Source organism: Gossypium hirsutum, chromosome D10 (assembly GCF_007990345.1).
Source record: "Gossypium hirsutum isolate 1008001.06 chromosome D10, Gossypium_hirsutum_v2.1, whole genome shotgun sequence".
Classification (NCBI taxonomy): domain Eukaryota; kingdom Viridiplantae; phylum Streptophyta; class Magnoliopsida; order Malvales; family Malvaceae; genus Gossypium; species Gossypium hirsutum.
Genome location: NC_053446.1, coordinates 12,914,856 through 12,986,944, shown reverse-complemented (window position 1 = coordinate 12,986,944; position 72,089 = coordinate 12,914,856). Strand labels below are relative to the sequence as shown.

General features: G+C 31.3%; 4 protein-coding genes and 1 long non-coding RNA gene across 6 annotated transcripts; 3 read left to right on the top strand and 2 right to left on the bottom strand.

Annotated features, from left to right (window-relative positions):
* Window positions 1-14,020: 14,020 nt before the first annotated feature.
* Window positions 14,021-14,879, top strand: LOC107915886 (uncharacterized). The gene is made up of 2 exons (XR_001689308.2): window positions 14,021-14,352; window positions 14,645-14,879. It is a non-coding gene; the product is annotated as an uncharacterized lncRNA (long non-coding RNA).
* A 14,359-nt stretch (window positions 14,880-29,238) lies between these two features.
* Window positions 29,239-32,235, top strand: LOC121203123 (LOB domain-containing protein 36). 2 transcript variants are annotated; one of them, XM_041103140.1, is made up of 3 exons: window positions 29,239-29,362; window positions 29,522-29,678; window positions 29,791-31,145. In XM_041103140.1, exon 3 carries the CDS (start codon window positions 29,806-29,808, stop codon window positions 30,718-30,720), a length of 915 nt encoding a protein of 304 aa, XP_040959074.1. In that variant the 5' UTR covers window positions 29,239-29,362; window positions 29,522-29,678; window positions 29,791-29,805; the 3' UTR covers window positions 30,721-31,145. The 2 variants fall into 2 exon arrangements, 1 of the variants encoding a protein (XP_040959074.1); XR_005919687.1 differs by adding an exon at window positions 31,902-32,235 and having other exon boundaries at window positions 29,314-29,678; window positions 29,791-30,786.
* Window positions 32,236-40,290: 8,055 nt separating this feature from the next.
* On the bottom strand, window positions 40,291-41,401 carry LOC107915845 (reticulon-like protein B13). The gene is made up of 4 exons (XM_016845046.2): window positions 41,245-41,401; window positions 40,981-41,167; window positions 40,675-40,886; window positions 40,291-40,604 (listed from the first exon to the last, which is right to left on the bottom strand). The coding sequence occupies exons 1-4, from the start codon at window positions 41,285-41,287 to the stop codon at window positions 40,426-40,428; spliced, it is 621 nt and encodes a 206-aa protein (XP_016700535.1). The 5' UTR covers window positions 41,288-41,401; the 3' UTR covers window positions 40,291-40,425.
* Window positions 41,402-49,467: 8,066 nt separating this feature from the next.
* On the top strand, window positions 49,468-53,070 carry LOC121222407 (L-ascorbate oxidase homolog). The gene is made up of 9 exons (XM_041103139.1): window positions 49,468-49,592; window positions 49,695-49,851; window positions 49,969-50,078; window positions 50,267-50,537; window positions 51,007-51,103; window positions 51,236-51,581; window positions 51,671-52,036; window positions 52,109-52,187; window positions 52,655-53,070. Exons 2-9 carry the CDS (start codon window positions 49,708-49,710, stop codon window positions 52,856-52,858), a joined length of 1,617 nt encoding a protein of 538 aa, XP_040959073.1. The 5' UTR covers window positions 49,468-49,592; window positions 49,695-49,707; the 3' UTR covers window positions 52,859-53,070.
* A 7,752-nt stretch (window positions 53,071-60,822) lies between these two features.
* Window positions 60,823-62,185, bottom strand: LOC121222406 (dof zinc finger protein DOF5.1). Its single transcript, XM_041103138.1, has one exon. It carries the CDS (start codon window positions 62,004-62,006, stop codon window positions 61,041-61,043), a length of 966 nt encoding a protein of 321 aa, XP_040959072.1. The 5' UTR covers window positions 62,007-62,185; the 3' UTR covers window positions 60,823-61,040.
* Window positions 62,186-72,089: the final 9,904 nt, after the last annotated feature.

The window sequence follows — 72,089 nt, the reverse complement described above, 5'->3', positions numbered from 1 at the left end:
AAACCTTCCTACAACCACTTGAAAGTGTAAGGGTGTCTTGCAAAGGTAATGACTCTGTTACCAAAGCAAATGAAAATAGGTCCTAAAATGGTGGATTGTTTTTTTATTCGCTATGCAGATCTTAGCAATGCATATAGGTTTCTTGTGTATGAATCGAAAAATCTGACATTCACAAGAATACCATATTGGAATCAAAGAATATTTCATTCTTTGAAAATATCTTCCCTTGTAAAGCTAGAAAATTTGATTCAAGTTCAACAAAACGAACTTTAGAGACTATAGATAAAAATAGTCCTGACGAGGCTGAAACTGAGATAGAGCCAAGGAGGAGTAAACGAGTAAGGGTAGAAAAGTCTTTTGGATCAGATTTTCTAACCTTTATGCTAGAGGCCGAACCTCAAACATATAATGATGTTATACGATCATCCGAAAGGACCTCATGGAAAGATGTTATTAAAAGTGAAATTGATTCCATCATGCAAAATCACACATGGGAATTAGTGGATCTTCCTTTAGGAATTAAACCACTAAATTCTAAATGGATTTTCAAACAGAAAATGAAAGCAGATGGAATAATTAAGAAGTACAAGGCTAGATTGGTTATAAATGGTTATAGACAAAAGGAAGGCCTTGACTACTTTAATATTTTTTTTCTCCAATATCTAGAATAATTTCCATAAGGATGATACTTGCAATTGCCGCATTGCAGAATCTAGAAGTACATCAAATGGATGTTAAAACAACTTTCCTAAATGGAGATCTTGATGAAGAAATCTATATGGTACAACCTGAGGGTTATGTAGTTTTAGGACAAGAAAGGAAATTTTTTAAATTGGTGAAGTCTTTATATGAACTTAAACAAGCATTGAAACAATGACATGAAAATTTTGATAATGTCATGATGACAAATGGCTTCAAGATTAACGAGTATGACAAATGTATGTATGTCAAAACTACCGATGTCCGATATATGATCCTATGCTTATATGATGATGACATACTTATTGTTGGAAGTAACAATGAAATGGTAAAACGTACCAAAGACATGTTAAATTCAAGATTTGACATGAAAGATATGGGACTAGCTGATGTAATTTTGGGTATCCAAATTAAAAGGTCATGTAAATGTCTCATATTGACTCAGTCACACTATGTGGACAAGATTCTTGAGAAATTTAGTAAGGATGATTCCGGTATAGCTAGAACTCCAATTGATACGAGCCAATATCAGTCTAAAAAAAGAGGTGAAAGCATTAACCAAGTGGAATATGCTAGGGTCATAGGCAGTCTAATGTTCCTTATGAGTTGTACTAGACCGAATATTACTTTTATTGTGAATAGTTTAAGTAGATTCACAAGCAATCCAGGGGAAAACCACTGGAAAACAATTGTGAGGATACTGGGATATCTCAAATATACTCGAGATTATGGATTACATTATTCTAGAGATCTTGTTGTTTTAGAAGGTTTTTCAGATGCCAGTTAAATATATGATATTCAAGATACCAAAGGCACAAGTGGATATGTCTTCACATTGGGAGGAGGAGTTATGTCATGGAAATCCTTAACACAAACGATTATAACCAGATCCACAATAGAATCTGAGTTTGCAGCTCTAGAAAAATCTTGAGAAGAGGTAGAATGGCTTCAAAATTTCTTGGAGAATATTCCTGACTGGCCAAAATCTGTGCCCACAATATGCATATATTGTGATATCTAAGAAACAATTGGTAGAGAATAGAATATAATGTATAATGGTAAGTCAAGATTTATGAGTCGTCGACACAATACCGTTATACAACTGATCTCAAACGGAGTTATCTCTATTGATTTTGTAAAATCAAAAGGTAGCATTGCGAATCCGCTAACTAAAGGCTTCAATTGAGATCAGGTTGATAAAATATCAAAAGAAATGAGACTAGAGCACAGGAAAAACTAAAAGGCACTATGTGAAGGAAAACCCTACCTAGTTGACTAGATATCCCAATATCTAGGTTCAAAGGGACAATCTAATTGCATAGACCTTGTGAGGTCACTGTTGGGGTACTTATCCAAAGTCCATTCCTATGGTGTAAACAGTGACTAAAAATGCGATAGGTTAAGCAATTCTTTTAATGACCATTATGTGTTTTGGTGAACAGAACAACATAAGTCACCTATGTGAGAGTGAAGTGGGGCCGCTAAGGAGACTATTGGGGCATAGTTCTCTCGAACTCTTGCAAAACCAAGAGATGTTCATGGCTATATGAACATACCTATGAGAACTAAAACCTTGCCAATGAGGTAGTTGTGTGAAGTATATCATCATTTACACAAAAGGTAAAACAGTTTAAGGACATCACGTCTACTGTTCAGCTAGTAAAGTAAATATACTTTTGCAAAGAAAGTTCAAGGGTGGATACCTACCTATCCTATACAACTATTGATTGTAGATTCTATCACCACACCTAGTCAATGTTTTCGGTAAAACTATCAATTTTCATTCATGTGGGGGATTGTTGGAAAATTTACTTTTATGGGAACTTTGAGGCATATTCTCAATAGGTAAAGGTAGAGAGTTGAATCATAAAATTATGGTTTCATATTCTACTCCATGAGATCTTTACAACGGTATATCATATGCTCAAAATGGTTGAGTGATGAATGAGAAATTGATGCTCAAAGTAAGCTACTTGAAAATATTGTTGAGGAAAAGTAGAAACTTAGATCCCACATTGGTTAAATACGAAGTGGGAGATGTGTTTATATATGTCAAATCTCTTGAAGGGTAATTGAATGACTAAGCTTGTAAATCTACCTCGCACGCAGAGGATGCAGGTCCAAACTCGACAAGGTTGGGGCGCACCCGCACGACATGGGCGACACGAAATATTAGGACCAGTCGGGCCGAAATGGGCCTGAGGATATTTTAAGCCCAACATGAATTTATTTTTCCTTAGCAGACATAATCTGCTTATATATGGATAGTATCTGATTTAATTTAAATTTTAAATCAAATTAATTTTTGGCTCATTAATGGCAGATTTTATGTTTATTTCCAAAATTTTCCACCATCTTAAATGTCTATAAAAGGTTGTGTATTCTTAAGGATTAAATCAACATTCAAATAATTTCTTATACCGAAATTCCGTTCATTTCAAAAACTCTTCCTTTTCCTCTCCTCTCTGTTTTCAAATGTTCCGATGATCGAAAAAGGCAAAGTTCGTTCGTTGATCGTTGTAGAGGTGCTACTACTTTGATCAATGTTATTGTTGTATCCTAGGAGACATTCGACCAACCTTTCTCCAAGTACTGTAGGAGAGGTGAAATATGTTTTAAGGAAACTGTGTTTCAAAGGCCTCAGCGTTTCGTAAAATCCCTATTCCACCTGATTTAAACTCTTTTTTATTTTAATTTTGATTGCTTTTCGTATTTGATAAATTAAATATAAATTATTCTATCTTTACTTTATATGAATTTATTTGTATTTAATTTATTTTGTTCGCTAACGTGTTTTGTCTAACTTGAATTTGTCCAAATTATCTGCTACCCCAAACTCTACTAAAAAACCTTCAAAATGTTCCTGACAATCTCTACCTCTCATCTCTTGTTGCAATTGAAAAGAATACTATCATTCGTAAAAAAGGAGATGGTTCAACCTAGGACCATTTTGGCTCACTCAAATGCCTTTTACCCTTCCCTCCTCGTATGACTTCAGGAAAAGAGCTAAGAGACCTTGCATGCACAAAAGAAACAAATAAGGTGACAAGGGATCCCCCTGTCTCAGACTTCTCTAGAGGTGAAGAAATTAGTCAAAGTACCATTAAAGCGAACACAATAAGAAATAGAAGTATCCTATCATAAGATCAATCCATATACTCTTAAAGCCTATGTTATTCAACCCCATCATAGGTTTTGCGTCCAATTTCCTAGAATATTAAAATTAGTAAGGAAAGACTTTTATTTAAGGAGAGAGTATTATGAGATATTATTTATTTATATATTATGTTATTCTTTAATTTTTAGGGCCAACTAACAATTAGACTAAATGAAAAAAAAACTCGAACATTAAGCTAAATTTGAAAAAAAGAGAGGAAGAAACTAAATCATCTTTCATTTTGGTGATTTACATTTCCCAAAAATTTAGATCTACGAATACTTGATGACGATTTAGTGTTAGAGAATATCAACAGTATTTTTATATTATTTTAGTAAATAATTGAGAAAAAGTTATAGTTTACATTTTTTTGTATTATTTATAAAAAAAAAACTCACAACATTTATTGTAGAAAAGGTAATAATAGTCGACTAAGTCTTAGTTTGGTTGACATAAACATTGTTACCAGTGCAAGAGGACGTGGGTTTAAGCGTACTGAAGCGTGTTTATCCTCTTATTCAAGAGTTAGGGAAGAATTATGGGTAGTTCTAAACATTTTATAAAAAAATGTAATTTCACAAAAATCCTTCTGGTAAAAAGGTTGATAAAAATTTAACATCATTTGTCTAACGTATGTTTTGAACTCAAATTTTTGTTTTACTACTATTAGTGCTAAATGATTCATTTTTAAGATAAAATTTTTGCTTCAAAATAAAAGAGATATAATATATTAAAATTCCTATCACATGCGTATTTGCGTGAAAATCAAAAATTTAGAATACAAATGTGTGTTTAAAAATAACATACAATAAATAATGAAACTTAGGGTTTGAAACTAATTAATAATAACACATGCAATATGTATGTTATTAAAATGAAAAAAATTAGATTAAATTGTTTTTCATGGTGTCATTATCAATCTTGAGTTGATGTCAAGTTAACTTGTGACACCAACTCAATCAAATAAAATTAGAATGTATAAAAGTATCAAAATAAAGCTTTAGTTGAATGGAAAATTAAAGGTTCTACTAATGCAACTGGTGTGAGTTTAAAAGTTAACTTGTTTTAATTATGGGAGGATATTTTCATAATTTTCTAACGAGTCGGTGCTCAATTGACTCGTGACACCAACGCAATTAGGAGTTTAAATAATAGGATAGATAGGTGCTCTTTGAGAGTTTTGTACTGTAAAGACCATAAAGTGCTACAAATCAGTGTGATGAGGCGCTAACTTTTATCAAAAAGCACTATTACAAATATAGTCTTTAATGTTTACATCTTTTATCAATTTAGCTCTTATTTCTTTTTAGCTAAATTTGGTTCTCAATCTTTGGAAAATAGTCGAATTTGACCATTACCATTTTAAAAAGTATTGAATTATTATTTCTTAACAAAGCATTGACTAAAACATTAAATTTTTAAACATAACAACTTGCATGGCAATTCACGTGTACTTTATGCTAATTTCTTTGAACTTTTATGAACTTTTTGTATTTTTTTTTTCATTTTGGATTTATTTTTATATTTTTAAATATTTTTTAATAATTTTTAAATTATCTTTTGAGATGACATATAAGAAAAATGGTGCCATGTCAGCTTGAAGTACATATCGACTGCCATGCAGGTTGCCTCGCCAACATTGTTAAGAAATAATGTTTTAGTTAGCATTAAAAAGTGTTTTGACTCTTTTTGAAATGTTAATGAACAAATTTAGCTAAAAAACTAAATTGACAAAAATATAAACATTAAGGTCTAAATTTATCATCATGCCTTTATAAAAAATTCAACATTGCCATTTATCAATAACCAAAGTCTAGAGATTCTCCCTCAAAAAATATAACCTAAGTTTAGAAGGAGAAGAAAAAAAAACACATAGTAGAAGCATACTTTTGTTTAATAATAAAGGGTAAAGTATAAAAATGGTCACTAAATTATTGTTAATGTTCTGTTCATTGAACTTTTAATTTTTTTCGATTTGGTCACTAAATTATTTGAAATTAAATTTTTTGTTCACTGAACGATAACAACTACTTGAAATTTAATGGAAGTGCTGACATGAGCTCTTTTTATTGGTTTAATAAAAAAATTAGCCATCTAATTTTTACACATTCTATCAATTTGATCCTAAATGTAAAAATTCAACAAAGTTAGCCCCAATGTTTACAAAATTTGTCATTTTAGTTCAAATTCTAAAAAAATTCAATAAATTTAACCCTCAACATTTATAAAATGAAAATTTTTATTTTTTAGAAAAAATTCTAAAAATTTACAAAATGATAAATTTCCAAAATTCACAAAATTTTGAAATGTAAATAGTTTATAGAAATTATTTTATAACTAAAATTCAATAATTAAAGACAATATGATCTGCTTCTATCTTGATAAGTATTTGATTCTATAAATATTGTTATCTAGTTTATTTTCTTACATTCTTAAGACTATCTTTTTTTCCTATTAGCTTCCATACAGTTGCATCAAATGTTGACATTCCTACATATCTTTCTACAATAGAAGCTTTTGACACCAAGTTTGATAATTATACAATTTTTTTCAACTAAGAAGAAATAGGAATTCCTCTTGCAGGAAATTCAAGCTTGACTATTGCATAGAAGAAAAAGTTCACAATTTAGAAGTTTTTTGTAACACCCTTCACCCGACCCGATCGCCCGGTTCGAGTTACGGAATGCTAAGTCATTTTTGGAGTAAATACAAACAATTAACATTCAACATAAACATAAATCATACAATCATATTCAATTCAATTCATAATCACCAAATACAACATTTCTCAAGTATTATATGAGCTTACGTATGCTCTAAAATCAACCCAAAATTTATCAGGGACTAATATAACAACCCTAACCCGACCGGCCACTGGATTTAGGGACAAAGCGTCAGAAATGGATCGAATTAACTTTTCCTAAATTCTATTGGCTAATTGTTTAAAATAGATTATATTGGAACAATAATACTTCTTATAGCAAAAGTCTCAAGCTTATCTAAAAGCTTAGTCTCACAAGGTTTCTGTTTTTATACAGACTATTTGTTTACAAAATAAATTTTAAAATTTAGCTAAGGGCTATTTGTCCTAAAAATCCAGATTTCAGGGATGTTATTTGGCTTCGTTGTTATTGATCCTGAGGCAAAGCCTCCAATGGTACCCACTTCCTATATGCATAATTATATTTGTTTGTGATCCTCGATCTTATCACTGTCTGGTTGGGTCTCTCCTTTAAGTTCTTGATCAACCTTGCAAATCATGCAAACATCAGACAAACTCTTTTAAGTTCAAAAGAACTTAGTGAGTTCCTTCATTGCACCATAATTAAACCTTATCGCACGAGGGTAACAAATGTAAAATAAACTAAATATAAATTAACTCCCTACTCGCTCAAGGTGAGTGTTCATTATCAGGGTGACAAACTCCACCTAGTCCTCGAGCTACTCGACTCACTATAAGACCATCCTTTGGTTGAACTCTCCACTCGACCGTATCCTAGAAACTTTGCCATATCAGTGAAAAATATCCTTACTTCTCGTCTTTCCTCCCTTACACTTTCCCCTTACACGGGGTGTTCATTGAACTTAAACTGACTTTGATGTATGCCAACTTCCTATCATGAATCTTTATGGTAGATTTTTCAACTTCCTGCCTAAAAATTCTTAAAACATACCTTCCCTGGCAGACTTGGTCAGACCAGTCCTTGGCGGACTCCCTCTTTCTATACCATAAACCCAAATGACTAGTTGACATTTCAGTAAGGTGAAAACTTACATTAATCCCCACCACTCTGATGAACCCATTCTCATTCCACCCTATTGGTTATTATGGGAGAAATTACTTCCAATAATCCGCCTCTTATTCCAGCACTTACTTGGAAACTCATGTTAGAGTATGTCCAAAGATCAATCATGAGATGGTTGTAATAACATACTTGATTTATCATGTTTATTAATATAAGGCGTTACCATTATTATTTCAGTTTTTTTTCTGTGTGTATAAATAAACTGTTTTATAAGAATGTCCTGAGAATAATAATATTATTCTTAAAAGATCCTTAGTCAAGTATTATTGTTGGATAGGACAACGATAATGCATTAAGACTAACATGCAGTTGATTGATGATAAAGAGTTGTCATTGATATGGAATGTCAGAATCGATGCATGAACATGTGTGTTAGAGAACAACATATTGGACTGACCCATTATGAATATGTTTATTGGATTATTATGTAATTGTCACGACATTACTCATAGTGATTAATATGTATATGATCCTCAGCCTTGAGATCATCATAATCCCAACATCGTGAGTAGTATATCTTGATACAGTCAAACGTACACCGTAACTAGTTGTTCTATAAAGGCTGATGTTGGATATACCACAATCGATGTAGAGGGATATGGTTGGTCGATATAGAATAAGTCCCTCCTACATAATGGGAGTAATATCTTAGGCCACTTGATTAAGTGGGACTAGAAATGCATGGCCATGCTCAAATAAGTTGATATGAGATGTCATACTTATTTGTATATCGTAATCTGCTTAAGATATCAAGGAACATGGAATGGACTACGCAAGTGTGACTATTCCAAGACTTGTGTCCAATCCAGAGATAAAAGACTTAAAGATTATTCCATAAAAGGTTAATTATAAAAAGGTTATGTCGAATCATGATCTCTTGTGACTTAGGTAGCAATGATGCATTGCTAGATGCCACTCCTTGTTTGTAGCATTGGAATCATTCTAGTATTACTGCTAACGTTATAGGAACCTACAGGGTCACACCCTATAGTTGAAATGAACGGAATAAGCCATATTTGGTATCGTTTTTGGGGTAGCTTGAATTAAATTCGGTAATTAAATTTCCAACACATTATGTACAAGGTTGTTGTACGCATAATGAGGACATGAATTTGGTTAGCATATGAATTCGAATAAATATATAGTTTACCGAAATTATATTATAATTAATATAATTATAATTTTCGATTTAAAATATTATTATATTTATTTAATTCCTAAAAAAACCTTAAAAATAAAAGATTTATAAGGATCCCATTTTTCCTTTGCTTGGGTCTAGCAGCCGTCAAAGAAAAATCACTTTCAAAACTGTTTTGGGGATTTCTTCCGTTCGTAGTCAACTGGGTGGGTTACGTAGAGGCTGGGATCACGATAGATTGTGGCTTGGTTCGTCAGCAGATCAGACTACTCGTTGTTGAGGCGTTGTTGTCTACTCTGAATAAACATTAAGGTAATTTCGCAACCTTTTCACCCCGATTCGTTCCTCACACATGGATCTATGGTTGGGATCGCCGAATTATTATTTTTTCATTACGCCATAGGGGTGCCTCCGATCCAACAACTCACTTATCCCATAAGTAAATGTCGGTCTAATTTGTAGAACCAATAGGCTATCGCCTGTGTCACTATACAAGTCTGTTAACTCACTTGTTCGATTCCTTCCGACAGTGCTAACATCGTGATGATGTACTCGCGATAGGTCTTCCTCAAAGAGGAATAGTCTTAACAGACATACTGTCCCCTTGACAGAATCCTTATCCTAGAAATGAAATTCTCATCCCTAGGGGTGTGCGAAATTCGGGTAAAATCGAAAAAATTCGGTTAACCGACCGAATTCGGTTAATCGATCGGTTAACCGAATTTTTTCGGTAGGGCGTCGGTTAATTATTTTTTGATTTTTCGGTTAACGGTTAATTCGGTTCAAAACCAGTCGGTTAACTGAATTTTTTTGGTTTAACCGAAAAAATTAATAAATAAAATTATAATATATAAATAGGCCCAGTATTCACCTAAATCCAATCCAAACCCAAGTATTCAACCCAACCCAATTACCCAACCCAACTCAATCATAAAAATTACAAATAATTTAATAAATAAAAATAAAATTCTAAAACTAAAACTAAAACTAAAGTCTAAAAGTCTAAAAATAATTTAATTATGTAGTGATTCAATTCGGTTAATTCGGGTAATTCGGTTAATTCGGTTAATTTTTAACCAAAAATAAAAAAAATACATTTTTTGGTTAATTCGGTTAACCGACCGAATTAACCGAAAAAATTTTGGTTCGGCTAACAGTTAAAAATTTTGAAAGGTAAGTTAATTCGGTTAATATTATTTCGAGTTGGTTAACCGAATGAACACCCCTACCCATCCCTCCCACGAGATCTGGTTCTCGCATACAACTTCATTGAGCACGTCATAGTGACTCTTGATTGTGGTTTATTTCTTTTTATCCTTGGAGGCTTCTTATAATTACTGCCCATGTATAGGCCATTCACCAGTCTTCGGTTCTTTCTCTGACTCTTACTGGGTCCTTGCCCACCTGCCTTATTGGCATTCATATTTATCCTTACCTACTTTCATCATTTTTTGTGGATTCCTCAAGATCCGCTTGTTACTGCTTGCACTTTCTTTTAACTCTTCTTCCAATTGCATGGTTTCTTATTCTTGACGCACTAGTTGAGGTCCTAGTGGACTTCCCACGTTTTTTTCCTGGTGGACTCTATGGGTTACTATAGCCAAACTATGATTTTATACCCTTTTTACCTTGTTTCCCTTGTCTTGGTAGACTTACACTGTGTATATTGTCCCACATACTCTATCTGTGGTTACTGTCCCAGTGGACTATCTCTATTCTGTGTTTATTGTCCCAGTGGACTATTTATGTTCTTTATTTACTGTCATAACAGACTATCTCTGTGGATTCCATGAAGTCTTTCATCTATGGTCTTGCACTGATTAGTCATCCAAGCGTACTATCATATAATGCCATGGAGTCTCTCATTCATGGTCTTACTCATTATACCTGATTGTTATAGCATCTTTCATCTATCGTCTTACACTGTATACCTTATACCTTGTACCATGTTGCCATGACATCTTTCATCCATGGTCTTACGCTATGTACCTCACACTAGACTACCATAACATCTTTCATCTATGGTCTTACACCATATACCGTTCTCACTGTAACGACCCCAAATTCTTGAGTCAACATTCGAGCGTTGACCTAGGTTGGCGATGGATAAATTTATTTTGGGATTGGGTTTTGTCGGAATTAATTTGGGTGGATTTTGGACCTTTTTATAAGAAATTAAGGATGTTGGGAAGCTTATGTGAAGTAGAGGGAAGATGGATGGCTAATATGGTGATTTTACCATTTTTGAATAAAAGTCTTCTCCCGATTAATGAGAAAAGATGGCTTGGAAAATTGAGGTATGAGATAAAGTGGATTTGTCCCCATTTTTCCCTATATTAGAATCACCCAAATTTTCTTCTTTTTACATTTCTTCATTTTTTTCTTCTTTCCATCTATTTCCCTTAGCAAACCGTGTAAAAGGAGAGAGATTTGAGTGAGTTCTACCCATTTTTCATCCTCCAAATCTCAAAGAAGGTAAGGTCTTGATCTAGCTTTTTTTAAAGTTCCATGGAAAAAAAACTATCTATGTTTATCAAGGATGAAGGTAGAGGTTTTGAGGTGTTTGGGAGGGTTTGATTTTGAGGAAACCTCTACCGATATTCTCATATATTATTTATTTATTTAAAGCATGTATTTTTGCATCCTATTAGCTCTTATTTTTTTTGTGGAAAATCTTGTGTGTTGCATGGTTATTAGTTAAAGAGGGGGGTGAATCTTCTAAAGCTAAGTGTAAAGGCAAAGTGGAGAGCTAGGCAAGAAACTTTGTTAGTGTTCTTCCATCAATGTGGTACCCTCTAACTCTCCTATGCTTCTTGGTAAGTCATAAACATGATGCTTGTGTGATAATGCGTACATGTTATATGTCTTTGGGTGGAAATCATGTTTGGATGATTTAAAATGAAGCTAAAAACTTAGATGTGAAATCTGCCAGAAAAAATTATTACATGAACAGTAAGTTTAAAAATTTTCCATAAATTCTGTAAAAATAATTAAGAAGTGATCTATACATCATTGTAACTGCGAGTCAAATCTAGTTTTTTTTAGAATAAACAGAGATTGATTTCAATTTGTATTTTAAAAGATATGAAATTTTTAGTGTTGAAAGGTCACAAAAATCTGGCAGCAGAATTTTTATAAAACAGATTTAGCAGTGACTTTGAAAAATCACCAAAAATTTCATAAGATAAAATAGGAAGTGAGCCTTATATCTCTATAACCGTACAAAAGTCTAGTTTTGTTTAAAACAAACGGTGCTTGATTTAGAATTATATATTAAGAGTTATTAATTTTTGAATGAGAAAAAGTCAAAATGTCAAGGTAGCATACTATCACATCTCATTAGTTAATATTTTAGCTGGAATGATAAGTGTTGACACCATTTTTTTTGATGAAACGGGGTCAACTTGGTTTTGAAAATGAAAACGAAAATGGGAGTCGCCACCAATCTTTTTTGATGAGGTGTGATCGGATCACCTTAAAAAGTGGTTGTTTTTAATAAACGATTTAATTTTTATTAAAACAACGATTTTGGTCTACAAAATTCAAAAAAATGGGTTCGGGAGTCGATTACGCACGAGGAAGGATTAGCACCCTCGTAACGCCCAAAATTGGTACCTAGTTGATTATTTAATGTCTTTATATCGAAAGCTGAAAGTTTGAAAAGATTTAAAATACGATCCTCGTTTATTAATGTTGATTTAAAAATGCTTTAATTAAATCAAAAATAGAAAATGCCTCCTTATCTCGAAGTAACAAGATGTCACACCCAGTAAGTTAGGACCCGACATCTCATATTTTGAGAGTGAATTTGCATTTCACTTTTTATTTAAACCTCATTTATTTTAATTTTAAAAGGATATTCAGTTACTTAGAATCAACAAGAAAAATCGAAGCCCAGTAAGTTAGGGCACAATTTCTCGAATTTTCTAAATATAGAATATTGCCTTTATTTTTTGAAATTTTATGTATTTGAAATTTGAAAAGATATTTTGCTATTTGGGTTTAACGAGAAAATCGAGACCCAGTAAGTTAGGGTACAATTTCTCAAAATTCCAAAATGCAAAATACTGACTTATTTTTAAAAAAATTCTTGAATAGTTGCGGGTACAACACTTAAAGACATACATTTATTTTGAATAGTCCACGATGCAATGACATGAAATGAGATATGGTAGCACACACGAGACAATAATACACGAATACAATATCATGCAAGTGGACGCCAACGACATGAAAACGAATAAACGAATTAACTTACACAAAGGCGATAATCATACAGCATTCATCATTCAAATTCAAACATCGATAAATAAAGACCAATAAATTAAACAATAATTTAAAAGGTATAAAGCAAATTAAAATTAAATAAAACGTAAAAGAAAATTTTAAAATGATAATGATGAAATTAAAATAGATAATGCAAACAAAGAAATTTAAGGTAAATAATATACAAAAAATGATATATATATATATATATATAAGATAAAATAAATAATGTATATATAAAAGTATAAGATAAGTAATGTGAAGGAAAAATCTTTGTAACGAAAAAAAACAAATAAAACATTTTTGATAAATAACTTGCGTTTAAAGATATATAAAACAATTTTAAATAATAAAATAATTTTAACTAAATAATACATAAAATGAACATCAAAATAAAGATAAAAATGACAATTTAAAAGGAAATTGCAGAAAGCAGTTTATAATATTTGACATATAATACATCTTATCATAAAAAGATAAATAGTAATAATAAATAATTTATAAAAGCAAGTCAGTATCTTATATATATAAAAAATTTGAAATGTAATATAGGAAAAGAAACTTAGGATAATATATATAAACCAAAACTGTTTAATATAAATAATACATAAAAATCTTAAAATAAATAATGATTGAACTGTTTAAATGAAACAATATATATATAAAATCTAAACCGTTTAAAAAGTAAAACGCAATCAAAATAAACATGAAAACTAAAAAAACAAAAGCAAATTTTAAATAAAAAAAAGAGTCAAAAGGTCAGGGACTAAAATAAGACATGCGCAAGGGCGTGAGGACTGAAGAAAGAAATATTCCCATTTCCATGCGCACTGTTTTGCACAGGACCAGATTGGAACAAGCGCCAAAATTCTGTGGCCGAAATTTAGTAAATAGAAAAGTGCATCGAATGTGCCCCAGAACTGGAAGGACTAATTGCGCAAAATACCCATTAGGGTAATAATTACCATAAAAGCAACAATTTTTACTCCTGCCGTTTCATTCTTTTGCAAAGAATACACAAAAAACAAAATAAAAATAAAAATAAAACAAAAGGGAGACTCCCTTTCTCTGCTAGGCCGACGGCCTCCCAAGACCTCCGTCGCGCCACCAACGTGGTCGGCGACCGGTGCCGGAAAGTGGTCCCGTTAGCCCCTGTTTCACGGTATCCTTGAAAGCCAAAGCTCTCTCAACCCACGGGAGTCGAAAACAAAGGAGGTTCACGACCGCTTGGACCCGATTCGGGCGACGGAGGAGAGATCCTCCGACGGCGCAACCACGGCCACCCGGTGAGTTCCCCTCCCCTTTATTTTTACTTTTTGATTTTTAGTTATTTGAAATAGATTTGCAAAAGAAAAAAAATATAAAATAAAATAAGAGAAAACAAAGAGGAAATTGCAAGGATTCAACCTTTGAAAACTCTGTTCTATTTTGATTTCTTGATGTGCCTTCGTAAAAAAAAAATACAACGATTAGATCTTGGCTTTTATAGCCCTATTACAACTGTTCATTCTCATTTTTTGTTTTTTGCTCATTATTTCTTTGTATTCTTCTGTTGCTTGCATTCATTCTTCTCTGCAGGTGTCAGATGAGGCCGACGGCTGTGGTCAGAAGCGTGCATGAGAGAGCCTGGCAGCATGCGACGCTTGGAGGCTTGGGGGCAAGCAGCAGCTAGGGTTCTCTGTTGCTGAAATTTTTTAATTTCCTGGGCTAGGGTTTAGGTTTGTTGTGTTTAATGTAACTGGACTGATTATTTTTTGTTAATTTGGGCTGTTTCGGGTTCTATTGGGCCCCGGGCGGAATTTGGGCTCTACAATAAGCAAGTTGAAAAAAGTATGAGACTCAAATGTCATGGTTGTATTTTTGTGATTATATGTTTGATACTTTATTTGCGCTCAGCCTTCGAGCTCTAACCTAACTAGCGGCCATGAGTGGCGCTCAGGATAACCCTACTGACACCCAAGATTATTTGACTGGCGGCCATGAGTGGCGTGGCAATATCCAGATACCCGATTATTTGAGTAGTATGTACAATCTAACAAATTTGACAAGTTTGATATGCAAGTGATTTGGTTATGTAGATTTAATGACTCATGATTTAATTATTCAATACTCATGTCATGTTTCTATGTATACATTTGATTTGCATGCTTATATTTATGAATTGCTTGAAGTATGGTAGATTTGTTGTGTACCACTAAGCCAAAAAAGCTCAGCCTTCAAATTGTCTTAATGTTCAGACTTGTAGACTTTTGTTCGTGTCCGAGGAACATCATAGACAAGAGGCTCCTAGTATCACGCATTTAGAGTACAGTACCTTATTTATTAGTGGGCATTGTATTCCTAAGGCCTTACTTGTATTTTTTTGTAGGTCTGCAACTCATTTATCATTTTTGTTATCTTGACTATTTTGCTATACGATGATATTGGAGCTCTACATATTTTGTTTAACTACTTATATTACTATTTTCAGTATAACTATGTATTGTATTTTCTCTTATATAAAATGTATTTCAATTTTTAAAATCATTTGAAGATTTTGTGGGGTTGCTCTGGTGACCTAATGTAGCGCCTTAGTATTCGAGTACTCCGTATTCGGGATTAGGGTGTTACACTTATGGTGTCACCCTGAAAAACTAATCGATATTTTCGTCGTGGTAAATACCTTTCCATGGTTTTTATTTCCCTAATCCTCCTCCCATTACCTCATTTACACCACCTAACTTTGATGCTCAAACACCGTAGTGTCCCTTCCATAAGGCCCAGAGCTTCGCCCATGACAGTATCTAACAGGATCACTCCCCATTTCTCTTACTAAATTCATCTATCCCATAGAAGTTTTTCCCACGGTTATCATGCAATCATGCATATTGTCATGCAAACTGTGAATACTCATGTGAATATACTTTTCATGGCATACTTAGACAACATTAATCAGAACAACCATGGTTGGAATTTAGAAACTCACCTGAAGTTTCATTGTTTCTACAGTTTAGCTTTCTCGAACACCAGAGCTTCCATTCTTCTGAAAACTAAGCATTACAACAAAAAATCTATTGGTCAAACTTGCACTTCATCTTAAAAGCTTAAACTTTCATAAGCATGCAGAATCTCTAAAATGGTTTTGAAGGTCTGTAACCATATTTACCTATTCTTACACATACAGAAAGGCTAAGAATCTTACCAGCTTGTTGGTTTTCTTACTTTTCCATCTTCATCCTCATGAAGTCTGCTCCCTACAAAACCTTCCATCATTATTCCTTCTTCAAGCTACCGAAGAAGATGAATAACGAAAGAAAATGAAACAGATTTGGGAAGAAAATCATCCCTGGGAAGCCATTTCTCAACTATTTATAGTTATTCCCGCTCTATGACCAACCTTATGAGAACCATGCATTCACAATTATTATTTCCTTCCACAAGGGAACCAACTAATTATTTTTTAACCGAACCAAAATTAGATCTCAACCATGTCCAATTCGGTTTCTAAATTTCCTGTTTCTTCCAATAGATGCTGCCAACTTGCAGTCTCTCACAATTTAGTCCTCCAATTATTCCAAGTTTCTGGGTTAATTGAAAATCGGGTGTTACAACTAATTTGCAACATTTTCAAAATTTCATATTAAACATATCATAAATGAATACTTCAAATATTCAATCATGTCATGCCACTCAAATATTCTGATATAAAATTTAATTTGAGTATGAATCAAGCTTACGAAAGCTCTTTTATTGATACAAGCATAAAATAAGATCAAATTGTAAAGTTTTGAAAATTACAGAGCCAACATCATGATGTCAAACCACCTGACATCACGATGTCACATATTGTCCATTCAATGTTACGATGAGGAGATGTGGTCGTTGGGACGAAGACTTTGTTTTCGGTGAAAATTAAGCCATTTGGTACCTATTTCAAGCCAACTATACCATTAACCCATTTGGTGCATAATTGCACATCCATACGTGCACAAAACTGACCAAAAATCATTCCAAAACAATATAATTCGCCATTTCCACATCATTCAAACTAATATGCCATAAGTTGGCACCGAATCAAACCAAAACAACTTCACATGCTTTTAAACTATCCCAACCAACAGGTAACCATGTCATTTCACATTCATATTAGTAATATAATGGTCATATATCTAGTTTGTTGCCTTACCAAAACATATACATTACATACTTATACACAACATCAATTTCCATATTCAAAATGGTCATTTATAATGACTTACATATAAGGCTTATCATATAGCAAAAACATACATTATGCAAAGTAGACATTAGTATCCCAAATAAACTTTAACCGAAGTTTAAACCAAAACCATCCAATCACAAAATGTCACATATATAATCACCTATGTACATGCCACAATACCGAGCTTAATCGAGAAAAAGTCTACCGAGTTCATAGAGGGATAGTGTGAACTCTGAGGAGATCCGATTTACACGCTCTGCAAGTCAACTATATAAAAGGGAAAGAGAATTTTGGTAAGCATTTCAAATGCTTAGTAAGTTCATATAAAATTTTACTTAACTTACCTTGATCAATCAACAGTAAACAATTAAGGCATACTGAGATTAACATAGAAATTCTTTGGCATCCTATTACTTTCACATGTACATCAACAAGTACATTTAGAGGTTAGTTCATTTACATGGCATGAATTTATAACATAATCAAATACATGTTTAACAAATCATTTCATAACATGCAATATCCCTTTCATAACTCATTTGCAAACACTTACATGTATATATATTTTCATTCATGTAATACTATTTCATCCATTTCATTTTCCATTTCACTTTCTATTTTTGCTTGGAGAACTAAAGTATATTGAACTCGAATATATGAGACTAATTTGCTCACACAAGTTATAGGTTGGGTTTGTTCATATAAGTGTTATTCGGTGCTGCTCACTCAATCTGTAAAGAATTCACAACCTATATTGGATCTCAACCATTGATAAATAAATCTCTGATCAGTGCCCGGTCTGTAACATTTGGGTCTGCTTTCACAAGCTATAGATTTGGTTTAGTTATACAAGTTTTATTCGATGTTGCTCACTCAAGCTGTCGAACATCTGCAATATATGTTGGATCTCAACCATCGATAAAGAATAATTTGATGTTGTTCACTCAAGCTGTCGCGAATCCGCAACATATGTTGCGTCTTAGCCATCGATAAAGAATGATTCGTACTCAAACAACCGAGTTCTTTTTAGCCATTTCGTATTTTAATTGGTTACTAAATTCTTATGGGACTTATTCTGTACTTGTACAATTTAAATCTCTGTATACACATTTTAAATTTCAATAGAAATCTTTATACCTTTTAAATAGTATAACATCATCATGTACATATCATCCATTCGTATAACAATTTCACATCCATTTGATACTATATATCTATTCGAATTTAGTCCCTAAAACCGAAATAGCTATATCTTTCAAATTAAAGCTTCGATTTACAATCCGATTTCAATTACATTATTCCTCAGTCCTCTATCATCTATAATTACAGAAATTTAATATCAATTTTGAATTTTTCATACTTTAGTTTGTATATTCAAAAACTAATTAGCCCATATATTCAAAAACTAACATTTAAACTTTACAAACTAATCATTTTTTTTATTTTTAAGCTTAAAAGCTAACATTTTAACACCAACACTTTAAGCATTCATCAATGACAACATTTTATAACAGTTTTGAAAAATAACACTTGAATTAGCTAAATCGAACTACAACGATCTCAAAAACATAAAATTTACGAAATACGGGCTTTGAAACGCTTACCATGCAAAAGATTAAAGTTGAAGCTTCCAAATCTTGTTTTTTCTTCACTTAGTTTCGTGAAGGAGATGGTGAATAGCAACAAAAATAGTGGCTTTGTTTCTTTTAATTATTTTAACATATAAAACATAATAATTTAATTATAACATAACATTATTTTAAAAAAAACCATCATGCCACGGTCTACTAGGCTTTCAAAAGGGCTAATTTCCACTTTGAATTTTTTTAGTTTAATTGCTAAATTAGTCTTTTTAAAAAATAAAAATCTATAACAATTAATTTTTATCGCTTTTATGACTTAATCTCTGTATCATAATTAGTCCTTAATTCTGTAAAATTACTTATCCAAGTTTTAGTTCACCTATATAATAACTTTGTAAATATTTAATAAAATATTTACGAGCTCGGTTTACGGAAACAATATCTTGATACCGCATTTTCTAATATCACTAACTTTAGGGTCGTTACACTTGTACCTTAATCAACTATCAATTAAACAAAATTACTAAACCATAATTCAATATAATGCTACAAAAAACTCGTAAATTTTAATTAATAATATTTACTGACTTAATAATCGGAGAACGAAATTCTGAAATCGTCGTTTTCGATGCCACTGACTTTTGGGCTATTTAATTGTTTCTAGAAAGGGTTACTTTAATAAGCCTACAAGGGTGTGTATGAGGAAATTATATTTCTTCTTTTTCTTGTCATTGATTCATGAAGTTCTTTTATCATTACTCTTGCAACCAATGCTTAAATTTTAAAGCACAATTCCCATATGCAGGTCTTCATTGTTGGGCCTTTTCTCCGTGATCCATCATATCCGCTTGGGCATGTATGTTTGAGGTTTCCAAAATTTACAAGTTTTAAAATTAAAATTTTGTATTTTGTAAAATTTGAAAGTTTAAATTTGTTGATTTTTTTAGAATTTGAACTAAATGGCAAAGTTTGTAAACATTAGGAGCTAAATTTGTTAAATTTTTTATATTAGGACCAATTTGATAGAACATGTAAATATTAGAGGGCTACCTTTTTTATTAGACTAATAAAAAAGCCCACATCAGCACTTTTGTCAAATTCAAATGGTTGTTAACATTTAGACCAAAAAATTTGATTTTGAATAATTTAGTGATTAAATCGAAAAAATTAAAAGTTTTGTGACCAAAATAGAATACAGGCAATAATTTAATGACCATTTTTATACTTTACCCAATAATAATTTTTTTTGAACAAATACTGTTAAATAATATTAAATTGAAAAAATACAATGGTGGTAAAAAAAAGTAGGTTTAAATATGCTAAAGTTGATTGTACTCTTTTAAAATTTAAATTTTGTCTCTATACTTTAATTTTGAGATATCGAGTCTCTCTACTTTTTTTTATTTAAAATATTGGTCCCTTCGTTTAATTTTGTCGCTAAAATTAACAATGTCAAAGGTAAAATAATCTTTTTATCCCTCAACATTTACAGTATTTTTTGTCAATTTGGTCATTACCCTTTAAAATTACATAAGTATTTTTAAAATTTTTTTAAAAAATTATTGTTTCTATTTTAAATAAAAAAAACATATAAATTAAAAATATATATAATTTCTTATTATGAAAAAAACTCTTTAAAATTAAAAAAATAAAAATGATTTTGAAAATATAAACAAAAATTTCAAAATTCAATGTGATCTAAACTGGCCCGGACCGGATAGTCGAATTGGGAACCGGTTGAGGATACTTCAATTGGTTCTTGGTCTAGTGAGAGGTAAAAATCGTGTGACTCATGAACCTACAAACTGGTTGAATCGAGCTAAAAAATTGGTTAAACCGACATTTGAATCGATTTGAATTGGTTTGACCAATTGGTTCTTAAAATGACCAATTGGATTGCTTCAAAGTAAATAAATTATTAAAAAAATTATAAAAATTATAAAAACCAATTTAATTGCTAGTTCAACTAATTTTTTAGCCCCGTTCAACCAATTTGTATCGATTTGTGGGTCAACTGATTTTTAAAAATTTAAAATTTTTTTAGCCTTCAACATTTATAGTTTTTGTCAATTTGGTCAATACCCTTAAAAAGTACATAAATTTTTTTAAATAAAAATATTTTAATTCTTATTTTAAACAAAAAAATTATAATTGTTTTAAAAAAAATACAAAATATATGTTTAAAATTCAAAATTCAAAAATAAAAATATTTTAAAAATAAAAATTTCTAGAATTCAATGTTATCTAAACCAAATTGGACCAATTGAATGAAGAACCAGCTAAGGTATTGGTCTAAGGAGAGGTAAAAAATTGGTAGACCTATGAACTGCTACGGACTGGTTGAACCGTGCTAAAAAATCAGTTGAACACTTGAATCGACAGTTGGACCGATTTTTATATGTTTTAATAATTCTATTTTTAATGTTTTAATAATTTATTTGCTTTGAATTGGTCAGACCGATTGTTTTGAGAACCAACTAATTAGACTAGTTCAAAATCGGTTAAATTTTCGATTCAATCAGATTGTACCAGTTTGCGGGTCAACCTTTTTTTACCTTTCGTCAGATTGATACCATGGTCGTTTCCTAGTCTGATTGGCTAGTCCAGTCCAGTCCATTTTAGATGACATTGAATTTTGAATTTTTTTATATTTTAAAACCATTTTTATTTTTTGAAATTTAAAGAGTTTCATTTTTTAAAGAATTATATTTTAATTTTTATGTTTTTATTTAAAATATGAAAGGAAATTAATTTTTAAATTTTTTTTAAAAAAATGTGCTTTTAAAGGGTAAAGACCAAATTGACAAGAAACTATAAATGTTGAGAACTAAGAAAATTATTTTACCTTTGGCATTGTTAATTTTAAGGGAAAAAATAGATGGAGAGACCAAGATTTTTAAATAAAAAAGTATAAGGCAATGTATCAAAATTAAAGTGTAGGGACTAGATTTTAAATTGTAAAAAAGTGTAGGGACCTTTGAATAATTAAACCTAAAAATTATAATGCTTCCAACAACAAAAAACCAGACTTGTTATTATTATTAGGATATGATTATAAAAATAAGAATTCTAAACATTTTTCAAAAAGTCAAAATATATAAAAGAAATTAAGAAAAATAAAATAGACTCGTATCATGAAAGTTTGAGTAACATATACAACATGATATATTACCGTAAATGAAGAGAAAAAGGAGTAGAGGAAGACACCCCACACCCTACCTCCAAAAACAAAATATGGTTTTGTATCAAAATCAGTGGCAGAGAAAGAGAAAGGTAAAAGGGGTGTGTACAATAAATGGGATGAATCCCTCTGCACGCAATTGCCCACCAACACACTATACCTCATCTCTGCCTCTCACCACATCAGTATTACCCCCCCAAACAGCAGCACCAACAGCAGTTGCTGCTTCAACTCACTCATTTCCGTCTATTTAAGTATAGCAATCACCATATTCATTTTGGAGGTAGCATTCATTTATTACATCAAACTCATTATTGTCCTATTCTCTCCTTTTTGTCTCATTTTGTGGCTTCCATGCCTTATTGGTTTTTCTTTTTTAATCTTCTTGATGGCACTTTGGGTTTTGGCTGACGACCCCTCGCGTCCCGTTAAAGGAAAGGGATTTTAAAACTATGTGGTCATTTGCATTTGCTTCCTGCCAGGCTACCTTTCCCTTCTTCTATATTAACCAACGTCATCCATTCAATCACTGATAAAGCAATAAAAAAACTCATACGTGGAATGTAGCTATCTTGTATTTTAAGAAAAATGGAATTTGATAAAATTAATCAGACTTATTCTCGATAAACACCAATTGCTTTTTTCTTAAAATAAGTAAAACTTTAGAAATAAATAAATAAACAGATTGACACGTTGCATCCCTTATATGTTTAATTCAATTTTAAGACTTGATTATTAAAAAACAATTTAAGCATCGAGATCACAAAGATTTACCTCTTAAGCAACTAATAGTCGTAGTATATGAAAAATGTTATATCCAATTTCCACGTTTACATGTCGGATATATGTACTTGTATTTATCAACTACGCATAACACAAAGACATGACACATAATACAAACAATAATTAAAACACTATAAATTGATGCATAAATGTCACGTCTACAAAATAATCTCAAAATAAGATAAAAGAAGAATTCAAAAACAAACAATGATGCATCACTTTTGATCAAATTGTTGAAAGTTGCATCATAGTCCTTCCATCATTGGACCAACCTGATAATGAGTTTCGATCAACCAAGAAACCACTATCGAGAGTCCCAAAAAACCCACAACATCACTTACACACAAAAGGTCAAGTCTAAATGGCCTATCCTCCTCATCATCATCTTAGGTTTTAATTTTACAAACAATATTACGGTGCTCTATCATGATAAGGGCCTTCGAGAGCAATTCTCAATGGATCTAGCAGTACCCTTACCTTGATAAATCTCATATATATGACTGAACATGATTGAAAATTAAAAACGAAAAATAAAAACCATTACTGCTTTAAAAGTAAATAGAGTGGACAAAACAAAAACTATGAAAGCATGGATAAAAAGCTAAAAAAAATTAGATAATACTTTGAAGAAACTGTGACCAATAACCAAACCAAATGCCAGTTTCGCCACCAACAAAACAAAGATTTGGTTTGAGAAAGTTGAGCGGCTAAATCAGGCTCTTTTATCCAAATAATCCAAAAAAATATTATATTTACAAAAATAACCCAAGTTTAAAAACAATCACCAAAATAACCTAAAATGAACAGCACCCTCTCTTTTTGTACAAAAATGATTGGCTAATCATTGTGTCAGACTTAAAAAAATTATTTTTTTGGGTTCTGGCCTGTCAATGGCTGGAACCCATGTATTTTTTTAAAAAAAATTGTATAATATTGATATACGGATATACGAAAAAAAACGACAAAAAAAATTTTTTTGGGTGCTGGCCTGTCAATGGCCGGCACCCAGTACACAGTACAAATTTTTTTTTTATTTTTTTTTCGTGTCAAAATCAGATATAAAAATACGAAAAAAAAATATAAAAAAATTTTTTGGGTGCTGGCCTGTCAATGGCCGGCACCCAACAGTAAATTTTTTTTTTTGAATTTTTTTATTTTTTTTGTACTGTGTACTGGGTGCCGGCCATTTACAGGCCAGCACCCAAAAAAAATTTTCGCTTTTTTTTCATATATCCGTATATCAGTATTATACAATTTTTAAAAAAAATACATGGGTTCCGGCCATTGACAGGCCAGAACCCAAAAAAATAATTTTTTTAAGTCTGACACAATGATTAGCCAATCATTTTTGTAAAAAAAGAGAGGGTACTATTCATTTTAGGTTATTTTGGTGATTGTTTTTAAACTTGGGTTATTTTTATAAATATAATATTTTTTTGGGTTATTTGGGTAAAAGAGCCGCTAAATCTTTTTTCCTAATATCAAAACTAGGTATGGATTTAGAATATTGAGTTTTTCATTTTCCTTTAATTAACTATTAGCTTTGATTTTCAATTATTTTGATATAACAAACTTTATTATAAAATCCCTTAATTAAATTTGCATAAATTATTTCAATCTTATCTGAATATATTTTCAAGTGTTACAATATCAAAAACAGAGTTTCTAAATGATTTAAACTTTCTACAAAAGTTTTTGAGAATCCCAAAGTCCTTTAAAATGTTTCTAAGATACATTTTTTAAGGTTCCTAGTCTTGTCTTGAACACAAGCATGTTTGTCTTGAGACAAACCAACATCAAAGGAACCTTGTCTCGAGACAAAATACTTTTTTCTCTCGAGATCAGCCAATATCGAAGCAAATTTAAGCTTTTAGAGAGCTTAATCTCGAGACATACGATAGATTGTCTCGAGACACAGAGCAAATTGTCTCGAGACAAGCCATTTGTGTCTCAAGACCTCTAGTTTTAACAGTCATATTTTTGTTCTTCCTATCTCAAGACAAGGGGTTTGTGTCTTGAGACACTGCTGCAGACTTTATTAAATGCACGAAATAAATGCTCTCAACGGCTAGAAACTCCCTTCAATAGCTCCAAACGTCCAAAAATCAGTTAAAGTGTATATATTCAAGTCAAGAACACTTTGAAGACACAAGAGATGAACATCCAAGCATAGAAATCAAGAGAAAAGCAACAAATTCTTTATTTTTTTTCATTGTCTCTTGTACACACTTTGAAGACACAAGAGATGAACATCCTACGCTATAGTCACTTGCGTCACACATTATTTCGAAATGATAGTTCCAATTTGGTGGATGAACAATGGGTGATGAGATAAGTTTATGTTTTAGCGTGTCAAAAGTATCCCTGCATGATTGGTCAAACTCGAACTCTTTGTCCTCTCTAAGAGATTACAAAGCGGTTGTGCAATTTTTGAAAAGTCTTTAATGAACCGTCTGTAGAAACCTACATAACCAAGAAAAGAACGGATCTCCCTTACAGATGTGGGGTATAGAAATGAGTTAATGAGGTCAATTTTTGTTTTATCAACAGAAATTCCCTCAGCAGAAATGATATGACCTAGAACTAATCCTTTATCAACCATAAAATGGCATTTCTCATAATTTAGAACCAGGTTAAATTCTAGGAATCTTTCCAAAATTTTTGCAATATTTAATTAACACGCCTCAAAAGACTTACCATACACAGTAAAGTCATCCATGAATACCTCAATTATTTTCTCGACGTAGTCGGAAAATATACTTACCAGACACCTTTGAAATGTGGTTGGTACATTGCAAAGTCCAAACAGCATCCGTCTGTAAGCGAACGTGCCAAATGGACACGTAAACATCGTCTTCTCTTGATCCTCTAGTACCACTGGAATTTGGAAAAAACATGAGTAACCATCAATACAACAATAATGAGATTTTTTAGCTAAATGTTCTAACATTTGATCAATAAAAGGAAGTGGAAAATGATATTTTCGAGTTAAAGAATTCAACTTCTTGTAATTGATACAAACTCTCCACTCGTTTTGGACCCGGGTGGGAACCATCTCACCTGTCGATTTGTCAACTACGGTCACGCCTATTTTTTTGGCACTACATGGACTAGGCTGACCCAATTACTGTCAAAAATAGGATAGATCATCCCAGCATCAAGTAACTTTTAAACTTCTTTTCTTACCACTTCCATCATGGGCGGATTGAGATGCCTCTGAGTCTCTCTTTTGGGAATTGCATTCTTTACAACTAAAATTTTATGCATACAAGTCGAGGGACTCAAACCCTTAATTTTGGCTATCGTCCATCCGATCACCTCTTTATAATCTCTAAGAACTCGCACCTTGATCAAACTAGGTATTTTGAGCACTCATTCATTTTTTGCCTATATTGTTTGCATTAATCATGGATGTGAAAAAGAGACGTGATTAATGATAAGTTATTGAATAATTTCTAATGTATGAAAGTACAATATGCTTGAGGGCAAGCATGAGCTAAGTAGGGGAGATTTGATAGCTTGCTCATTTTGCATAATTTATGTGTTCAACTCGATTTATTTTCGAATTAATCCTTGCTAATTGGTGCATTTTGTGTTTAAATATTGTTAGGAACAAAATTCGGACACTTTAAATCAAAGACAAGCAAGCAATAGGCAAAATTGAAGTATGGGAAAGAGAAGAGGGACCGAATTGGGTCATTTGAGGGGCTAGTTAGATTTTGACCTTGTAAAAGCCAAAATTAGTAAATTAAATCTAAAATTATTTTGTGTAGTTAGTGGTAGGTGGAAAAAGTCTAAAATTAGTATGTGGATTTTGTATAAATAGGTAGGGCGGTGCACTTGAAAAAACACACCTGATTTGCTTAAGTAATTGAATAGAAAAAGAAAAAGAAAAAGAAAATTATTTCTTTCTAATTTTGCTTGAAGATGCGCAGGCATTCTGCCAACTTTTGTTTCCAATTCAACTTTTGGCATAATTATTTCCCAAGCCCTTCCCCTTCCATCTTTCTCTGTTATCATAAAATCCATTTTCATAATCCACGAACGCAAGGCTGCTGGAGTCTTGAATCGCGAACGCGTGTATTGTGGTTAGATAATCTGCAAGAGTTGGTTCGCAGGTCGTACCAGGGTCAACTACGAGAGGAAGAATTGGAGGGTAGGACATTCTTAGCCACTGTAACCATCTTATTGTTTGGGGGAGAAGACTAATTTTGAGGATCAGTTCAGAGATTGGAATTCACCGTGTTTAGGGCTAAGGTTTATTATTTCTGTTATCAAATTTTAATTTTTATTTCTAATTTAATTTTTAATTCTGATTTACTCAAGTATTTATTATTGTTGTCTTCATTATTTCATTTTTAAACATTTCAAAACTTCACTAATTTATTTTATCTATTTTTTGGCAGGTCATTTGGAGTCGTGAGCATGACTATTGCCACGACAAAAATTCTATCCACGAGAAGAACGCGAAAGTTGATCTTAATCGTCAATCCTTGTAGACTCGACCCTACTACTCTTTACTACTGTTTAAAGTACTTTTATTGTAGGAATTATTTTTATTTGATGATTTCGACGCCCATCAAAAATACCCATATGTATTTTTATAGAAAAATCATGATAAAATTTTACTATGATTATTGTTGAAAATCTTGAAGAGATCAAACTATATTTCCTCAAAATTCTTCCTCACTTATGACTTTTAGAAGAATGATATATAAATTTGATATACATTAGCACTCTAATGTTTGTTAGAATTAGGGTTTTATTTTATTTATACTTCTTATATCTATAAATAATGAAATATAGACTTTGGACAAGCATTGTATTCATCTCCATTGATTAATAAAAGAATTACTTCTCTTTTACTCTTATTTCATTTGTTATTTACTCTCTTTATTATTTATTTCATAACAAGTACTTAATATTTAGCATTTAAATTTTCAGTTTATCAAACATCGTTAAATATATTTATAATTTTAGTAGGACGTGGAATAAAAAATTGACATGGAAGTTGTATTCTAAATTTATAGAATTACTAGCTTAGAGTATTATCTGCTTAAGGGCTAAAAAATTGATTTCTTGATTGGTTACAAATATTACAACATTTCAAACCATTTTTATTATATATTTATTATTTTACAACTATAAGAGTATGTTTGGACACCATGGAATAATTGGATGAAAGTATAATTATTAGGATGGTAATTACAAAAAAATGTAATTCTCTAGATATGTTTGACTAATAGCTTGTAATTACACTCTATTATAATCACATTGTAATTTCTAATGTTATTTTTGTAGTATAAATTGTAATTACATGACTAAATAGTTTTAAAAGGATATTAATCATTATAAAAATTATCAATAATACTTGAGAAAAATTATCTAAACAAGTAACAAAACCTAAAAACAAACCATCATATGTAGTATTTGATAATACGATTACTAAGAAAATTAAACATACTAATCAATTTTATCCAATTACTCCAGCATCCAATATTTGTTGAATTATTATCTCTCTAACATTAAACATATACCTATTGTTATCATCTATTGCTCATTGACCAAGTATAACTAATTAATATTAAATACGGTGTAATTTAGTTAAATTTTAAATAATTTATCAGAAATACTGTGTAATTTAGTTAATAAGTCAAAATGTGTAGAAAATTATCTCTCATCAATATAATTTCCAAATTATTTAAACAAGATTGGTAAAATAAAATATAATTATATTTTAAAAAATAGAATATATCCTAAAATTAAAATACTATAATTATTTTATAAAAATATTTTTTTAACCTTAAATAAGGTTTGGAAAACCATTGAGAATTTGATTAGACTATAATTATTTGTAATTATCTACGTAATTATTTTAATTCTCATCAATTGAATAGTGTAAAAGATATTTCAATTATAATCAATTTAATGGATTCACTAATTATAATGATTATTCTAATATACTACATGTATATAATTACAATCAATTACATTTAAATCTTTTTCGTAAATTATCTTAAAAGAAAAAACATCATTTTAAAAGATATCTCATAGGAAAGGTACACTTGAACCTAGAAATTATTGAGGTAAAAAAAAGTCAAAAGTCAAAATTTATAGGTAGTTAATTTTAATCAGCTTTTGTAATATTATGTTGAAGCTAAGAGGGATGAAATGAAATCTCCAAAGAATTAATGCAAATTTTCATACTAATAATTATTCTGAGGATCCTTTTAATTGGTATCATTGTTTAATTATTTAATGCATTACTTTTTTTGTTATAATTAGTCTCACTGTCATGAAAATTAGATCAGAACTAACAAACTAAATCTTAAAAAGTGGGAAGCAAAATCAAAGGGCAACTTTTGGGATATAAAGGACGAAAAATCCAAAATTGATTTAATTTGATATTCATTAAATTCGAACTGTAATTCTTGGAATCAAAGTACCAAACCCAAAAACAAAATTTCTTATTTAAAGGGCAGCGACAATGTGGTAACTCAGAGACGCATTCAATTGTCGCTCAGACTAAAAAGACAAACACTTTGAAGGTGATACTAATTTTATTCTTTTTTTCTTTTAACATCCCAAAATTAAAAACCTCAGATTTTGGTTTTAAATGGATTCTGTTTTCTCTAGTCTTTAGGGTTAGGTTAAAGCTTTTCTTTGACCATCTGTTTTGGTTCTGTTTGATTTTTTCCATGAAACAGTGACCCAAAAAAAAACACAAGTTTTTGAGAGAACAAGATCTGCCCAGAAATGACAACATAATTTTTATTGTCGTTTTTAAGACCTTTTTTTTTATCTGAAAGTTTGCACGGTGAACCCACTTTTGCCAGTGATTTGTTCTTAGAGAAAAGGCCAAAGGTAAGGTTTAGTTTTCAATCATAAGAACATGTAAGTTTTCTTTGTGATTTTTCTCAATTTCAATGCAAATATAATACCTTTTCTTTTTTTCTCTCTTTCTGGATCTCATAAGATCTTGCAAAAAAAGATGTCATCATCAAACTCTCCTTGCGCGGCGTGCAAGTTTCTTCGTCGAAAATGCACCCAAGAGTGCGTGTTTGCACCCTATTTCCCACCCGACAATCCTCAAAAATTCGCCAATGTTCATAAAGTATTCGGCGCCAGCAACGTTGCCAAGCTTTTAAACGAATTGAATACGTCCCAACGTGAAGATGCCGTCAACTCGTTAGCCTACGAAGCCGAGGCTCGTCTCCGGGATCCCGTCTACGGCTGTGTCGGTCTCATCTCCATCTTACAGCATAAGCTTAAACAAATGCAACATGATCTTAACAATGCCAAGAAAGAGTTGTCTACTTATATTGGTCCTCAAGCAATGCTTCCTATATTACAACCGTCGGTTTTCTTGCAGCAACATGTTGGCAACCCTTCTTCATCATCTTCTTCCTCCGCTGTTATGCAACATAACATGATGCCAATGATGGGGATTCCTACAGCGGCGGCGGCGGCTTCGGGGCAGTTAGTGTTAAGGGAACCTCAACAGCAACAGATTTTCGAGGCTCAGCAACAATTGGCGGCGGTGATAGCAGCAAGGGAACAACAAGAGATGTTTAGAGGGTATGAACAACATCATGGCGGCCAACAGCCTGAGATTGTGAGGTTTAACAATGGGTTTGACGGGTCTGCTTCAGTTACTGCAACTGGGTTCAATCAGATAACAACTGCAGCAGCAGCAGCCACCATGTCACCTTCATTGGCTTTAGGAAGCTTTGAAAACCCGTACCAGATTCAAGCACAACAAGATCATCACCATTGTCATGGGGGCCATCATCCACTCCAAGCACAACTTTTACTTCAGCCACAACAAGGCCAACCGCAAAACCAGCAGCAACAACCGCAAAGATCAGGGAGCGAGGAGGCGAGGAGCATTGGCCCTTCTTGTTGATTGAAAAGAAAAACAAAGAATCCATCTTTATTTTTTGCCTGCCTTCCAACAAAATTTTCAATCTAGGTAAAAGTTAAATTAATTATTTACCCTTTTTGTTTTATTAACTTAAGATGAATGCCTATCCACGAAGGATTCTTGAGAAAATAGCAGATAAGCTTTTGCGTTTATGAAGGGGTGTTTTTGATAGCTTTGTATGCCAATGTATGTTGGGGTTTTTTTTCCTCCCTTAATAAATTTGGGGAAAATATCATTTGATGGCAGTGGAAAAGATAGAATTACTCTTAATTGTGCAAGGGCAGAAGGGTTGGTAAAGAGAATTATTGTCTTTTCACAGATGAGGGATATTCCCATTTTCATCAGCTATAAATGACATCCTTAGATTGACTTGAAATGAATGGATATCTATCACCTTTGTTTCATTAGCCTTACACTGCAATGTGTTTTGTATTAAGCATGAGAAGGGGTTGTGCTCAAAATTTGAGTGTAAGATCTAATTTACTTAATTTTCATCCTCGAACTATTCAAATTTGAATTAAAAAATTTCAATGCTAATTAAGAATAAAAAAAGGTTTGATTAGACTTGTAATATATTCCACTTCAGCTTCTTTGATTTGAAATGAACATGAACTTGCTAGCTAGTTACCATTTAAACTTAAGCATGAGACAAAATGGATAAATAAGAGTAGATTTTTGTGGGAATTTGGTGCAGTGGATCAAATCCATGATCTTGAGCTGTCCTCTCAGATTTTGCTTTCACACCCTCTTTGAAAACACAACAGCGTGCCCTTATTAGACAGCTTCCTTTTACCTAATAAAGGACACTAATTTCAATTTTCTTTTTTATGAAAAAAGAAACAAATGTTGTAGAAATCACAGTGTTTCAAGAGAAGAAGTTCATTTTAACATTGGGATTAGATGAAGCTTCAGACTTTTCAGTCAGCTTCTGTATGTTCTTTTTGTCAAGAAAATTGAAAAAAAAAAGTGTAATCTTTTCACTGTGCTTTATGTATACAAACCATTAATTAACCTATGTTCACTGTTTTGCCATAAACTGCAAATCTGCCATGGTTACTTTTTCATCCATATTAAAAAAAGAGAAGAAATATATACATAGTCTAGTCTTGGCTTTTCTTAATGATCTAGATTGTCAACAATTTCTGTTACTTTTTTCCTTTCAGGGTTTTCTGCAGCAAACAAGTGAAGAACAAAGGGAGAAAGATTGAGAAAGACTGAGATTGATATCTGAGATCTTAAGTCAGCATCGGGCTTTTGGGGTTTGATGAACACCTTCATCCATTTGAACACATAATTAATTATATAATAATATATTATATTATATATAGGGATCTGCATTTTTGCATTGGTCTTTGGCCTTGGGATTGCAGTAGTTTTCAATTTTTCTAAGTTCTGGTCTTCGTTTTACTTTGAATTTCATTACGTACAATCTTAGAAATATCATGTTATGATAATTTTTTTTTTTATCATGGAGGAAGAATTGTTGTTATATTATATATGGTTTATATAAATAATAGATGTTATTCGGTGGAGAGAACTTGAAGTGAACTTGGGAATTTGCTTATATTTACTTTCGGTTTAAATTCAATACTTTAAAATGTGAAAGAAAAAATGATTGAATTTTATTCTAAACGATGGAAATAAATATTGGCTCTTTCCTATCATTTATACTATCAAAATATTTATAATGACCCTCTTAATGGAGAAAAATTAATTACTGAATTTGTTCTAATAAATCTTTTAAAAAATAAAAAATATACATGCATATTGTTGAAGTGGGATTGTATTGGAAGTGATGCATTACTATTATTTATATATTAAATATATTATTATTTGTTCAAAATATTACTAATATTGTTTTTAATGGAAAATTTTCCATTGATTATAACTCCAGTTACCCCACTATAAATAACCCGAAGTTAAGTTGGGCTTAGCCCATAAATTTAGTTACAAAGGTGGATTCTGCAATATTTCTTTTTTCATAAAAAATAATCATTCCTGTTTGTCTCATATTACATTTTAGTCACTTATGTTTTAAATATTACGTTTTAGTCACTCTGTTAAACTCTGTTATCTCCCTAACGACAATCCTATGTGGTAGTCCAACTAGGATGAGAAAATGTTTTTAATTAAATAAATTTAATTAATTACACCTTGAATTGGAAAAGAAAAACCGTTCGTCTCCTTTTTTCTTTTAGTTTTCTTTTCCACTTTGATTGAAAAAACCATTCTCATCCCAATTGGACATCCAAGTTGGCATTTAAAACCCATTTGGACTGCCACGTAGGATTGTCGTTAGGGAGGTAACGAAGCTTAACGATAGAGTGACTGCTTCGTAATAAAACAATAACGTAAGCAACTAAAATGTAACATTTTAAACATAAATGACTAAAATGTAATCTGAAGCAAACAACAGTTACTATTTTTGTAGTTTACTCTTTAAAAAAACCAAATCCAAGTTAATATTCATAAATACTAGATATATGTACATGGGTGAAAAGTATATTTAAAAAAAATTAAATTATGAATCACGGTTGAAAAACTTTCCTATAAAATTACACTCAATTTCACTTTAATTATTAAGTAACGTTTAATTTATTTTACATAATGAAATTATGGAAATGTAAGATTATAGATAGGATTAGAATAATGTAAAATTATCTAAAAGAAAATTTTACTATATTGTCCTTATTATAAAATTTTTGTTTTTACAAGTCTCAAATTTTTATAATATTAAAATAATTTAATAAGTTCATTTTTATTACACCTTTATTTGATCATATGAATTCAAATATTTTTGAAGGATCATATGGATTCAATTGAATCATCACTAAACATAATTATACAAATTTATTTATAAGGTTTGTCAATTGATTTTTGTAGAGTTTTTAATAACAAAAGAGAAATGAAACTAAATTTTTCATAAAAGTAAAATCAAAGGACATTGCAAAAGTATATATGTTTTGCAAGGAGCTTGTAGTAAAAACATTCACATGAAGATATTAAAACATCAACAATAACATATAATGTTCAAATATCATCATATCATTAAATATTGACAAATACAAAGTTATGTTCGCCTTAGAAATACCTACAACTATATAACATTTTAAACATAAGCCTATGCACTTTCTATACCATAGACAAAGTATGCCAAATATATTATCTATCGACAATAACTTAATAAAAAATTGTAAACAACCTATTACTACTTGACAATATATCCAAAATAAATCTATACCAAAAGTTGCCAATATAATCTATGGACAAAAGATTGCTAATATATTATAGATTTTATGAGACAACGAAGCTACACATCCCTGGAAGAATAGAAGTCTAAGGATGATCGATAAGTATTACATTCACTTAATTGCTTAAGTACATAATCCTTTCTAAAATCTTTTGGCAAAGAAAAGAAGAAATCTACCTTGTGTGAATCTTTTGCTAATATATTCCCCTATAGAAAGCATTTCATCCTTGGAGAGGCCTTCAATTTCTATGATTTATGTGAAATTCATCATTCATTGTTCACCTTCCTTTGCCTCTTTTTTTGAAAAATAGAAATGTCATTAATCTCTTGTGCAACTTCTCGATAAGCAACACCAATCTTACCTATCTCCTCCACAAGATCAAATAACCCATTAATGCTTCGAGGCCTTTTCTTACTAGTTAATACCTTCTTTACTATAGTCACAATAGCAATTGTAGGTGCTTGACAAGCTAAAGCACCTATATCCTCTCTAGATTCAAAATATTTGACTGCCTCTTGTTCAACATCAAATACATATTCAAATGTATCATCTTCAACATCAATATCTTCCATTGCAATAGTTTCTATCTCAACTGTAGCTCTTGTAGCTCTTTCTTTTCCAAATATTTGGACTAAGTCATCAAAGAATGGAAATGGTTTGTTTCTCAATCCAATAGCATGTGGATGACTCTACAAAAAAAAAACTTGAATTTTTGAAATTGATTTCATAATTATAACTATTTATAGTAAATGTAACGATAAAATTTCTAGTAGTGTCAGAAAATGCGATTTTGGGACCTTGTTTTCATAAACTGAGTTTGTAAATGTTAAATAGGGATATTTACATAACTAATGTATTGATGAATTAACTTTTGGATAAGTAATTTTGCAGAATTGATAGTTAATTAAGGTATAGGGACTAAATTGTAAAAAGGTTATCACTGTAGGTTTTTAATTGGCCAAAGGCTTAAGGACTTATATAACAATTAAACCAAGGTATAAAATGGAAAATATACCATCTTAGAAACATTAGTGGACGGTAGGTGAATAACTTATATATATTATAAATATTATAATTAAATTATTTATATTATAAAATGTATAAAATAAAACTAACATAGTGGAAAGAAAGAGAAATCATCTCTTTTCTTCATCCGTGCACGAAAAGAGAAGAAGAACAGCAAAAAAATAAGAAATAATTTGGCCTTAAGGGCTTCTATTTTCAACAAAAAATTGGTATGTGTAATTTAGTCCTTTTCTTGTGATTTTTACGTTTTTGAGTGTCATGAGAGCTTGATCTAGCTAGCCCATGTATCAATTTTTAGATAGTTTCCATCGATGATTTCTTGAATTTCTGGGTGTTAAATTGATAGATTTTAAGCTTAGTTGTAAAAAAGGACTAAATTGTAAATCTAATTGATAGTTTTGTGCATTAGGGACCAAACTGAATAAAATGTAAAATTTGACCGTAGGAATAAGAAATAGGAGGTACTAATTAATAATAATGAAATCAGAGTTTAATTTGGAGTTTTAAATTGAAATTTATGCTAGTATCGATTTTAGGGACTAAATTGAATAGATTGTAAAATATGTGTGACTTTGTAATTGATTGTGATTTAAATTGAAATTTAATATTATGTATTTTTGGATTATAATTCATAGCTAAAGGCAATGCGGGAAGGTCGAGGGGGAAAGGAAAGACGAGATCCGATGATGAGTAACCCGAACGTTCGATTTGTGTTTTTATAATTCAAATCACTTTAATTTATGCACATTTCTATTGTTTAGCATGGTAAGATGTGGAGGTAAGGTGAGATTGGTTAGTTGAATCGAATTGGTATGATTATGTTTGATTATTGAGATAGAGTACTAAATTGAATAGAATTTAAAATAGTGTAATTCAATAAAATTATGGAATTGACTTTGTATTGGGGTGAAATAGGATGTGATATGTAATAAATTGATTATTTGAACTATGAATTGAATTGATGAGATGCAAATTTAACAAAATGATAATTTGAATAAATTGTTACCCTATTAATTGTTCAGACAGAATTAGATATAGTTGGCATACTGTAGGATAGATTGAGTACGAGTTAATTTGACTACATGTTGAGTATTGGGCACAACTCTTACTTCGGTTATACCGATGAGTGCTGCCACATGGCATGAATAACATACCCATATATGCACTTTCACAACAGTCATCACAAACTTATAACATTTATCATAGCATCTCATAGATGTTCATATTTTCGCAATTGCACAAGCTTACATTTATCACATTTAATCATAAGTGTGAGAACACTTACACTCAGAATTTAGAGTAAGGGTTTAAGCTACCTCTAAATTCCAATTACACAATGAATCATCTACGAGTAGCGATTCCAAAATACTCACCAAAATATGCTTTCACTGAAAGTCGAAAGCTGAAACAAACTTTTCTTTATCTATATCTCTACTCGTTGAAGGTCCTATTGACTCCGAAACTTCAACAAGACAAACCATACAAACATACAATCAACAATTAGTCATTAACTCACCTTAAATAGTAAAAAACAATAGTGTAAGCTACATTCTCTTTTAACTAAAACCTTCAACATAGAAAACTTTAAATTTGAATATCTCAACCTACGCTTAATCTTTTTGCATGAAACGAATTCCATTCATCTACGGCTAATTTCCAAGCTTTAACCTACACAAAACTGCACGTTTCAAGGTATCGACATTTTTCAACAAGTTTTGAGCATTATGACAAAAATTCATTAAAACTCGAGAAATCCTTAGCGAAACTTCAATGGAGCTTTAGAAACTTTCTAATCACATCAAAACTAATTGAAAAACATTTTAAAGTCACGTTTTTACTCAAAAACTTGAAATTCATCATTAACGACCCCATATTTAAATTTTATTCGAAATTCACGATTTAATGGCTAAAAACTCAGTTTTAAGGATCCAATCATACTAAAAGCTAATAGGGAAATGACTGGTTACCTTCGATGGAAGAAAAACAGACTTTGACACAAATTTGGGAAAACCCACTATTGAAGAAGATGATGAAATTAATGATGTTTTAGGATGTTTTCTTGAATATTTATGAAGATTAATGCTATGAGAATGAGGGGAAGCAATGGATTGAGGTTTGAAGAACAAAAAGTGAAGGAGAGGAGCTTGGGAAGCAAGGGACGGCACAACAATGAAATAGGGGGAAACTATTGTGAAATCAATTTGAAGAATAAGGGTTTTTGGGTTGATTTTAAAATTCTGGGCAAATTACTTCATAAAAACTCTCTGTTTTGACTCTTTTACAAACCAACCCTATTTTCAAAATTAAAGGTATTTAAAACTCATTTTTAAAAACTGACTTAATTTTCTAATAGCCATTGTCGAAAACATTATCGACTACCAATCTTATAAAATTTCGAGCACATATAAGCTAAAATTTCTAAAATACCCTCGAAACTTCTAAGCCCAATTTTGGGTTGTTACACTTTCATAATTCAAGTCAATATAAGACAAACATTAACCAATTACATACTATCAATTCAAGATCAATCTTTAGCTATTACACATAAACTTTCATACTAAAAGCTTCCATTAACATACAAACTATGCATATTACCAATTTGCACACCATTTTAATTGATTATAGCATTTAAACTTATCATATTATAACATTCAACAATAAGGTTCAAATAACTTCATTTCACTATATTCCAATTTCTCATTTCTTTAATTCAACTCATTCTCGAATCTATTTATTCATATTATTTCTGTATCGACCATCCGAGCTCATATAACCGATTCGTATGGTCATTCACATGCTATCGTTATTTGTATATTGCAATATACATTTGCATCACCAAACCATATGATGAATTCAATTAAAATATCATTATCCAATTTACATTTTATATCCCTATTAACCTAACTCAAACTTGAACGGATACACGATTCCAACCAACACACCAATTTGACACCTAGTGCCTATCAGAACATCCAAAGTATATAAATTGCGCCTAGAGCTCATTGGTTTAACCGAGGAAAAAAAGTGTGCCCGACACTCATCGAAATGTCCGAAGAAAAATGCACCCAGCGCTCATTGACATATAGTCGAAGTAACCCATACTCAATCTATCCTATGACATGCTAACTATATTCGACTTTGCTCGAACAATTAATAGGGTATTCAATATCCAATTTTCATTAAACAATCCAATTCATATATCATTTCACATTCAATTTCATAATTTCATTTTAATTCATCATCAATTCTAAATTTTCTCATATCATATAACATGTTTCAATCCATTTTCATATCATATATCATGTATCAATTAAATCATACTACTTTCTATTTTGTTTAATTTAGTCCAATATCTCGATATTCAATATCATTCACAACGAACCAATTCATACAAAAATTATATACTCACCTCGATACTCAATCATGCAATTAACATGAATACGCGAACAAATATATTGATCTCGAATCATAAAAGTACAAACTAAATCATCACATTACTCGTTGACGTCTCTCGTTTTTCCTTTCCCTCTCGACGGTTCGAAGTTGTCTTTAGCTACATGCGATAATACAACAAATAAATAACATCAAATTTCATCCAATTCACATTTAAATATAAAGTTAAACATATTTTACATTTTATTTAATTTAGTCCCTAAACTCGGAATATGTATGTCTTTCGATTTATAGTTTCGAATCAAAATTTGATTTCACATTTTTTCATTAGGGACCCTATAATTTCAATTTATAACACAATATCATGACAAATTTTCAATTTATGCAATTTAGCCCCTAATGTTTACAAAGTTAACTATTAAGCTTATTTAACTTTACAATTTAGTCATTAACATGATCTAAGCTTAATTTCTATCAATTTCAAGCTTAATTCATCAATTTCTCAATAATGGAAACTTGCTAAAAACTTAAGAATTGAACAAAATGATATATAGGCTACCTAAATCAAGCTCTTATGATTCAATTTTCATAAAAAAAATGGCTTAGATACTTACTTAAATTAATTCCTAAAAGTTCAAATAAGCTTGAAGGTTTTCTTTTTCTTTGTTTTAGTGGTGGACGGTGATAGATGATGAAGATGATGGCTTTTTTTTCATCATTCCACTATTAATTAACTTATATAGTTAGATTAATGGTAAATTAATTTAGTTAATCATATTTTACATTTAATTAATCTTAATTTAATTGTTTAAATTAATATTATTTTAACTTAATAGCGAACATCATCACCATCTACTATCTATTAACTAAAATTGATTTATTAACTATTTTAGTTGTTTGTATAATTAAAACTTAATTGCGATTGAACATTTACAATTTAATCTCCATGTCTTAATTAACTGCTTTTTTGACTAAATTATTTATCTAAATTTTAATATATTTTTATATTAACTTCGTAAAAATTCTTATTTTATATTTACAAATTTGGTTTACGAAAATAGAGTTTTGAAATCGCATTTTTTGACACCACTGAAATTTAGGTCATTACATTTCATGTACTATTGTGATTAATTACTTTCAAAATATATGTTTCATTGTCTATTATCTATTATTTTTAAACACACATCTATGTTCTAAATAAGTGATTTTTATTTTTACACGTACACGTGTGTGGTAGGATTTCTAGTATGAATAATGTTATTAATTGAGTTGCTATCACAAATCAACTAGACACTAACTCACGATTGATGACAAAATCATGATAAATAATTTTAATACATTTAATATTGTTTATTTGGTGTATTTATGTGTTTAAAATTTATTTTAATCTATTTTTATTTTAATATCTATATATTTCATGTGTTATTATGATTAATTAATTTTAAACCATATGTCCATTGTTTATTGTATGTTATTTTTAAATACACATATATAGTTTCTACACGCATACACATGTGATAGAGTTTCTAGTATAAATAATTTTGTTTATTAAGTTAGTGACACAAGCCGACTCAACACTAACGCATGCAAAACACTCGGGTAGGTAGCTTTTAAAATTAAAATGATAACAACTTTAATCATAAGCACTTAAACATTGTATAATTTACTCTTCTTTGAAATGAAATAAAACACTCAAATGTTTGAGAACCCAAAATTGAAGAAAATTGAATCGTAAATATTTTTAGTAACATAACTAAAAACTACATAAAAAAATATGTAAATTTTTAAAAGAAATATAAAGACAGTCACATCAAATTATTATAATTAATAATAGAGATTTAAGCCAAAATGATTTAATAACTGCGACATAAACAAAAACAAATTACTTGCGAATGATTTGGTTTATTTATTTCCAAAGTTAATAACAATCAACACAATACATCGCATTATTTAATCTTCTAATTAATAATTAATTTGAGCTAAGAAAAACATTAAAACAAAAATTATACATTATCCTCTAATCATTTTTCTTCTCTTTTTCTTGTTTCACAAATTTACTCATCCTCTGCCTCACCACTTTCTCATCAAATATCTCATAAAATCTTCCCATTTCACCCTTCACCCTCTCCCCACTCCTCTGTATTTGGTCCCCATACTTCATATATATCACTGGCACTATCATCACCATCGTTATACCTGCAAACCCCAATCCAATCAATAACATAAACAGATAATACGGATTAATGGATTTATTTTAATAATTTACCTATGTAAACAAGTGTTAGGAAATCAAAGAAGGCTCCAACGTAGGATAGTATCAAAAGCCCCGCCAGTGTTCTTGCAAACACAAACCAGTTCTCCTCAACGGTCACATGAAACATCCATCTCAATACATCTTCCAAAAATGTTCGATATGTGTTGGCAATCTCCATGGTTGTCTGTTTCGAGATATCGAAATCCGACACATTTGGTGGTTCTCTAAATACACACGCACACAATGATTTTCAATGTTTCTTTTTCGATATATACTAACTAAAAAGAAGGGGGAAAGCATATATAATTAACAACATACTTGCCGAGAAGCCTGAGAACATTTCCCCAAAGGAAAAGTGAAGCAAGGATGAAGATGATGAGCCATGAAGCGACAGTGATGAAGTTGAACTGATATACTTGAAGCAATATCCATGTTGCTGTTGAAACCAGAACAACTGTTGCACTCACTTTCTTTCTCCTCCATAGAATTATATCTCTGAAAGTATCTGAAACAAAACATAATTAGATATAAATACAACAAGGGAAAGCTTGCAGTTATTGTTGTTGCAGTACTTGAAGTTACCTAATGCAGGGGATGAAGACGATGGTGGGGTGGCAGCAGACATGGTTATGATTTGAAACCAAGATAGCTGAAATATTTTTGAAAGAAAGTAGTTTGGGGGTGTATTTCCTTTGTGTTTTCAAGTAATGAAACGTTGAATTTGTTGATTAAAAAAAATTAAGTGAAGAACAAAGAGGAGTTTGTCTGATTTACACGTGCACAAGTGTAGAGAACAACGTGGAAGCCATGCAACAGTCGGTGAAAGCTTCAAGCTGTGGCCAAACTCTTCTACTTTAATCTATTCTATTGTGATAAGAACAAACTACAGCACCCAGTTTTTTTTTTGAAGTTTAGGCCCAAAGTGTTGATAACATTAGCTGTTGCTGGTTGATGATTCATCCACTCAAAGCATACTCTACTTTTGGGCTTTTCTTCGGCAAGTCTCGTAAGCCCAAAGTTATAGGGATTCCTTGTTGCGGCATTCAACCCCCATCGAATAGGAAAAACAAATTTTCCTAAATTATCCTTGACGAATAATGATCAAAAACCAGTTTTTTTTGCTTGAGTAAAAAATTTTCTAAAATTATTTCTTAATATACATTTCCTTACAATTTATTTTTTAAAATACGTTTTTTTAGGATTATCACCGTATGTACGAGTGTAAATACATTTTTTAGGATTATCACTGTATATACGGGTGTCAAGTTTTAATGTTAATTTGTGTCACAATATTTATACCCGAATACAATCGAAGTAATTATTATATAATGATTAACTAATCTTCATATTAAAGATGATAGTAAAAATTAATTCAAATCAAATCAATATATTTGTATTTAATGATAACCTTTGAACTTTTTAATTGTATTTAATGTATAAGGATACTTGACATCCGTGATATCGAGTTGCTTATAATATGTAATTTATCTAAAATTAATTTTTATCATTCGAATTTAAACCCTAATAAATACAAAAGGAATTCAACACTGGTGGTTGTCGAGTTCCTATTTAATTATTATTTTAATCATTTCTTAAATCTAACCCTAATAAATGTGTTCAATGAAGTCAACACTCATCATTGTCGAGTTCAATACATTTTCAATTTCATCTTTTTCGTAAATCTAAACTTAATACATGTATTCTATTGAACTTGAAACCCATGAGTATCTAATTTATATTTATTTAAATTTTCATCATTTATCATAAATCTATCCTTAATAAATGTCTTTTATGAAGCTCAACACCTGGAGGTGTCAAGTAAGTTATAATTTATATTCAACTCTTTACTTAAAGCAAACTCTTATAAATGAATGATACAGCCCACATTAACTTAATTAATTAATGTCTAGTTAAGTAAATTAATTAAAATTTCTAAATTAATTGCATCTGATACTTCCATTTTCCTTCCAACCCTTTTTCCTTGTTTGCGGGTTGTTCAACGATTACTATTTCGATCATCCACCCATGTTTATTGTCTCGATGGACTATCTTATACTGTTACACCTGAGCTATGATCGTACGCCATATAATCACACATTTGTCGTCCTGGTGGACTCCATTCGATGCCCTAGTCGAACTATGGTCTTACCTCTCCAAGCTTCGTGTTTTTCGTCTCGACAGATTATCCCATGTTTAACGTCCTGTTGGACTATCCCGTGTTTAACGTCTCATTGGACTATCCCATGTTTAACGTCCTACCAAACTATCTATGATGTCATAGCGTCTTTCAGCTATGGACTTACTCATTTGACTGTCAAATTATCTCCTAATGCCATAGCATCTTTCAACCATGGTCTTACACATTGTGACCCTATGTTTACCGTTTCAGTGGACTACCTGGGTTGGCATAGTCCAAATATGATCTTACACCTTATATTCTCCGTGTTTACTGTCCCGATAGGCTTTCGTAGGATGTCATAGCATCTTTCAACTATGTTTTTAATCTTGTTTACCATGATGTCATGGCGTCTTTTAGTCATGATCTTACTCATTTATATCATGATGTCATAACATCTTTCAGCTATGGTCTTACTCATTGTTAGTGTGATGCCATGGCGTCTTTCAGCCATGATCTTACTCATCTTTAGGCGCATAGCCTCTGATCGGTCTCATGGCCTAGCCATGATCTTTCATTCACTTTTCCTGTCATATTCCATCTATTCCTCCATTCATCAACCTATACATTGATGCTCGAACACCGTAGTGTCCCTTTTGCAAGGCCTGGAGCTTCGCACATCATGATTTGCACTCCGCAAGACCGTGTGGCGGTATCTAATAGAAGTACTCTCTTTTTCCCTTTCCTAACTTCATCTAACCCATCATTGATCCCTTTTCATGATTTTATTTTATCATGCATTCAAACTAAAATGGCGAACACTTTTAAACTTATGAAAGCATGTGTCATGCATTTGCAGTTCTGGGTTTGAGTACAGAAACTTACTTGATGCTTGGAGATGACAGAGTTAAAGAAGCTAATTGTATGCGAGAGAAAGTTGCTTGGAGAGTAGGCATTATACTGATCATTTAGATTCACATGAAATCCACAAACAAAATGATTTTCCCATTGAAGTTTTTGAGTTTCTAAATTTGTAGAGAGAGGCTACAATTCACGAAATTCATTGATAATTCCTCTATAAGCAGTAAAAAATTCAGTAAGGGATTTTTCACTTTGTTTATCATCAATAAGTTGTTGAAAAAAAGAGAAAATACGAGAATTATTACCATCATTGAAAACATTTCTTTGATAGAGTCCCACATCTTCTTACCAATTGAGGTAGCAATCTCAGGTTCCAATGAATTCAACAACCAAGTTTTCACTGCACAATTAGATTGACATCAGGCTACATATTTGGGATCTTGAATGTTTGTCATTATTTGAACTAGATGATTATCACGACCTTGAGAACCAAGGAAGGTACGAAACACTTGAGACCAAAGGGCATAATTTCAACCATTAAATTTCATGGTAGTTCCAATAGAAACATGCAAATCAGAGTTAGACATGTTGTCTATCATCTTGAATTACAGATTCCAGAATACAAAAAAAAGGTACACACCCTCAAACACAAATATACAATAAATCAATCACACTAGAAGGGATTGATTAACCCTAACAAAGAAAAAGAAAAGAAATCTTTAATGTCGGAATAAACCTTCTCCTATACCATGTAAACATGTAGAATTGTAAGGAAAAGAATGTTATATCATTTTATATAATAGTATCATTTTTATGTACATGTATACAAGAGTCTTAGTACGAAAAGTCTACTATACAAGTAATATGGAAACAACTACAAGTTAGCCTATAAATTAGGATCACAAACCTTGTAACAACCCAATTTCGACCCTAATAAAACATAGTGGTTTCGGGACCACAAATCCGAGTTGAAAATAAATTAATATTTTTTTATGTGTTTATTATGTGTGAATTTATATCCATGAAATTTTCGTGTTTTAATTTTGTTGTTTGAGTGCCGATTTAATAAAAATGGCTTAATCGCGTAAGATGAAAAAGTTGATAGTTAAATATGTAAGGGCCGAATTGTTGTTGTCTTTAAAGCATAAGGTAATTATGATGCAATTAGACCATTTAATTATGCATGGACACTTTTGGACATGAGTAAGTGGAAATGGCATAAAATGATAAAGGTTAAAATAGTAATTAATATATTATAATGTAAATAATATAAAACATAAAATAAACAAAGCCGTGCATGTTCATCTTTGGGATAACCAAAAACAAGAAAAAGAAATAAGGTTTTAAAACTTTGAACATTCGGCCTTGGTGTTGCTCAATTAAGGTATGTTTCGGTTTCGGTTTTTGATAATGTTTACGTTTTTTAGATCGTTGCTTTGTGTTCTTTAAAGCCCATGCTTCAATTTTGTGAATTGGTGATGATTTTGAAATATGCCATTGATGAATTCATGAGTTTTGTGATGTTTGAAGGTGAAATATGAAATATATGTATTAAATTAACATAGTTTGTTTTTAAATCTTTGATGAAATTGAGTAATTAGGGCTAAATTGTAAAAATAAATTTTTGAGGGACTAAAATGTGAAATAAATAAAATGTGTGGACTTGTATAAAGTTATTGAATATTCGTCCCTAGCATAGTGTAAGGAAATTTTGTGTATTTTGTGTTTTATGCAATAGGGACTAAATTGCAAAAAGTGTAAAATGTCAGGGGCAAAATGGTAATTCACCCATTTGTGTATTTTTGGATTAAATTGAATGAATTGATGAATAAAAGGGTTAAATTTGAATATGTATAGATCAAGAACTGAAGAAAACAGAATTAGATCGGGGAAAGTCGAAGTAGTCGAGTAGTCGATCGTATCCGTTGATATCCGAGGTAAGTCGGTAGGCATTTAAATTTTGTTAAATTCATTAGCATATAGTAGATATGTGATAAATTGAAATATTGACTATAGTAATAGTTTTGGCCGATTGTATATATTAAAATAAGTAAGTTATTTGAATTCAATTTTAATTGATAATTAATGTTTGAAAGTCGTACGAACTCTAGAAATACAGGAGATTTTTTTTGAAAAGTGTTTCCGTGTAAGACCACGTCTGGGACGTTGGCATCAACTTGTGTTTTCGTGTAAGACCCTGTCTGGGATAGTGGCATCGATCAGTGATTACATGTAAGACCACGTCTGGGACGTTGGCATTGTATGAGCCTCCCGACTATTCGCGTATCCTTTTAAATTTCAAATAGTTCAATGAAAAATTTTAAACGTAAACTGAAAGGTAATGAATTATATATACAGGTATATATTAGTTATGTGATTAAATGGAGATAAGGTAGGTAAATTATTTAGAATCATATATAGTATATAATTATGAGTAGTAATTTATCATGTGTATATATAAGAGTAATTCTGGGATAGTTGGTTACTATGTTGTTAAGGGTGAATGTTTTATAAGCATTCACACAAGAGAATACTCGGTTTATTAAATAATATATGTGGTTGAAGAGTGAGTATGAAATGTATATTATATTTATAAAATAAATGATATGCCTTTATTCTTTACCGTTAAATATTATTCATGCTTACGACTTATTAAGCTTTGAATAACTTACTCTGTGTGTGTTTGTTTATCTTTGCTTTATAGATTTTAAAGTCGTTACGAGTTCGGGATCATCAGTAAAGCCTATCACACTATCGACTATTTATAGTATCTTATAAACTGGAATTTCTTTTGGGATTTCGGCATGTATAGACTAGCTTTAGGGTTTGCTTAATTCGAATGTGTATATATTGAAGCCATACGAAAATGGCTTAATGTTCTTGTCTATGTTTGGTGTTCTTGTTGGATAATGGCTTAAGTATATTTTAAACATCCTTTAATACTAAATGGATAATACATATAAGGTAATGTATATATAGATGTAATCGGTGATGTTTGGTTTAGGAATTTCTGCAATAAAACGTATGGTATGAGTAGGATTGATAAATGTATTATAACAAATAATGATAAGTTAAGTAATTTTAGATTAAGTAATTGGCATATATATATATTGGGTTATGATTAGCCTTAGTTGTGAGATAAGCTAAATATTAAGTAATTGTAATTATGATTTTATTAAGTTGAATGTGGGTGTATGGATTTTTTTATAGGACATATATATATATACTTTGGTTTGGTATATAGGTAAAATAATATGTTTAGTTCTAAAGTTTGTGATTAAAATAGTTATTAATGAAATTGTTAACCATATACGTTTGGCTATGGCATGAAAATTTGATTATAAGCATGTCGAATTTGGTTTTATTAAAATGACCTTAGTTTGCTTACAAATGAGTTAGAAAATAAAAAGTTACTAAGAAAAATTTGGTTGGAAATAGAAGATTTATAAACTATATATATATATTTACATGTATATTCGGTTTCTTTAAGTAGCTATTAAATTACGGCTATCATATGTTTGTATTTTTATTTTGTGAACTATTAAAGTTGTTAAGACATGACTTAGTAAAACAATATATTTAATTATATTACTTGAGTCAAATAAATTTAGTCATATCATTATACAAATTTGTTAAGGAGCTAATTAATTTGTGAGTGATGATTGAAAAACTTAAAATGAAAAGCTTAATTTGTATGGAATGAAATGAATTATAGACTTTGGAAATAGTTTAAGTATGTATATATTCGACCTTAATAGGTACCTAAAGTAACATTGGATGGGAACGAATCATTTTATTCATTATAGTAAACGGCATGATTCAATTTATATATGGATGGCAAAATGTGTACCATTTAACTGGTTATCCACATTGGTTAATTAGTCAAAGAATGAATCTAGAAAGCATATGTAATAGGATATAAATAGCATAGAATTTCTTATAGTAACTTGATAGCTGAACAAAGGATATATTGACTAACAATGTGTACACTTGATTATGCTTAAATGACTTATTTGATGTGGGTTTTGTGCTTAAGTTTGTTTTTTTTTAATAAAAATGCGTTAGCTCATTTTATGCAGAGATAAATGCCGATTTTGTATAAGGTCATTAAGCTATGTTCAGTATATATATATATATGTATGCTGTATAACTTTAAGGCATGTTTAATTATTTGAAATATGATTATATTCATAGTATGAATTCGAACATGTTTTCTGGATATAATTTGTATTTGTAATATGAGTATGTATTACATGAATGTTTAAATCTGTACTTATGTCTGGTAATACCTCTTGACCTTGATCCGGTGGCGGATTTAGGTTAGGGGTGTTTCAAACCTTACAATCCTAAATGAGGTAAATACTAGATATAGAAAGACAACTAACAACATTATTACATTTTTACCCTTTTAATTGTTAAATATACAATGATAAAATGATAATTTCATCTAATAGGGTGGGTCATGGTGGGGCAAGCAATTACCATAACCACTCCATACCCACTATCCAAAAGAAAGGAATCACCCCGTCTTCACCCCGCATCCACTTTTCAAAAAGAAAAATCCACTCTAAATGTTCGAAATCTATTGTGCGGTTCGAATTTTGCCATCCTTAGACATAATAGGTTGTCCAAAGTTATAAAAGGAGTAGAGAGGGTGGGGTTTTTTAATTTTATTTAATAATATTATAATTAATATAAATTTTAATTTAAAAAAAATATATACAAAATTCCTATGAATATTTTAAAATGAAGATCAAAATGAGAATATTTGTAAATTTTTAAAATTATAAATATATTAATATAATATATAAAAATTAAAACGTCAATGTAAATTAGCCTTTGAAAAAAAGGTGTGTTTTAATTATGATGGTTTAGTTAGAAAAGGAAAAAGGTGAGATCAATGGCGAGATTACAGGAAAGAAATTTGTTTTTAGAAGAATGATGAAATGAAAGCAATTATTATAAAGATGGCATCAAACAAGTAAAGCCTTTCTCGCCTATCTTACATTTTTTTAATACGCGTGATTCATTTCACCTCATTCTAGGCTTGAGGGGAGCCTCTAAGCAACCAGGTGGCTGGTTTTTAATAATTTACTAAATATTTTTTTTAACTAAAATCTTGTTCCTTTGATTAAAAACTTTTATAATAATAATCATAACATTATCAACCTTTGGATTAAAATGAATATTTTTAAACTATAGATTTATCACCTATTAAAACAAAATAAACATTCATTTGATCCGGTCACACGGGCATGACTCTAGTACACGGTTTAGTTATAAGTCTGTGTGGTTCATTCCATACGGGCAGAACTTTCGCACACAGTCGTGTGACCTCTGTATGAAGATTCTTCCTTCTTTCTTAAATTGTTTCAATTTAATCCCTATTAATTATAGGCTTAGTTTTGATCTTCCATAAACTCGATATTAATTGTGGATAATTATTTGAGATTTTAAATTTTAATATGCTCATAAATGTTTGTATCTACTTGTAGCGCCTTATTACATTTAATGGTATAATATTTTAACTCACATTGTTTTTATTATAAAAATTCTATCATGGTTTCCAATATAAACATTTCAAACTAATTGAATTATGACGTCAAATTATATTAATCACCTGAATTAAAACCAACCTTTCTAGACATTGTTTTCACTTAAGAGAAAAACGAAAAACATGTAGTCGTCATTTCTTTTTTGATATTTTTGTTTTTATTTAAAATTACATTGACAGGTTTAAAGAAAAAAAATGTATTAAATACAAATCCATACTCCCGTTATGAAAAAAAATCGATTTTATAATTCAAAAAAAGGTTACAGGTAGGAGAAATTTACGTTGAAGAAAAACAATAAAAGAAAGGCAGTGGACCAGTATCTGTTGCAGCTTTTTTTTCTTATAAGAAGTCTGTATTTCTTTCTTCTATAGTTAACTTTCCAGGGATTCTGAAATCAGGTAAGTTCATCTTTCAAGGTGGTGAAATGGTGATAACCCAATTCTGCCATATATGTTTCCTAGTTTACTAATGAACGATTCTTGGTTCAATGGCATTTTCAGGGTGAACAAAGATATGGGAAAAGCAGTAATGCTACAATGGGTTATTGGACTTTTGGCTCTTTTGGGTGTGTCCCAAGTGGATGCTGAAGACCCATATTTTTATTACACTTGGACAGTTACTTATGGCACTCGTTCTATTCTTAGAGTTCCCCAGCAGGTTGGAATAATATGATTTTTATTTTATATGAAATGTTGAAAATAATGTGCTTTGTTTGATGTGGATTTCATCTGGGGTTGCTGAACAAGTTTTGATTTTTGTTTTGTTTTTGGAAAGGTTATTCTCATCAATGATCAGTTTCCAGGACCAAAACTTGAAGTGGTGACTAATAACAACATTCTCTTGAATCTCATTAATAAGCTTGACCAGCCTTTCTTGTTGACATGGTGGGTCTCTCTCTCTCTCTATACATATATATGCCTTGAGTCTCAAACATGGACACTTTCACTTCATTTCAATCTTGCTAAACATATGAAAGAAATATGACTTCATTGGACTTTGATTCTGCTACCAAAATTCATGGCACTGTCAAAATGATAATGATTAATGAGGGGCCTGTTTTTAACCATAACAGGAATGGCATTAAGCAACGGAAGAACTCATGGCAGGATGGAGTGTTGGGAACCAATTGCCCTATCCCTCCAAACTCAAACTATACCTACAAGTTCCAGGCCAAGGATCAAATTGGGTCTTATACATATTTCCCTTCAACTCTATTGCATAAAGCTGCTGGAGGATTTGGAGCACTCAATATATACCATAGAAGTGTGATCCCAATCCCTTACGGATACCCTGATGGAGACTTCACTTTACTTATTGGTGACTGGTACAAAACCAGCCATAAGGTTTGTGTTCACCTGCTTTGTTTTTTCTCCCAAAGGTTAAGATTTTCGTTTCAATTTTTTAGTATCTTCGTCCTTGCCGCTCCTGATGTTGTTTTTCGATTAGAAACACTAAGTCAGATAACAATTGTAGAGGTATGCAAGTTATTAACTGATCATAGTCATTCTTGCAGTGCCAAGTCTAAGAAATACTTTGTATATGAAGAGTATGGTTAGTAAAAGAAAGAATGACGATTGAGATTTTATCACACTTGATGGTTAAGTGTCACAACTAGCAGAGTGCTTTTAAGTACCTTGGGGTGATAATTCAGGAAGACGAGAGATCGGGGATTGAATCGGGTGGTTAAAGTGGAGAAGCATGACACATGTTTTGTGTGATCACGATATGCTTATTGGATGATCGGGATTACAACTTGTTGGCTTGGTTTGGTTTGGTTAGTTGTCTCAAATATATTTATTTCCTGTTTTGCAGACATTGCAGCAATCTTTGGACTCAGGAAAGCCTCTGCCCTTTCCTGATGGAGTCCTTATAAATGGACAGACTCAAAGTACCTTTAGTGGTGAACAAGGTCATCCTCAACTTTAATTCATAGCATTTTTATTCATTCATTCAACATAATTCTAAATTTGAAGTTTTTTCATTCATTGTTCCAAAAGGACATCATGTGATTACTTAATAAGTTTTATTTGTGGTGTTTCAGGCAAAACATACATGTTTAGGATCTCAAATGTCGGATTATCCACCTCATTCAACTTCAGGATTCAGGGTCATACAATGAAGTTAGTTGAGGTTGAAGGCTCTCATGTGGTTCAGAACTTATATGATTCTCTTGATGTTCATGTCGGCCAATCTTTAGCTGTCTTAGTAACCTTGAATCAGCCACCAAAGGATTACTACATTGTTGCATCGACAAGATTTTCGAGGACCGTTCTCACTGCAACTGCAATGTTGCACTACGCAAACTCACAAACCCCGGTTTCTGGACCCCTGCCTGCAGCTCCTGCATTCCAATTTCATTGGTCAATGCAGCAGGCAAGGACATATAGGTACTTGTGATTCATGAATACTTGGTTCATATGTTCAATTTAGCATAAATATAATCGTATTTAAGTCGTTTTCCTTCGTTTTCTTGAAGGTGGAATTTGACATCTAATGCAGCTAGGCCTAATCCCCAGGGTTCATTCCACTATGGGAAGATAACACCAACCAAGACCATTGTTTTGGCCAACTCGGCATCTTTTATAAATGGAAAGCTGCGTTACACCGTGAATGGTGTCTCCTATGTGAATTCGGATACCCCTCTGAAGCTTGCGGATTATTTTAACATTCCCGGTGTTTTCACCATGGATTCCATCCGAGGCCTTCCTTCAGGTGGTGCCGCAACTGTAGCTACCTCCGTTATGCCGGTTTCTCTCCATGATTTTCTTGAAGTCGTCTTTCAGAACAACGAAAACACCCCGCAATCCTGGCATCTTGATGGTTATGATTTTTGGGTTGTTGGGTGAGTCACAATGCCCTGTTTTTTTTTTTTTAAAGAAATCTGTTCTTATCGTTTCTGTTACATTATATACAGTTTCGGCTCCGGACAGTGGAATCCACATAAACGAAAAACTTACAATCTAGTGGATGCTCTTACGAGACACACTACCCAGGTAAGCCACATCATGTCTTTGTTCAGGGTCAAGTCCGGATAAGATACTTGTTTGGGAGCTTAGGCCTCATATACTAATTATAACTATGACACATATTCAACCAGTAGTATAAGGATATGTTCTTCTATAAACGAAAAACTTACAATCTAGTGGATGCTCTTACGAGACACACTACCCAGGTAAGCCACATCATGTCTTTGTTCAGGGTCTAGTCCGGATAAGATACTTGTTTGGGAGCTTAGGCCTCATATACTAATTATAACTATGACACATATTCAACCAGTAGTATAAGGATATGTTCTTCTATATATATTGAAAAACTTGAACAAAATGAGTTAACCATGTTAGATATACTCGTATACAATAGTCACTCTGAAATCCGAATACAATAGCCGGTATTTTAGGGGTTTCCATATATATATATTGTAAATTTTTTTGTGCTACTGGTGTTTTCTTTTCCCTGCCAGGTTTATCCAAATTCTTGGACAGCCGTATTGATCTCCATGGACAACCAAGGGATGTGGAACCTGAGGTCTGCAGCATGGGGAAGACAATATCTTGGGCAACAATTTTACTTGAGAGTCTTTGATCCCGTTCGAAGTCTCACCAACGAATACGATACTCCCTCTAATGTCTTACTTTGCGGCAAAGCTGTTGGGTTTCACCCTTAGTACGGGTTAAACCCATGGACGTATCGGTTCCTGTTCACGAGCGTTTGGTTGCCGAGAAACTAGATGAGAAAAAATAGAGTGGATTGAAATGTTGTTTTTTTACTTTTGCATTTGTATATCTTAGAAAACATCAGATTATATATCTATTCCTTTTGTTTTCTGTATTAGCTGCAAGGGCTTGAAAGAAATATCAAATCATGGTATCAAGAATATATCTATAGTTAAAATATGGATCTCAAAGTAGCAAAATTTCACCTTTTCTTTGGATGCGTCAGCTTTGAACAGGTCAAATTAAAGAATGCTAAGCAGAAAGCAAGTCCCCCAAATTACAAGAGGAGAGCTGGGAGCTCCTGTGGTGTAGTCACCGGCTAGTCATTACCGCTACCCATTCTACCTTTTCTTTATACTTCCGTACTCTATTTAATTAACTAAAAAATAAAACAATCCCAATCTTTTAGTTTTAAAAAATGCTGTTAATATTTCAATTCTAATTTTATTTTATACTCAACCATGATTAAATATATGTATATATATCTAACCCTTTTTTTTCAAAGGAATTAACTTAGCATCTGTTTAAACGGCACAATGTAATTGAATGGAAGTATAACTACAAAAAAAAATTGTAATTCTCTAAATGTTCGTAACCTATGTCATATGTCATGTTTGATAGTACAAATTGTAATTACACAATTATATAATTTATTTTTTAAAAAAAGTATTAATTGACTATAATGATAAATGTAATTTCTAAACAAGTAACAAAAATTAAAATCAAATCAACATATGTATTATGTTAGTCTAAAAAAGTAGTTGATAATACAATTACTAATAAAAATAACAAAAAGAATACACACCATATGCAATTTTATCTAATTGTTTTAAGGCATATTTGGTTAGTTACTTCCCCTATAACATTTAACATATGCTCTTTATCATTATCTGTTGATTTTGGACAAAGTTCATCATCTGAATTTAAATCTGTATCATTAAGATTATCAATATCTTCTTTCAGTATAGATCATCTCAATTCCACCTATTATTCAAGTTATGAAATCTGCAACATCTATCCTGTTTTTTTTTTCTTTTTTTATGCTATAAAAAGGTGGTGATGTTAATATAAATTTTTTAGAATAACAAATGTCTTCTCAACCATATTTTGAAGTCTTGAATACCTCAAATTATAAAGTTCGCAAGCTATCCATGGTACTCATGTTTGGCACCATTCTCTTAAATGATATCATACCTCACGATATGTTGCAAGAGAAAACCTTTTGTATTTGCATAATTAGTATCAACCTTATAATATTTGGATTCACAATACAAATAGTGTGTAGCTTTAATTATAAAAACTTATATAAATTTAATTTGGAGAAAGATTTATATTAGTTTATATCCCTTTTTATAATACACAAATTAAATAAAAATAACATAAAATTTATAATATATAACCTTTATAAAAAAATGTTTTATAAATTATCTAATAACTTTCATAACACTTCTTATAAATAATATAATTTTTTATCATAACTTTAGTAAGTTATTTTTTTTATAAATAAATTATGATAAAAAAATATAACATTTTTTTTATGAATAACTATATTATTTTTATAACATATAGCATTGACACATAAATAAGTTATATTCATAATTTTTTATATAAATATTTATAAATAAATATATTATAACACTTTTGTAAATTAATGTTTACAATATAATATTTATAACTTTTATAAAAATAAATATATTTTTTAAATTTAGTTATATAATTACTTCAATTCTCAACTTCTCTTAAAAATTGAATTACACCTAATTAAGTGGTCTAGTGAGACCCACTAATTACAATGGTTATCCAATTGTGTAATTCCACCCAAATTACCAATTACCAATGGCTTTTTAAACACTCCCTTAATTTACTTTAATAAAGCAAATCCGAAAAAGTGGTAAGACACTTGCATCTGGTATCAATGCATTACAGTCCATTAGAGATGTACTAAAACAAATAACATAAATATAGATAATACAGATTTCAACCAGTACATATGAAGGTAATGTTTAACATTTTCATGATCTACATCATATCTCCCCCTTAACCAACAATTTCCCCATAACAAAGTGATGCCATTTCAGAAGCAACATCAGATCTCCCCTTGACCAGCATTTTTTCCCATCTTCTCTCTGCGCTCTGGAACAGCCCACGTGAATTTATATGATCACCATTGCCTACAATTAGAGCAAAATTCAATTGCAAAAGTTGAAAAAAAACAAAAACGAAGCAAAGTAGGATTAAACTCATCAACAGTTCTAAAACTATTGATGTGAATTAACCTAACAACAATAATTCCTACTGTTATATTTATTTCTCATAGAACACCAACCACACTAGAATAAATTATACTCTACCTAGCAGCAAACTCAAATCAAAACTAACAATGACATCAACAAACAAGAGAGTTGTCATTTTATTCCTTGTCCAATGATAAACCAAAAACTAAACCAAGCATGTTATCATGCGTAGAGACCAAAAGGGCAAAATGAATATTAGGTTGCCAATGCATCAATGTCATTTACTTGACTCCATGCAAAAAAAGTACATAAAAGCCGTAACATCAATTTGGATTCTAAAGTTCCATGCGACCCTCCATTGATCAACGACTTGGTAATTAGGACTAAGAAGTTATCAACTACAGATTTTGCAAAACCATTTTCCCCCTAAGTTAATTACATCAGTCAAAAATATCAGCAAAAAGTCTACCAAGGATACTTAGAAATGTAAGTGTACTTATAAAGTGTTCAAATCTTGTTACAAGAATGAATCAATCAAATGAACATTACTTAATGAAGTGTCCACAAGGAAAATTGTCGTCCACAAATAAAAAAGCTTAAGCTATATGAAGGAATCCATACTTGCATAGGAAATACGTACTTACTTATCCAACTATTTTTGCATTTGTTCTTATCATGCTTAAACACCTAAAAAGAAGTTCTACTAGCAATTTCTATGATGAACAAGAATATTAGCTAGAATTCAAGATATTTGTCTTACTAAAGCTTAAGAAGTTATCATCTTGAATGAAAATAATATGCAAAAGACCCACAAGCACATCTAACAGATATAATATTTTCATTAAAAAGAGAAAGAACATATATAAATAGAAAATAACATATAATTGTTCAATAGAATAAGCTTAGCCAAGAGCTCTCCTTTGCACTTTTTCAAAAACATCCTCCATAGAATAAGCTTCACACAGATTGTTGAAGAACACAACGCCATCGATCAAATAAAATGAGTAGAAGGGAAAAGCGGTCCCTAATGACAACAAATAACAAGTTACAAAGATAAACAATAAACCACATGAAAACAGAACAGCCATAAAATTCAATTTGAAGTGCCAAAAGCTTGCTAAAACAAATGAAATATTTTATCTTTAACATAAGAAGTTAAAAGAGAAGAGAGTGAGGTAACCCATCCCATTTCATTCTACAAACCCAGGCTTATCTTTCCAAATTGAATCCAATCAATACCCATTCCATTTCCCACTTTCTCCATCGACCCTCGATTTGCACTTTCAGACCCAAAAAGTGTTTCAAGAAAACTTTGTAAACGACAAACTAAATCTAATAATCATAAATTCAAGTATTAATTGGTTCATTTCATAGTTAATATTTATACGGTTAATAAAATCTAATAATCCTAAGAACCCATTTTTTACAGAAAAAAATCTACCAGAACTTTAAGAAGCAGAGATGAAAATGAATGATTGTAAAAGAAAATTTGAAACCTTACCTTTGGTATCGTTGGTGAGAGCACCGATGAGTGAGACGGAGAGGTGTTTTCCTAAGGTAAGAGGAACCCAATACAGAAGGAGGTGAGAAATTGTTTCAAGTGTAAAATGTTTGAAGAGAGTTTTTTTCCTGAAGCGTAAAATGACTTACGGAAATTTCACGAAAAAAGCGAAGGTTTTTCCTTTGACTAACAAGTTTTTTTTCCCCCTATGTTTTACAGAATCAAACACCGAAAAATTAAGAAAACATTTTCCGGAAAATAAAAGTAACTAAACAGACAGACCCTTAATTCGCAACTTCATTGCCTTCTTGAACCACTTACGAAAAGGAAACATGATCAAAACAAAGACAAACAATAAAGAATATCTTGTTTAATGGCAAACTACTCCAACATTCACATGAAGAAGGCGAATTGAGTCGGTTGATCACATTTATGCAGTCAGACTAAAAATGACATGGGACCAACCTCTGTCTTTTGCTTTCAAGCACGCCACACGGATAGCAAAAGCTTTTGCTGCCTCGATAGATGTTGCATAGATCAAATCCAACCATCCATCAGAGCTCTATCATGATCCTGAACACTAAGCCAATACCAAACATCCTAGAGACATGATCAAAAGAAGTACCTAAGTTGCACAGGTGGTGACTATTATATTTTGTATTTATATATTTACATATGCAATTTAAGAAAATATCAGCTAATTTTATGGTTTTTTATATCTTTATATTAAATATAATTAATTTGATGGGATTTGAGCATATCTAAAGTTGTTTGTGAAGATAGATTTATGCTCTAAATATGAAAGTCTTGTTTCCATAGATGTTTCATTATCGGGAAAAGCTTTTTAAGTGGCTGTCAAAGTGCTAACCAAACCAGATGGAAACTAACTTTATTGATCTTATGGATGTGTGCTGGTTCATATTTGATGATCTATCTTGTGGAGTAATAAATTTTTGAAGATTGGATTGAAACCCCTTGATTTGTGAAGATTGGATTAAGAGCACTGAAAGCATATCTCTCAACAGACTTCTTTATTAGTATATTGTATTTAGCTATTTTAACTTTTAATAGGGATTGGTATTGTAACTGGCCACTAGTATGTTAGCAAGTCTCAAACTTCTATATATTCAAGAGACTTATATAGGTTTATGTACAGAGTTATTGATAGTATTTATCAGTTCATAGCGAAACATTTTTGTAGGAGTGCAATTGAGAGAATATAACCTTTTGTTGTTTGATTTTACAATTTAAGTTCTCATGGGAGAATTTAGAGGTAAGAGGTTTAGTCTTTGAATACAAAAGTGAGATTATTATACCAAAGTGCGATAGAACTAAGGTCACTTGTTGTATTGAGTTCAAAGATAGTGAATTAATCTCACTTGTTGTATCGAGTTGCGTAAACAATTCTTATGTGTTTTTTTTTTGTTGCTTATCGCAATGTCATCTGAAATGTCCACTTTCACTACTAGTTGGGTCACCACTTATGTGCTGGAAAAATTCGATTTAGAAAGCAGTTCTTTTTGCACATTGGAAAATTAATTTTTTTCTAAAACCCAACCGATTGTGTTATTTATAACAATAAACTCTTTATCAAATTTATACTTATGTTTTGGAATAGGCGGTATAAGGTGTTTCTTGACTTTCGACTAATACGATTTTCTTCACTATTCTCAAATTTTGACTTGCTTAGAGTGTAAGTTCTAATTTGTAAACCGATGAGCACTATGAAAACTTTCTATTAATACTCAATGGGAATATCAATCTCAAAATTAGAATTTATTTAGAAGAATAAATCTCACAAAATTATGATAGAGTGCCGATGCTTAGCGTGGTATCTGTTTTTACTTAGCTACTGGGCTCTATTTATAGAAAAAATCGCAATAGTTTTAATTGAACAAGTGAAAGTAAAATAATAATATTTTAATAGAAACATACAGAATCTCTATATTAGAGACACCCTCTTGCACTGTAGCATTTTCTAGATCTCCATAATATTCGCATTCAAGTGAATAATGTATCTATTTTGAATGCCTAAAATCGTAATTTTCACCTTCAAAGATAAGATCTTGAACATTGTAGTAGATTAAGCTTGTAGAAGTCATGACCAATTTTATTTTACACACTCTTTGTAAGAATCTTTAACTCTGATTAGAGAATCTAAAGATGGTGAAGGAAAAGACACTCAAGATGAAATGAATTCTTCTTTTTTTTGTTGGGGGGGTCACTCACATCACTTCTCTTCTTTTACAATTTTCTTACAATCACTTCATCACTTTCAACCCTTGTTCCAAGTCACTACTAATTTCTATTCATGCATGTTAAAGTGACTCTTGATCTATTACATTATGCATTTTAGATACGTACATATTATCCAAAATTTTCTGAGATGATTAGAGGCTTGAATGTTTCTTTCGTAAGCAAGATGTTGAGGAAAGTGGTGCGGAATCCAAAAAAGTAATTTTTATTTAGTTAAATTGACCCTTGATTTGGGTTGTACTGTAATGAGGCAAGTTTGCGGTTGGGTTGATGTCTTGATGAGATGAAAGTTTACGAGTTGTTGAAGTCTCGAAACTGTGGAAGATGGTTTTGAGTATATAAAGCGCACAAGCAGTAGATACAAGAGTTGGAGATGGTAGAGAAAATGGAGGATATATAGTTTCTTTTCTTTCCTTTTTGAGGAGATCATATGGATTGATGATTATTCTTGCTGAGTTTATTTCTTTGGGCTTAGAAGGTGATTGAACCTGATTGTCAATCCAATTTCTTATCATGTATGTTTGGTGTTGTTTAAATTATACTATTAGTCCTTATATTTTATAAAAGTTATGGACTTGGTCTCTGTATTTTAATTTGATCAATTTTAGTCTCTATACTTTTCAAATTGGTCAATTGTGGTCATTGTATTTTTTGAATTTTGAAATCTTAGTCCTGAAGCAAATAGTAGTAGCTAAATTCATTTGATTAAATTCAATTATTAGTCTTGTACTATGTGTGGAATTGTAAATTTAGTTCATATTTTCTATTTGGATTATTCTAAGTCCCTATACTTTTCGAATTTTGAAATTTCAAACTCGACACAAAAGACGTCGTTAATCCATTAACTAAACTTTTAATGAATAATATGGGAAAATAACAAGCTAACGTGACATTACACATATGATAAGATATTTACCTCATCAGATTTTGAAAATAGCAAAACTTAACTAAATTAATTTAACAATTATAAGAAATGAAATTTTAAAATTTAAAAAATATAAATACTAAAAATAATCAAATTAACATATTTCACAAAATACAACAACTAAATATAGAGTTTAACCTTTCTGATATGTTCTATTGTCGGAAGTTTTAGGCCTCTTAGGCGGTAATTGTGGTCTCATCGTTAGTTTAATTACAATGTTGTATGTCCTCGTGGTTTATGAGGTGTTATCGTGCAATTCACTGTTAAGTGGTTTTTCCTTAATAAAATATCGTTTTTGTTGAGTAAATTGAATCTGATAAAGTTTTTTAAGCAATTATGCTAATTTCTATTTAGATATTACAAAAAATGATAAACATCCAATTTAATGCCATGATTAGACACCCTTTACAAGCGAAAAAGTATCTAATATCAGCTCTCAAAAACAATTGAATGGAAATGTTAAAAAAGTTAAAAAGTGAAAAAAAGAAAGGAATAAAAGTGAAGGCTAATCCAGGGAGAAGCAGGCAAGGGCAAGGCCAAGGGCAAGGGCAAGGCAGGCCGACACACCAACTGATAAGGATGCAGCTGCAAGGAATCCTCCTTTCAACTGCGCCGAATCAAGTAGCTGTTTATGGCAACACTTGCACTAAAGCCTGCTTCAAACCTTTATTTCGTAACTAGAGAATCTTCAATCTTCCATATGCAACCCACCAGTTGATGACACACACCTTTATAGTTTATGAAAATTCATAAACTGAAACCCTAAAAAAGCTTTTGAGTTAATTAATATTTAATCACCACACTAAAGTTAAAGCCATGTGTCTGTTTATTCTCTTCTGAATAATTTGTATGGTTAAGAAAAGCAAACTCAACAAGTTTCATTGTCTTATCTCTTTTGTTGAACTTCAGCCCTTTACATACGATAATGGTTTTCTTTGTCAAATGTCACCTTTTTAAACATTACAGTGATGGATACATCCAACGAAAAATCGAAAACTGTAGCAAAACATATAACATTTTTCATCTCTTTTAGAAACTTGTTCTACATCCTTGGAACACGCTCATGAGTTAAATAATTAAACACACCTAAAAGAGAAAGAAAAAAAAAGAAAAGAAACAACCTGATGCACTACGAAAGAAGAACCGATGGACAACACTTTTAGCTTATAATAAAAAATAAAAAAAAGGTGAGATTAAACGAAAGGTAAAGGATTATTTTAAGGATATGCACCATTAGTTGTTGGAAGATCAGACCACGATGATGAAAATGCCGGATTCCAGTAACCCAATTCTCCCCCTGCAACTGGAGCTGACTCCAAAATGGATGTTGATGAAGAAGAAGCGACATTGCTTAGAATTACTGCTGAAGTATCAGAGTAATAACTTGATGATGATGACGACGATGATGATTTGAGCCTTTGATACAGTTCTTGAATACCTGTGTTTTGAACTTCACCTACAAGGAACCCACTATTATTCTGTTGTTGTTGAGCGTGGTGTTGATTATTTTTCCAGAAAGGATTAACGAGATCCAAGCCTAGGAGTCGAGCATTTAGTGCAGCAGCTGCAACCACTGGTTCATTCATCACTTGAGATCCAAGCAAACTCACTTCTTCCTTAATACTAACAGGGTTAGACAATGTGTTAGGGTTAGGGTTTAGGGTAGCTCTCATTGAGGTTAGATTGGATAGAAGATGGGAAGTCTGGGCCGCTGAAGTCCAAAGAATTGGAGTAGACTGAAGCTCATGATCGAACCCAGATCTTCCAATTTCAGAAACTACTGTTTTCATCTTGGGAGAAGTTGATTTCCCCAGAGATGTTGAAACACCAGTAGTGCTTTTGTTTTTCCTACACCCACCACCAATAGGAACGTTTCTGAGAGCTCCTCCTTTGGTCCAATACCGACGGCAAGTCTTGCAAAAGTGACGAGGCTGAGTGAGGTTGTAGTTGTTGTAATAGCAGAACTTTGTGTTGGAGGAATCACACCTGGGGCACCTCAAATTCTGGTGATGATTCTCCGGATTCGATGAATTACTGGTCGATGAAGTCGTCGCCGAAGAAGAAGAAGATGATGGTGATGGAGAAGAAGTGGGGGTTCCTTCCAAAATGCTTCCATTGATGGAGATCTTCCTCTCCCCTCCAAAGTTTAAGCAAGAAGAACCTCCAAGGAGTTCTTGAATCATCTTTTTGTAGATCTAAAACAATCCAAAAGAAAAAGCAAAGAAGCTAGGTGAGTGTTTTCTTTTGAGTTAGTGGGTGAAAAGCTAAAGTAGGAATGGCTTTGGGAGTTTCAGTTGAATATGGGTTTGGTTAATTTGGCTGTTCATGTGGGTGCAAATGAATACAGGATAAAACCCCCGGGACTCTTTAATATAGCCTCTACAAATAAAATAAAAATGCTTACTTTAGTGCCTATCTCTCTCAAAAGCAAGTGGGTTTTTGGAGGGAAGTGAAATGGAAGTTTAGTATAGTATTTTGTGGGAATCATATTTTAATTAAATTATATTTGGGAAAAAATGGCGGTGCATAGGTTAGTATCTTGTTATGTCATAGGCCAGTATAAGGTATGTTGCTATAAATAGACCCACACTCACTTTAATAATTAGCTAACCATTCTGAAAATTGAATCCCTTTCTATCAATCATTTATCCTTGTGGGTGTTTTTAATAATTCAACTTATGCATTAAATTGACAAATGATTATTTGTAATCAAGTTTCCTAAAAGAAGAAGCTTGGTTGGGGTTTAAGGGCTGAAAATCCATGATTACCAGTTCAAAGGAAAGACTAATGACATTGAAGAGCGTGTAAAGTGGAATTCCCCACCTCCAACCACAATGCCACTCGTGGCCCTCCCTGCCCCACCCTGCTTCCATCATTCCCAATTACATTTGTTCATGCCTTACATTTTATCTTAATTCGAATTTATAAATCAAACTGATATTTCGATTCATCAAATAAAAATATTTCAAATATATAATTTCTCTTGCAAGAAATGTAGAGCCCTGAAATCATCTGTCATGCTATAAAAAAGTTGGACATTCATGGATGAATTCGTATAAAGAAAGAAAATGGCCTTTAAAGATAAGATTTGTATCGTTCAAGCAATACTTGTGTACTAGACACCTGGTTCTCTGCCTATTTGGATATTTACATGTATTCCCCCTTAATCCATAATCAAGTATAAAAAGAAGATTGACCTAATCTCATAACATCACTTATTCATGCACCAAAATATATTTTTAGCGGCGTTTTTTTAGACTTTTAGCGGTGCTTTTTAGTGTCGCTAACTTTAGCGGCGTTTTTTTGAAATAAACGCCGCTATAGATCATAACCTTTAGCGGCGCTTTTTTCGAAAACACTGCTATAAATCAAGACCTTTAGCGGCACTTTTCACAAACGCCGCTCTAGATCAGGACCTTTAGCGACGCTTTTTCACAAAATGCCACTATAGATCAAGACTTTTAGCGGCGCTTTTCACACAAACGCCACTAAAAACATATCTTTTAAAAAAATAATTTTTTAAATAATATTTATTGATATGATAAATATTATATTATGTTTTAAGAATAAATAAAAAATATTATTTAAATTAAATTTTCTACGGAAATTTTAACTTTAAAACTAAATATAAAAATTAATGAATTTAAATTTAAAATTTAAAATAATAAATTAATAACACAATTAAAATCCAAAAGTTAGAACTCTTAAGTAAAAATAAAAATTTAGAATCAAAACTAAAATAAATAATACATATGCAAGGTAATAAAACATACAATGCATTTTCTTAATCAAATAAATAATACATTTTCTTAATCAAGGAAATCTTATACATCATTGAAGTCACACCATCAAATCTGTACCCATCAAACTTATACTCCTCTAGCCACCATCTTGCATTTGAAAGAAGATACCTCAGTACCTAAAGCAACAATTAAGAAATAATATTTACAACTGGAAGGGAGGAAGCCAAAATCTTTAAACAAGCTATTCATTAAGAAATGTTTAGGTAGAAGTACATACTTCCCAGCTTCCATAATTAAAAAGGCGAGAATCCCACACCAAGTGGTGACCCCTTGACCCCGTGTGGAAGTAATGACCATCAGTTCCATCAAACATGTTCAGCCCATCTAACACATTATTGGAAGCATGGCTGTTTTCATAAAACATCATTCAGATACAGGTAGATAAGAAAATAAAATTATGTTTATTAACTCTTACAAATTAAATCTTGTAATTGGATAAAGATTGGGATTGATACCCACTCCACTACAACAAATATGAAAATTATATGGAAAGAACATAGGAAAATATGTAGAAATAGAACAACGATGAAACTGTGAAGATAAATAGAAAGAAATAAAACAACAAATCACAGTTAATTGGTCTCTTATATTAGCAAAATAGAAGCTAAAATATTTAATCCAGCACAGCTCCAATTTAAGCAACTCAGTAAATGCATTGGACCTAAACGTGTTACTTGAGCATAAAACATACAGGCATAGTAAACTGAAATCCTCCTCTTCTACATGCCTCTATTAGGAAAAAGGTAATTTAGATTTATACCTGCTTATAATTTAGATTTATACCGTAGGGAACAGGGATTTAGATTTATACCTGCCTATAATTTGCTTCTTTTGAAGTAACATGTAGCAAACAATTAGTCTATATGAATAAAAAAAATAAGAGTATATAGTAATATCCCTCTGTTGAAATACGTATATTCAGTCATATTCCAGTTCATATAACTACTGCTAGGATTTAGATTCATAACTGTTGATAATTTCTTTGAATCAATCTATAGGAAACAATCATCATCACATAAAACCAAAATCAGAGAGCAAATAGCAATTTCACTCTGCTAGAATATAAGAAGATATTAAATCATACTATACCATCAATGCATGATCCATCATATTCCAGTTTATATAATTATTAGATATAATATGATTAACCCAAATGAAGACCAACCAACATATTTAAGCATAAGGGTATGGGCAAATAAATTACCTTGATTAGCTTTGGATTATTTTCAACGACACGCTTAAGACCTTCATCAGTAATCCTTTGGCAATCAACCAGGCTCAAGCATTGCAAGCTACCTTGGCCTCTACCAGTTATTTGTAAAAGAACATCATCCGTAATCTTCTCATTCAGTGGCGGATTTATGTGAATATCCCTCCATAAAAGAGGATCATTCTGAACTACAGATCACAGAGATGTGCAAACATTCTCAATAAGAAAAAGATCCCGCACACCCAAATAGCCAAGCGCCAAAATAAAAGCTTCATGAGGGGTTCCTTCATGTCCCTCAGCACGAACCTCACAGTCCTGAAATTCTTCATTTTCCTGATCAACCGAAACCATATCTTCATCCCCAAAAGACAAAACATCCTCTACATTACAATGGAAAACCACTGTCAAACTACCCAATACAAATAAAAACTAACACCAGACTAAACTAAGTTACAGGGAATAAAACAATTGAAAATAAAGGCACGACCTTCATTTTCAATGCAGCCAGCTATGGCATTATCTGACAACTCATGCTGAAGTAAAAAGCTAGAAATAAGAATATTTTCCATACACACTTCTTCTCTTTGCTTCAGTACTGAGCAAAAAACAGTTAGCAAAAGAGTTAGCAAAAGTAGCAACTAACTGCTACCTGATGAACTAATCTCAACTTAACGAAGCTCAATAGTTTAAATTCTTAGCTAATTAATCTTCGAAGCTAAAAACAACATGAAAAAATGATAAAAGAAGGCAAATAAAGGAAGCTTAAATAATAATTCGATTGCTAACGTGATAAAATCTATGTATTTGATCTTGTGCATCAAGAGGTATCTCTCTTCCAAGGACGAAGGGATTTTTCTGTTACAGTAGAAAATCAGATACTGCTTAAAATACAAATAAAATGAAATAAGTAAATCCAAGAACAAGTATTAGCATAAAATGAAATAAGTAAATCAAAAGCAACTATAGAACTCCAGAGAATAAAATTTTAATCCTGTATGTAGCTAAGATCTTTAACCAATCAAATATTCCACAATGAACCAAGATAAGAACACAACCTCATCTTGAGATGGTAGCGTGGAATTTTTGGACTCCTGTACAATTTGCTCTTTGGCATCCTCCATGCCTGACGTAGCTCCTTGTAAACCCCAGCCAATAGCACCTATGATAGCACACAAGTAATTTGAATAAAAACTTCACTAATGCTAGAAGTTCGACAAATTAGGCAGCACGAAAAAAAAAAACTAGGTAGAAAACAAAATACAAAATCTTTGTAAATACAAGGCAAACATCATAAAAAAGGCTATGATGCAAAAAAAAAATTCTCAGATAATATCCATATCTACTCAATACCAATTCGTAACATAACAAGCCCCAAATAATTACTAAAGGAGTTCACCAAAATTCAAGAAAAAATTGAACAAAAATTATAAGCAGTATTTATTCAACCTATTAATGACTTTTCAAGCTTAAAATACAAGTATCCCATCCCTAAATATTTAATTGCTGAAACATATATGTTCTGCATCAAAACCAATTATATAATTGCAGTAACAATGATTTCTATTTGGTCTAATGATTTTTTTGGCCCTCCAATTTTATAACAAAGTTATTTTAGCTCTCCATTTAATTTTTTTGTTTTTTTAGCCCTTAAACTTACCAAATGAAATGCCATATGTCTTCAATATAAGCTCTAAAATCATCTCTTAAGCAATTAGACACACATAATATGCATCCAAAAATCGACCAACATTTCAAGATTTACAAATCAAACATGAAAGACAATAAAAAAGAAGAAAACACTATGTTTCATAACATTATTAGGAAAGGCAACTAAGGCTTATATTAAATTGGTAAATGACTAAATTGTGGACAAACCAAAGCAGGAATTGAGTTGAAAACATAACATGGAACACAGAACAAAAGATGTTATGTAATTGCAGATCCAAATAGCAAATAAAAGATAGGAAACTACATTAAAGAAAACAGCTTTTTAAAGTGACCAAAAGAGCAAACAAAATGCAAAATTCCAAAATCAAAGTCAAGATCTAAACATCCATACATCAAGAGGTAAAGTTTTTAAGAAATATAATCAAGGCATAAAAGATTTTGCAACAAAAGTTGTACATAAAAAAGCTTCACTACGCTAACATATCATTTACCATAAACTTTCCACAATCATCTGTAATTCAAATACATCACCTAAAGTTGAAGAACAGGAAACCACCAATAACAACAAATGTGCAGCATGCTACAAGGAGAACCACAAGAAACCTACAAACATTAGAAACAAGAGAATAACTCAATTCTTAACACACAAATTCTGAACTATAAAGTCCATACAGACTCAAGAAAGGAACGGAAGTTATATATATCGAAGAAAACAGAGGCAACATAAACAACTTTTAACTTGCGACATTTTTATTCAGCAAAAGTAAATTGATTGCGATCATAAATAATTTGCATCTTTTGGGATCTACCAAGAATTTAAAATAATTAGCAATATATTAAACAAGTTTCATATACAAGGTCTCCTGTGAAGCTCTACACGAGACTTAAAACCAAAAGTATAACAGTATTAAAAAAGTTGGATCAAACCCAGATCTTTAAAATGAAGACTGTTTTCGGAGAAACCCACCAAAACCCAAAATTCAAAAACAAAAAATAGAAGAGGGAAGAGACGAGGGTTGAGCTTACAAAGCAGTCATCATCAATAGTATAGATGTATTTCTTCTTGGAAACCATGTACCCAAAGCACCTACAAGCAGAATCCTTGAAAGAGATAGAAGAATCCTTAGGACCCAAAATCCTGTTGATGTCGTTCCTATTGTAAAGCTCATAATTGAAGCCTTCAGGGACCTTGATAGTCTTGGTTACAAATTAAAAAGACATAACGTGCGTGGATATACTGGCATTGGGTATAAACAAAAGGGTGTTTTTTGTTAAACGTTTGCGGCGGGGATAGCCATTGGAGAGCAGAAGAAGAAGAGGAAGTAGAGAAAACGGTGAAGGAGTTCAAAACATCGTCGTCTGGTAGCGAGATGGAAAGCTGGGTTCCTTTGATAAGGTTAGGTGAAGAGGAAAGAGAGAAAGGGAGAGGGAAAAGGGTAATAGGAGAAAGGACTTTGGTGAATAGAAAGGGAACGAGTATGGCCATGGGAAGATTAGGGATTTCACCGGGGGGAATTTGGGGTAAAATGGCGCCATTTTAAAATGATTTTTGCTCTACTAAAAAATCTTTTATTTTACATATTAAAAATAATTTTTGTTTTTTTATCTATTAAAAAATTATTTTATTTTAAACAAAACGAGTTACTTTGCTCTACTAAAAATCTTTTATTTTACATGTTAAAAATTATTAGTTAAGTCATTTTATAAAATATTTCTTATTTTTTAAATTAAATTTTTATAAAAAAAAACTAAGTACTCTCAAAATAAATATCATAATTTTTAATAAGAAAAAAATATTAAATGGCTGTAATTAATTATTAAGTTATAATTATCCAATGTAAGCAATTAATCTCTCAGATATCAAATTTCTATTAAAGATTAAGACGTTAATCATGATTTTATATTATTAATTTTCGATCTAATCTCCATTTTATTAGAGATATTTCTTCCTAACTAAAATATAACTATTTTGCTAGATGTTCGATGTGGAATGATTTTAATTTTTGTATTTCATTTTTATTTGTTATAATTTGGTCCTATCAAAAATAGATAGTTACCTATCCATAACCCCTAACCCTAATCTTTAACCTCTAACCCCTAACCCCTCTTTTACAATCATATAAGAACTTAATTAATATATAAGTTAAAAAATACTAATTACTCTAAACCTTAAACCCTAACCCAACCTCGAGTCTCTAAACCCTAAATCATAACTCATAACCCCTAACCCCTAACCCCTAACTACTAACCCCTAAACCTTATTTAATATATAAATTTAAAAACACTAATTTATCTAAACCTTAAACCCTAACCCAAATCCCTAACCCCTAACCCCTAAATCTTATATAATATAAATTAAAACACACTAATTAATCTAAACCCTAAAGCCTAACCTGACACTGAATCCATAGACCTTAAATCCCTAACTCTTAATCTCTAACCTCTAACCCTTAAATCACAACCCTTAAACCAGAATCCCTAATCCATAATCCCTAATTCCATAATCTATAAACATTAAAATTGTAACTCTTAAACTGGCCTTAAATTCTAAATTAACCATATACCCTAAACCATATATATTAAACCCTAAACTATAATGATAATTAATTAAATATTTTAAAATTAATACTATCGTATCTTTTACAATTATATATGAAATTATTTAATATATAAATTAAAAATCAATCAATCATGTACCTAAAATTTTTTAAAATTATTTTAAATAATAGTATTTTAATTTTTTCATTTTTAACAAATATTTTTCTTAGTTTTTTATTTCAAATTATTTCTACGTGTCATTATTTCAAATTTATCCATTTTTAACAAATATTCAATTAAAAATAAATTGAATTTTAATTAAATTTTAAAACAAATTAAATAGTAAATAATCAGATAAAATGTTTTAGCAGCGCTTTTTTTAAAATGCCGCTAAAAGCCCGAGCATTAGTGGCGCTTTTCCAAAAACGCCGCTAAAGATCTGAGCATTAGCGGCGCTTTTCCAAAAACGCCACTAAAGCTCTGAGCATTAGCGGCGCTTCTCCAAAAACGCAGCTAAAGCTCTGAGCATTAGCGGCGCTTCTCCAAAAACACCGCTAAAGCGCTGAGCATTAGCAGCGATTTTTCAAAAACGCCGCTAAATCTCTGAGTATTAGTGGCGCTTATCCAAAAACACCGCTAAAATCTCGATCTTTAGCGGTGCTTTTTCAAAAATGCCGCTAAAGCCTCGAAAGGTCGGAAAACGATGCCGTTGGGCTTAGGTTTTTTGCGGCGCTTCTAGGGAAGTGCCGCTAATGCTCAATCTTTAGCGGCGTTTTTTGAAAAGCACCGCTAATTCTCGATTTTTAGCAGCGTTTTTTTGTACAAACGCTACTAAAAACGCCGCTAAGAGCTTGTTTTGATGTAGTGAATATCAAATCTCTATATTTTTTCAATTTTCTTATACCTAGAAATAATGCTAAAAAAAATCTGACAGTCAAATCGTCCATTCTCCATCTCCATCTAATGTAAAATACATCCATCCAATATAAAATATATAACTTTATTGTACTTAAATACCAATTTTAATATTAAATGTAATTAATAATTAATGAAATTATAGGTTAAGCTAATTCGATTTTTTATTGGTTAAATTTGTTTATCAGTTTCATCAATAAATGAGTAATTTTATCATATAAAACGTAATATAATTAAGTTACTTGTTTTAATTTGATGGAACAAGCTGCTAATTGGTAAAGGTATGATGATTGTATTAATTGTGATATTATATTTTACCTTCTTTATTAATAAAATGGGTAAATTAAATTAAAGAGTAAATTGGTCATTCAGTCAAAAATTATATATTAAAAATTGATCTATATATATTAGTATGAGGTACACGTGATACACCACGTGTAATTGTCTAGTTATTTCGTTAACCACACGAATTTTTAACTATAAAAATGAATAATTTTTTTTATTTAAAAAAAGACCAATTTTCTCTTGGATTAAATGTATAAAGATTAATTTATTCATTTTTTAAGTAAAAAGAATAAAATACAATTTAACTATTAATATATCCTACATTGACCATTTTTTTAATCCATGGCTGCAAATCAACTCCCGCTCTCTCGACCTCTATAATCTCATTAATTCCATCTCCACGAAGTCTTAACAAAATTTGAATAAGAAAAATGACAAAATAAGCAGATTGGTGTATTTTTGTTCTTTTACGGAGCAAAAAGGATCTGATAAACAACAAAAAATCCAAGGAACTAAATATGATAGACAGACATTGATTTGATTGCTTTAATTGTCTGAATTGGGTCACAGTTAAGTAGGAAGTCACGGTGAAATTTCGCACAAGAAAAGGCACAAATTAGAAGGATTGATAGTTACTACACGACAATTTACAAATCAAACTTGGAACTGATCAAACCAAAACTTACATGAAATTGACGAACAGTTATCGTCTGTTACAAAAAATGATTGTCTGAAAACAGTTTTGTGTCTTAAACATGAAGTATCGATCGATGGTTTTACAAAATGGAAGCTTTCAATCCCGTTAGTATAGGAAAGGCTTTAGAAAGAAGATGAAATTGGGTAAAAATGAAAGATTGAGAGAGATGGGAATGGCGGGGTCTACATGTTTCAAGTTTCTCCAACCATTTGTCAATCACCATTTTCACCATCTTAAAATCAGATCAATTGTCAAGAAACGAATCTTTTAATTATCAACTTGTGGGATACAATATGTGTAAATTACTAATTTATAATATGGCATTACCTAACCCCTAACTATAATTGTAACCAAGTCTAGGGCACGTCCAATCTCTTATCGACTTGATCAATGATGCTTTCAGTAATCTAATCAGATGATGGGTTTCTTGGATATAAAATTACCACAAAATCTCATCTGCTATATTTTAGATTGTATTTTAATTTTTTATTAAAAAATAGTAAACTATTTCTTATATGTTAGATGAGTAAGCAAAATAACTCTTCCGTTAAAATTTAGTGTTTATATATAAAGTATAATATTAAATTTAGCCCTCAACCTTTACACATTTATACAATTTGACTCCTACTCTTTTATTAAAGGTGATATAGTGATTTTGTATAGGTATGATATGTGATCTGCCGTAATTTAATATAACAAATTAGGCTTTCTCAGTATAGTTAAAGAGCTTATTCTCAAGCAAAGTAACGTCTTTTTCGTAGTTTTTCGTAATTTTTAAAATTCCAGGTAATAAGTTTAAATGCTTCACTTTTACTCATTTTGAGCCACAAATTGGCCAATAGTGCCATTAGGGGTCCTAACTTTTGGTTGAGTGATGTAATAACGTATTGGAGGCTGAAAACGAGTGAGAACAACACCAAAGAAGAGGGCATTGTGATATCCAAACTTTGGAATTACGATACCTCCAACAGACTTGAGATTGGAGACCACCCTTCAGTGGTATCGCGATATCCTCTTCTTTGGTATCGCGATATTGATATCGTGAGGGGACAAAATTAGACAAAAAGGGTAGTCTTATCCACCCGAAGCACCAATCATTGAAGGTCCATTCAAGGGTATTTTGGGCACTGATACGCTATAAAAGTAACAT

Bases quoted from the DNA above. Each gene is read 5' to 3' on its own strand.
- LOC121203123 (XM_041103140.1), top strand. From the start codon at position 29,806: ATGTCATCATCAAACTCTCCTTGCGCGGCGTGCAAGTTTCTTCGTCGA.
- LOC107915845 (XM_016845046.2), bottom strand. From the start codon at position 41,287: ATGTCTGCTGCCACCCCACCATCGTCTTCATCCCCTGCATTAG. The intron at 40,887-40,980 runs GTATGTTGTTAA...GTGTGTATTTAG, and splicing joins GTTCTCAGGCTTCTCGGCAA to AGAACCACCAAATGTGTCGG. The intron at 40,605-40,674 runs GTAAATTATTAA...TGGGGTTTGCAG, and splicing joins CCTAACACTTGTTTACATAG to GTATAACGATGGTGATGATA.
- LOC121222407 (XM_041103139.1), top strand. From the start codon at position 49,708: ATGGGAAAAGCAGTAATGCTACAATGGGTTATTGGACTTTTGGCTCTT. The intron at 49,852-49,968 runs GTTGGAATAATA...GTTTTTGGAAAG, and splicing joins TTCTTAGAGTTCCCCAGCAG to GTTATTCTCATCAATGATCA. The intron at 52,037-52,108 runs GTGAGTCACAAT...CATTATATACAG, and splicing joins TATGATTTTTGGGTTGTTGG to TTTCGGCTCCGGACAGTGGA.
- LOC121222406 (XM_041103138.1), bottom strand. From the start codon at position 62,006: ATGATTCAAGAACTCCTTGGAGGTTCTTCTTGCTTAAACTTTGGAGGG.